The sequence below is a fragment of the Hakea prostrata genome, chromosome 4 (genome assembly GCF_041222555.1).
Source record: "Hakea prostrata isolate BN-2017 chromosome 4, UWA_Hpros_2, whole genome shotgun sequence".
In the NCBI taxonomy this organism is placed as follows: domain Eukaryota; kingdom Viridiplantae; phylum Streptophyta; class Magnoliopsida; order Proteales; family Proteaceae; genus Hakea; species Hakea prostrata.
The window spans coordinates 40,988,749-41,049,696 of NC_142603.1; the positions used below are offsets into that span (position 1 = coordinate 40,988,749).

The 60,948-nt window shown below is 36.8% G+C and overlaps 1 long non-coding RNA gene and 1 other non-coding gene across 2 annotated transcripts; one reads left to right on the plus strand and one right to left on the minus strand.

Moving 5' to 3' along the window:
• Positions 1–29,916: 29,916 nt before the first annotated feature.
• Positions 29,917–30,022, minus strand: LOC149018900 (small nucleolar RNA R71). Its single transcript, XR_016173209.1, has one exon. It is a non-coding gene; the product is annotated as a small nucleolar RNA R71 (small nucleolar RNA).
• A 19,365-nt stretch (positions 30,023–49,387) lies between these two features.
• LOC149018901 (uncharacterized) lies at positions 49,388–54,726 on the plus strand. Its single transcript, XR_016172995.1, has 2 exons — positions 49,388–49,471; positions 49,947–54,726. It is a non-coding gene; the product is annotated as an uncharacterized LOC149018901 (long non-coding RNA).
• The last annotated feature ends 6,222 nt before the right edge of the window (positions 54,727–60,948 follow it).

Consider the following 60,948-nt stretch of genomic DNA (forward strand, 5'->3'; position numbering starts at 1 on the left):
CCCGTATCATTCCAACACTTATTCATTCATTAGACTATCCTTATAAATACAATAACCAAGCAACTAACATTGGGTAGCTTGAGTATTCAAACCAAATCTTAGAACTTTCACTTGTAATTCATCTTCTCTATTTCCTATTAATGTGGTAAAATAATGCATGCTAATACCGTGGTTCTGAATTTCATTTAAGGAGAGGAAGGAGTGGGGTTTAGGATCATTAAGAGGAAGACGAAGAAAGATGTTTTTTCCCTTTTCCTTTTGGTAAGGTATGGAAAAAAGACAAATTTTTTTTTAATCACTTAATTAGGGTTGATTTTTCCCTTAATTATTAAAGATAGTATTGTAATTTATTATAGAATGTGTATAAGTAGTATAAAACTTCAGGGTTATTTTGGGATTTTAAATAAATAAAGAATGTCACTTCATCACTTACAAATAGAACTTAAAAGCAAGGGGTCATCAATAATTATAGGCAAAGTCTAAAGTTGGATTAGTAATTTCAAAAAGGATAGGGAACAAGGTAGTAATTAAGCTAAAGTACCGGGGGGACAACAATAATTATCCCAGTATTATGCCAGAAATGCTCAAAAATGCAAGTGTTGCGAAGCAGAAAACGGGGATAAACAGGTCCTCATTTCATGACCCACTCCAAAACAGTCGGTAGTTACAAGACTAGCGTAAGTATTGCTATATCATTGGTAAACACAGACCAATGTCACCAGCGCAAAAGAGCTCTTCAACCTCAATCATAATGACATGATATACAGTCCTATCTCCAAGACAAAGCATGGGAAGGCGATGCACATCCAACAACTCCCCAAGCCATTGGGCTTGTAGAGCCCTTATGTCAATTTGGTCTTGGGGTTTCTTTGCAATTTGGGCTAGAGCCCATAAATAGTTGTTGTGGCTCAATATATTCTCTTGTAAGATAACACATGTAACGAGTTGTTAAGAACATAATATATGGCCTCTAAATTTGATAGCCCTTTTGGTAGAAGTTACAATTATTACTATAAATTTTAACTTGTGCAAACTCCCAGAAACATTCAGAACTATTTTTGATGTTCCTCGAAGTAGAAACACTTGGGGGGTTACCAATTAGTCACTACACTCTTATTTGTTGGATACTTTGGAAGGAATGATGATACTTTTGGTTGATGTGTTTGGACACCAGAGAGAATTTGTACTAGGACATTAAAATAAACTTTTGGGGAATTCCAAGATGCAAATAATGTGTTGTTCAATGGAAAATCTTTTCTCTTATTGAATCTATGAATTGTTGTAACAGGTTACTTAGTGATGTGAAGCTGGCTCAAGATGATTCTTGTCCACAGGTTCCTTCTACCGTTCTCTTTGATGCTCATGAGGACTCTCCTGGCCCTCAAACCAACTTTAGTATGTTCGTTGATGCCACTTGGGAAAGCTCTTCAAAGCACGCGGGGAGAAGCTACATCTTATGGTGCCCCACTGGCAAATTCATTACTGCAAAAACAACTTCCTGTTTTGGTTTTTCAGCCCTTATTATGGAATTTAAGGCAATTAAGGACACCCTTATTTGTATTTTGGATGTTAGGATCAATCAGGTTGTGATATTTTTTGATTGCCTTCTTGCCGTTAAGGCTATAAATGGCCAAGTGCAATCTCTGGATTGGCCAAGCAATGGTATTATCCTAGACATTTTAAAGATTTCAGTTGCTTTCTCTTTTATTAGGTTCAGTTATATCAGTAGGTCCCTTAATGCTCAAGTAGACTTCCTTGCCAGGGGCTCAAGGGTCTTTAAGCTTAGTAGGTTTTGGAGGTTGTCCCCTCCTGCTTGCATTGTAAACATTTCTTTATTTGAGACTCTAATATAATTTCAGCTTTGTTAAAAAGAAGAGCAAATTGCACTGGCACCTCAAAATGGGGACATTAAAGCACTAACACCCCACTAACACCCCAAAATTGGATTTTTATTTGATATATTTGTCAAATTTATCACTGAAAACAATTAAATAAGTGTTTATTTTGTTTCAATTCCAAAAATATCCCTATAATAAACAATATCTAGATTGTTTTCAGTGATAAATTGGATAAATATATCCAATGAAAATCCAATTTTGGGGTCTTCGTGTTTTTTAAACATAAAGTGGGGTGTTAGTGCTTTAAGGTCTCAATTTTGGGGTTCAATGCAATTTGCTCTACAAAAAAAATGCAAATTAGTTATTTCCATGGCAATATTGCAAAAACTACCATAGTTCTCTCATCAATGGTTGATTAGTGATAATTAAATTTCTATCACTTAAAGGGAACCATAGGATCATTTCTTCATTTGAGGTCTATCTCAGGGGATACTTCATTCTCCCACTCTTTTTCTCTCTTCGGTTTGCCATTTCACTTATAAAATAATTTCAAGGGAGTCATTCTCTCTCTCTCAAAAGAAAAGAAGAAAGAAAAAAACCACAACATCGTTTCTTCATTTGAGGTCTACCTCAGGGTATTAAGAAACAATCTCAATGGGAAAAATAGTTGAATCATTTCATATGAGAGAACCTCAAATATATAGGCAACATGCATCCCATGCTGTTAGGTGACCATGAACAATAAAAGAAAGATATAAAACATAGAAATACAATACATGGAAATGTTTGTATGTAAATATAATAAATGGAAATGTTTGTATGGAAATGATTTAATAGAGAAACCTAATCAAGCCAAAGCCAAATTAGGATATTGATGAAATGGAAGGATGAGATGGTATGGAAAGAATTCAAATGTAAAGAATGATGAACGAAAGGAATTCAAATGAGAGGAGTGATGAATGGAAAGAATTCAAATGAGAAGATGAAATGATATGGAAAGAATTCAAATTAGAGACAATTAGGGAAATGATGAAAAATCATCCTTATCATGTCTAATACTCTCCCTCAAGTTGGAGATTGAATGTTAAGAACTCCCAACTTGCCTCTATGACTGGGAAATAAATATTTTCCAAGGGCCTTGGTGAAAATGTTAGCAACTTGAGCTGTCGAACTTGATCACGAACCACATGACAATCAATCTCAATGTGCTTGGTGCGCTCGTGAAAGACTGGGTTCGCAGCAATATGTAAAGCAGCTTGATTGTCACAAAATAAAGGTATTGGTCGAGGGACCATGACGCCAAGATCTTTTAGCAATATAACTAACCACATGAGTTCACAAGTAGTGACAGCCATAGCACGATATTCAGCCTTAGCAGATGAGCGGGACACAGTAGCTTGTTTTTTAGATTTCCAAGATAAAGGGCTGGAACCAAGAAACACACAATATCCAATGGTAGATCTTCGAGTCATAGGGCAACTTGCCCAATCTGAGTCACAATAAGCACGAAGAGATAACTCACTATCAGCAGATAAAAGAATCCCTTGTCCTAGAGTGCCATGGAGGTAACGAAGTAAACGATCAACATCATCCATATGAGGTTTACGAGGCTCATGAATGTATTAACTAAGAACATTCACAGTGTGAACAATATCTGGATGAGTAATTGTGAGATAAATAAGCCTTCCCAATAACCGATGGTATGGTGTTGGATCAGGTAAGGGCTCACCATCAGAAGTAGTTAACTTGAGGTGTTGTTCCATTGGAAATTGAGTCGGATTAGCACCTATGAAACCAACATCAGTTAAGATGCCCAATGTGTATTTTCGTTGGTTGATGAAAATACCTTTCTTGGAACATGCCACCTCAAGACCAAGGAAATATTTAAGCAATCCAAGATCTTTAATTTGAAAACATTGCTGAAGAAGTGATTTTAAGTTGGGAATCACAGTTGTGTCAAACCCATCAATTAAAATGTCATCAACATAAACAAGTACAAAGGTAGATGAAGACTCTGTAAGTAGAGAAAATAGAGAGTAATCTACCTTAGATTGTATATCCAATATCAATAAGGGCACCAGAAAACTTGGAAAACCAATTACGGGATGCCTGCTTAAGCCCATATAATGATTTGTGAAAGCGACAAACCAATTTCTCCCCCTTTTGATGATAACCATATGGAAGTGTCATATATACCTCTTCATCAAGATCTCCATGGAGAAAGGTGTTGTTCAATGCCATCCATTTGATGCAATGACCATCCTTTGATGGCAGGAATGGCAAGAAGTGTTCTGATAGTAACCAACTTAGCAATTGAGGCAAATGTCTCATGGAAATCAACCCCCTCAATTTGAGTATAATCCTTTGCCACCAAACATGCTTTATAATGCTCAATTGACCCATCTAAATGCCATTTAATTTTGTAAACCCATTTACTCCGTCGGAGTTATTCCTCTGATTAACACAGCCTCAACTGTGTCCATCAACCAACACTCGAGGTTCTAAAATCCCTATTAGGTTACAACTTACAAGTCCTACAATTCTAACTGTTGGCGGGTCAACCCGGATGGGTTAGATCCGACCCATTCCGACTAGTTATTTTTTCTAGGCCTTTTTTATAAGAAAAATTATGTGATTAGTTGCATTTAGGTTCTTTTACCAAAAGTAACCGCTCAATGTTTTACTTAACAAAACTAGCTCAAATTGAGTTTGAGTTTATAAAATTAACCAAAATAGGGATTTTTCACCCTTTTGGACATTTTTAACCCCTAAAACTAACCACATTGAAGAGGAAAATTACTATTTTTTGTCCAAAAGGAAAATTCACTAATTTTTCATAATCTTCGGACATTATGCTCCCATATTTGTATGGTCAATTTTAGGGGTAAAAATATCCAAAGGGGTGAAAATTCACTATTTTGGTTAAATTTATAATTGCAAACTCGTTTTAGCTAGTTTTGTTAAGTAAAACATTGAATGGTTACTTTTGTAAAGAGAAACCTAAAATTAGATAATCAAGTAACTTTTCCTTTTTTATACTAATATTGGGGGATGAGGATATTACATATGCCTCTGGCAAAAGTCGAACCCATGATTTATTCACTAAGAGGTGTCAATTTTACCATTATAACAACTTTGTGTTGACATTCCAACTATATTTTCTTATTGATGAGTAATAACTTGGTTGGATTGCATGGCAGACAATGTAACACTTGTGAATAGCACTTAGAATCTTTCTCTTGGTGAGGCATTGAATTCGGTTAGTCGCTCTTGAGTGTCAAACTCGGATATCCCTTCCCAAGTATGTCAATCTCCTTGCGTTTTGTTTTGGTTGTGCTCGGTGTTGCTTATTGTCTTTCTTTTTTCATTCTTGCTTGTTTTTTTGTGTCTGATTATTCTGCGTTTGTCAATGCAGGGTTGGTAGAGTAGTAAGATATGATCTATACTTTTTAGTGGAGAGGTCATGTGTTCGACCCTTGCAGACGACAAAGCTCCCCGAGAATGTAATCAAGGTGTGTGCAAGTTGGCCTAGATGAACCTTATATAACCAAAAAAAAAAAAAAATTTGAAATTTCTTTCGTGGAATGTGAGAGACCTCAAATCTAAATTTACCCTTCGTTACCCTTCTATGCTAGTTAAGAAATTGGACATTGACTTTTGTCTTTGCTTGTGAAACTAAATATTGGTCTTCTTTGTTGGATGTTCTTTCCCCCTTCCCTCTTAATATGTTCTCTATTTTGGCCTCTGTCCCTAGCACTGGTTCTTCAGGGTTGATGTGGGAATTGGGCATTTTGGTTAAACCTTCTTTGAGGGTTTTGGAGGTGGAAACTGCTGAAAAATCTTTCATTTTTGTTCTCATATCTTCCAATGTGTTTTGAGATTTTCTGGGTTATCTATGTCTATGACCCCCCTCAAGTGGTTAATTGAATGCCTTCTTGGGACCATTTGAGGGACCGGATTGTTGTGATTTCTTCTCCTCTCTTGTTAATGGGAGATTTTAATGAAGTGTTGGCTCTCGGCTGGAAAGGTGGGAGCAGGGGCGGAACCAGGATTCAATATGGGGGGGGCAAAGAATGGAAGTCCAGATTGGGAAAGCACCAATGGTTTTTTGCTACAAGTATTATATGGGTCCTTACGACCCATTGAGGGTCCCACGTATGAATTATTTTATTATATTAAGGAATAAACTCACATATATTTTGTGGGGCCCACACATATTTGATAAAAATAGGTAAATTATTGATAATGATAGTTTTTTTCAACAAGATATAGATAAAAGTTAAAACATCAGTGCCACACAAAAAAAAAAAAACACAAACACACATGGCTTCAACCCTAAAATGTTAGATGGAAACCAAAAAATTTTTTTAAGGTAAGAAATGCAACCAATGGTACTTAGTTACCTTACTAACTATAGACATTTTATTTATAATATAAAATCAAATAGCAAAAATTGTAGACAAAAGAAAGAAACAAAGAATATAAAATCAAATAAAAAATATATTAAAAAAAAGAAAGAGAAACAATAATAAATTGAGAAATAAAAAGAGTACCAAATTGTGGGTTTTTCCCCCCAAAAGGGGGAGAAAAAAAGGGGGAGAAAAAGAGAAAAAAAAGGGAAAAAGGGGGGGGGGGGGGGGGGGGGGGCGGGGGGGAAAAGGGGGCCGATTTTGATGCAGGATGATGGTTTAACCCCTGTAGATTTGGATTTGAGTGGTAAAAATCCATTCTTCTCAGTGGGGAGGTCTTGGATTCGATCCTTGTGGACGGCATTACATTTCTAGTATTAAAAAAGCACAAGTATAAAAAAATAATAATAATAAAATAATAAAGAAGAAGAAGAAGAAAGAAAGAGGTACTTGACACACTCGATTCTATCATTTATGGGATAGGGTAAGAGCCCATAAGGTAAGATTGAGTTTATTCTTGACAATGACTGTAAGAAATTGACAAACCCCAAAGAAATAGCTTTTCTATTTGCGGATTAGTTTAAAAATCTTTTTTTTACCAATAATCATCTTGATGCTTCGTTTGTGGAAAGTCTTTTTGATCCTGTTTAGCAGATTTCTGATATTCTCTTCATTTTGTTCAACATCATAAGGATGCAGTGAGAAATGTGGTTTTTTCTATGAACCCTATTAAGTCTTCAGAGTGGATGGATTTCAAGCCTTTTTTATTTTTATTTTATTTTATTTATTTATTTTTTTAACTTTTTGGGATTTAGTTGCGAAGCATGTTTGTGAAATGGTTGCCTCTTTTTTTCCAATCTTGTTCTTGCTCTTTGGAATCAATCACACTCTTATAGTGCTTATAACCAACATCCAAAGATGCAACCAATATGACCCAATTTAGGCCCATTAGTTTTTGTAATACAAGTTACAAAATTGTAGCAAAGTTAGTCACTAATCGTCTTAAACCTTTTATGGATAAGTCGGTGTTACCTTTTTAAGGAGCTTTTGTCCTTGGATGGCAAATCTATGATAATTTTGCTATTGTTCATGAAGTCTTCCATTATCTTAAGTCTAAGAAATCTGGTAAGGTAGGCTATGTTGCTATTAAGTTAGATACGTCCAAAGCATTTGATAAAGTTGAATGGAATTTACTTTATTTTTGTTTTTAAATTCCTAGGCTTTAGTCTGGAATGGATTAATTTGACTGCTGGACTTATTAACTCTACGTCGTTCTTTGTTAAATTGAATAGTTCCCCTTGTGAATTTTTTTTCAACCAAGGAGGGGATTCCTCCAGAGTTGCCCACTCAATCCCTATTTGCTCATTTGTAGTATGGAAGTGTACGTTATCTTGGATTCTTCTTACTTACCATGATTTAGGGGTTTTAGAGGCATTAGGATTGGTAGGCATAGCCCTAAGATTACTCATCTTTCCTTCTTCTTCTTCTTTTTTTTTTTTTTTGATGATGCTTTTATTTTCTGTAGGTCCCTTCTTGATGATATCCCTTCTTATGCATGTAGGATTATGATAATTAAAGGCGGTGCTCTCTAATGCATGTCCATTCTTTTTTGATGGGTTGTTTCTCTATCCCTAAGGTTATTTATGATAAACTTGATTCAATTGCTTTTAGATATTGGACTAGGTCTTATGGGAGCAAGTCCCATGGCTCCCTGATAAGGAAGTCTTTTTTGTTTAAACCTAGAGAGATGGGTGCGATGGGTTTTAGATCTGTGTGGGTGCAAAATCAAGCTTTACTTCTATAGTAGTCTTGGATATTAATTTTGAAGTCTTCATCCCTTTGGGCTAGGGTTTTGAAGGATAAGTACTTCCCTTCTTTAATCCTAGAGTATGGAAGAAGAAAGGATCTTGAGTTTGGATCATCATAGCTTCTTCTTTGCCTATCCTGAAACGTATGATCTTATGGAAAATTGGGAATGGGGCTTCGACTCCCTTTTGGGTTGATCCATGGATTCCCACCCTACCCTCCCATACTATGCAATATCAAATTAGTGGGTGTGGATTTATGGTTTTTATCTACTTTTCTTCGTTCTTATTTTGTTTCTCAAATTCTTGGTATCGTGATTACTACAACTAAAGACTGTTGGCACTGTGATCTTGTCTTGGACTGGCAAATTCACTACTAGGAAGGCTGCTTTACATCTTTCTGCTAATTCTAATTCTGGAGTTAAGAACTTAAAGTGGTGGCATTTCATCCATAAATTAGCCCTCCATCCTAGGCATAAGTGGTTCCTTGGAGAATGATTCATGATGCCTTAGCTGTTAAGACGAAGATAACAAAATGGAACACACAAATATTTCATCCTTCTTGTCCTCTATGTTGTAAGTTGGATGAAACTAGCTGGCTTTTGTTTCTTTGCTGCTCTCTTTCTAAACATGTCATATTTGCTAGTCCCCTTGGCTTACAACGGAGAGATGCAAGACTGGTTCAATCCTTTACCAGTTTGTCCAATGCTGTTCCCAACTAAAATGGCAAAAGGTGGTGATTAACTGGGTTTTTTTCTTCTTCAGTTTTTGCTGTTTCTTGTTACTATATTTGGAAAGGAAGAAACTGTGTTATATATAAAAAGGGTGAGCAGTTTGATCCAGGTAAAGTGTTACTTACTATTAACTTTTTGATTATCAGAATTGTCAATTGTTCCACAGGTAATTAATAGGAGACTCTTGAATCTCTTTCAATGAATGGCATATGATTTCTATCACTACTCTCATGGTTGCAGGGCTCCCAGATGCCACAATGAGGTTGTGGTCGAGGGATTTCTTTTTGGTCAAATTGTATTGTGCTGCAACACCTCTTACCTTCAATGGGCATGCAAGGTTTGCTGGCCTTACTTTCTAGCCCCTTTGTTGGTTGAGTTATCTTCAAGGCTCAAACAGGTCTCTTTTGTTATATTCCTTCGCCTATGTTGTTGTGTAGTCTTTAGTCATGCATCCACTGGGATGTACAAAAGGTTCCTCAACAGCAGGTTGTAGTCCAAGAGAGTTTGTAAAAGTTTGGGTCTTGTGTCTCTAGGGATAGAGCTCTTGGCATTTTAAGGGAGTTGCCCATACTCTTTCTACTCTTAAGACTAGCATAATTCATTTGGTTTAGTATTTAAAGTTATCTTTTTTTATGGATTGATCATTGGTTGAATATGTTTGTGGATATTATTTTTCTTTTGAGTTTCTTTTACTGTCCATTTAAATGGGAAATATTACAGACTACTCACAATAGTTTTTTGAAAATTTACAAGCTATTCACAGTTACTTTTGTGTTAACTTTGAAATTAAAATTACTATTTTATCATGAGGTGAAGGAAAATATAAGTTTTTTTATTTTATCAAATCTCACTTAACTTTTTTTCAAATTTAATAATAAAATAAATTCCCCCTAAGCACTTGGTTCACTTGAATTCATCCTCCATGTGGATTTGAGAAAAACAAAGAACTCCAAAGATAATTGAACAAGAGCTTATCAAGGAAAGAATAGGTAATGGAGGGGCTCTGAACAAGAGCTTAGCAATGAAAGAAAAGGTAATGGAGGGGCTCCAAAGGACTCTAAACAGACTTAGATGTGTAGAAGATGCTGAGGGACATCTCTATTTTCAACTTGAGGAGCTTGAAGCAGAAGCTCTGTAAATTGAAATGTGTTATCAGACATGGATCATCTCTAGATCTAGGGGTTAGTTAAGGTGTTCTTAGCTTCTCATCTGTTTATAAACTCGTATGGACACCTATATCAAAGAGTTACATCTGTGCGTAAGGTCACCTTTGTAGGGAAGACATTTAATATTATTTAAATAATATTATTATAATGTCCCATGGCCTGGTTAGATTAGGGTCCACAGACCACAACCGCAACCATGCCTGACTCGGCCCAGCTCGGTGCATGCATATGATCCATATTTACCTCTCTACCGGCATACACGCCACTTAGGAGCAATCAACGTATATATAATTGATATTCTCATTAGCTCCATCCAATGTGTGATTAAACAAATATGATAAATTAAATTACCTTATATATGCCGAATTTCTAGAAGCCTTATGATGATAGTGGCGGAGCCACATTGGGGCCGGAGGGGGCCAGGGACCGTTTTTTTTAAATTTAAACTATACCTATATTTTTTGTTATTTCTCTCACTTTACATGTGAAATACCACTATTTGGCCCCCCTCCAAAAATTAAAAATAAAAATTTAAGATAAAGATAATGGGTACAAATGTCATTCTTAATTATGGTTTTCATTAAATCCCTAGTTTTAAGGAATAAAAGGTTAAACTCTAATTAAAAACTAATTCACGATCCATGAATTTCTCCCTATATATTCTCATATATTTTCATTTCTATTTATTTTCTCATGAATCTCCTCTTTTATTTATATTTTTTCTCTTTTATTTTTTCACACGTCTCACAAAATAGTGGAGTAGTTAGCAGATATTGGAATTTTCCTAAATCTTCTCCACAATTATCAAGTATTCACTCTCTCTTTCTCAAATTGTTCCTCTCTCTCTCTCACACACTCACGATTTTTCTAATATTCTTCAAAAGATATATATATATATATATATATATATATTTTTTCCGTTGTTCTTTCTTTCTCCTAAATTTGTATCTACAATGCATTTAAATCCGTAGAATCAGCCATGATTTCATATCTAATCAAATCATGATTTTTTTTTTCTTAATCCTAAATTTTTCTCCAAAAATTTCATTTCCTATTAATGGAAATTAAAATCTCGTTTAAGATTTCAGCCATCAATTTTATCATATCTAATTGTAATCATTTAATTTTATTTTTGAATCCTTAAACTTTCTCATAAAGTATTACCCAAAAAAATAATTCTCATAAAGTTTCATTCCTACTAATAGCAATTTAATTATATTTTAAGATTTTTTAAAATTTTTCTCCCACAATTTTAGCCCGTACTTTATTTTAATATATATTTTTTTATAATTTACTTATAATTGTGGGACCCCTCGTGGGTCCATCATTGGTCACCTATATATTTGGCCCCCAACTTTCAATCCTGGCTCTGCTTCTGAAGTTGGATCGGAATCTTCACATCCAAAAGAGTCCTATAGAAGCAAGAATCAAAAAGAGTCCTAAAACAACATTAGGGAGATAGAGTTTTAATGTTTTGAAACTTATTTAAATAATATATTATTATTATTATTTTATTTTAAAAATAAAAATCCAACCAGTACTAAGGTTATCCATAGCTAATTCTAATAAAGAACAAAATAATAATAATAATAATAGTAATAATAATAAAATAAAATAAAATAAAACTCCAAACATCTCTACATGTAACTGCATCAGTGTTACTCAGATCCTTTGGGAAACCATAAATTACAATCAGATCCTAATCCCTAAGGAGGGATAAAGAACCTTCAAAACAAAACAGTTGTCTTCATAATATATTTAAGAATTTCAACTAAAATCTCTACCAAAAATCTTTTCCCTAGGCAGCAAACTTTTGGAGTTCAGATTTGAAAGCAAAAGCAAATATGTTCCCAGGACGAACAGCAAGATGAAACCAATGGTCTAGGCTAGGAAGTTATACGATGTATATGTTATAATTCTAAGTCATAACATAGATACCATACTAATGCAATGGCTTGAGCAGCATTTTGCCTCCCCAATATTCTTTTGTGCTACTTGGAAAAACCAAAAGAAACCAATCAGACTATTCACATAGTCAAGAAAATATAATCAACGTTCAAATGAGCAAGGATGAACTTAGAAAATCCATAATTGAACTTTCCAGAAACTAGATCCAAGTATATGCAATTGGATTCACGAAAACAATGAGAACCACCACTAGCAAACTGGTTTGAGATAATACTCCAAAAAGAGAACTTACACACTACCACCCTGACCTAACTTAATGAAGAATGCATAAACAGCAGTTGAAATCAACAGATAGTTCAATAACAATGAAAATGAATTCATCCTAGCACTTGAAAGGTAAAACCCAAATTCATAAACAGTAAAGTTACCCAACATTAATCATGCCTACCTTATCAAGAATAATTCAAAAAGAAATTGAGAAATTTCTAATAGAGAGAAATCTCTTTACCAATGGTGGGTTAGTAAAGCGGTTAAAGGCCTAACCTCCCACGGGAAAGTCTTGCATTCGTACACATTCGGCGGCATTAATATACTCATTCCCATCCCGGTAAATAAGAAGCTCTTAATCCCCCACCCCAAATAAAATAAAAAAAATAAAGGAGATTTAGAGTTCGACGAGTTAAACCAACTGATATCAGTTCTTAAGCTCAGATAAACATAAGAAATATACAATCGAAAGGGCAGCTCGTTGGCTGCTGACTGTTCGATCTCTTTAGTCTCTAACTCTCTAATCTCTATTCCTTTAGTCACCCACTTGGCACTCGCCCTTTGGCTTTGGACTTTGCCACTTTGGTACCTCTATGGCTCAGCAGCTCTGCTCTATCATGTTGGTAGAGATTCCAGAAAATATCAGGGATTCATGATGAGAGTGAGACGAAGACAATGAGAGATTGAGAGATGAGAGATTTCTGCTCTATCTTGCTGGTAGAGATTCTAGATTAGAGAATATCATGGATTACTGATTCAGGATGAAAGTGAGACGAAGTCGATGAGAGAAATAGAGATTGAGAGATGAGTGAAGACACTGAAGTCAAGGTCGAGCGGATTGGAAAATAGCAAACAGGGCAAACATAAATTAGAGGAACAAATTACAATTTAATCCTAAATTTGGTACCGGAATCGGTATAAATGGTACATACCTCCGGTATACAAATTTGGTACGGTTCCAGTATGTACCGATGGTATGTCCAACTGAAACCAATACCGTACTGTACCGAATTTTGAAATTTGGTTTCAGTCCGTACCGTATCGAATTTTGAACGGTTCGGTATTAGGTGGTGTGGTTCAGTACGGTTATACGGTTCCAGTACATAGTTGACACCCTTGCCTACAAGAGCTCTCTAGAACTTTGAATCTCTCCTACAATTCATTTTTCGGCAAGGTTCATGTGTCATACGGAAATTTCCCGATTGCCGTGAACTTAGATCTCCAGCACAACAATTTCTCAGGTAAAATTCCTCAAATGGGTTCTCTGTTGCAAGCGGTGATAGATTTCCTATGGCCGGAGTCGGAGGAGGAGGTCAGTGACAATGAAGAGAGAGGTGATGGGAGGGAAGCGAGTGAGAGGGGCATTAAGGTAACTTACATGGATGAGGGTATTCTTGTCCATCAACGTTTAAAATTTGAAAACTTAACAGCCAAATGGTCAAAATTTAATGGTGGATAGCTTGTAATTCTTCAAAAAGCTTAGTGTGACCAGTGTGTAATATTTTTCAGCTAATTAGGCAGTCAAAAGCTCTTTTCTTTTTAATGCATGAAGTTATTTGTAGAAATTTTGTTAGTAAGAATGTTATTGATCTCGTAACAGGTATTTTTTTTTTTTCTTGGGTGAGGGAAAGGGGACATAACATAGATGATACTGTCATCTAATTAAATTAATATGTTGAATCGTAGATGACTTCTCTTTTTATCACACAAATGGTTTGCAATGTATTTAGGTGGCAAACTCTCTAAGATAAGTTAGCCCATAAAGAAAAGAAAGAAAAAACTCTTTGAGATCAAATCAGCCTTTGGTCTAGTTTTTCTTTTTTGATTTTTATCCAAATAAATATACATGATAGTGGTTGGTGTAATTTATACAGCGTGTTTCTATTTAGAAAAGGTTAAAAAAATATAAAAATAAAAAACAGGTTGAGACCTGTTTTTAATTTTTCTATCCCTTGTTTTTGCAGCAATTTTTACAACGCACGTGCTTTTAATGTGTTTAAGTAAAGTTAAAATAGTAGATACATTACATTTTATAAATTTATTTCTTGCATTGACTAAGAAACTATGAGACAACAAAGGATTACTAAAACATTGAAACCACCAAAGACCTAATAAAAAGTAATCAGAATCCCTTCGAATTTGTTAAATTGTATTAGGTCGGGTCAATAACCCGTAGCTAGGTAGAGAGGGTAGAACGGTGGAATTAAGTAAAATTGTGGATCTTTGTAAAACCCTTATTAGATTCATGAAACAAAAAATAGCCTCCTTCTCCGTGGACATAGGCCTCTGGCCGAACCATGTTCTTTATTGATCTCATATCTTCCTCCTTAATTTTATATCGTATTCTACGTATCAAAGCTTGGTAGAGAATCTACTGTCTCCTCCTTAGCTGTTGCAATTTTTTTCTCAATTTTTTGTTTTCCCTGCTATTGTTGGGATCTTAGATTTTTCTATGGCTTCCGTTGTCGAAGACATTGTTTAGCAGCTTTGATCTTGTTGATTTGAGATCGTGATTGCAATGCCCTCATCTTTTTCTATTATTATTTTATTATTGTAAGTTCTTGACTAGACGTTGTTGAAAGGTCAAATGTAAATATAAAAGGATTCCAGACTTTATGTATATATGTACGGGCCTGACTGTCAAGCAAGTTGTTTGTTTTACCGTGAAAATGTTTTGTCTAGCATCTTGTTTTATTGATTATAAAGAGGTAATAATGAGAGGAGGTGTCACGTGCCCTAGTTAAATATCATTAATGTGGGCCCCACCAAGCGTGTGAAATCTGGGGTCATGACTGTGATGGTCTTAATTACAAGAAAAACGATTGTTGTTTTTTCCAAATCAGATTATAGTGCCTTGGGAGTGCAAATCAGATGGTTGGCTTTTGAAGTGGCTGACACAATATACCCTTTTGGTTTGATTTTTTGAGAATTATTATTTCTTTTGATGCAAAGATGGCTACCTTTTGGATGCTTCGACATCCACCATTGAATTTGGTGGTTATCACTCACCTTATTATCTTCATTCTTCCGACAATCCAGGTATTACTCTCGTCACTCAAGTCCTTATGGGTGGTAATTATCATACTTGGCGATGGCCTATGCGGATGGCTCTAGCTCTGCCAAGAATAAAGTTGGTTTTATTATTGGCACCTTATCTAAACCTTCATCCCCACCTTCAGTGGTCAATGTTTGGATAGGTGCAATGACATGGTTTTATCTTGGTTACTTAATGTTATTTCTTCAGAATTATTGTCTCCAATGGCTTTTATCAGTATGGCATATGAATCTTTGGAATGATTTGGCAGAGCATTTTATTGAAGGGAATGCCACTCACATATATCACTTGAAGTGGACCATTAGTACCCACACTCAAGGTCAGTCTTCAATTTTCAATAAATTTTAATAAATTAAAAGCTTTTTGGGATGAGTTGGCTTCAATTTCCACCATTCCACAATGCTCTTGTGAGGTCTTAAGAGACTTGACAATGTTACAGCAAGCAGAGAAGGTATTTGAATTATTGATGGGCCTTAATGATAGCTACTTTGTTATTAGCAGCCATATTTTGGCCATTGAACCTCTTCCAAATATCAATTAAGTGTTTTCTATAATTCTTCAAGAAGAGTGACAACGAGAATTATGAATTACTCATTCTAATTTTGTTGCCCTTGCGGTTTCTCGCAATAATTATGGTTGTACGAGTCATTCTTCTGGCACTCATCGATCACGACCCAAATGTGATCATTATGGACATGAAGGGCACTTGAAGGCTCACTATTTTAAACTTCATGGTTTCCCTCCTAAAGCAACATATTCAAGTTCCTCCTCATCCACTACTACAACTTCTACTGGGGCTCCTAGCTCTAGCCCATCTCTTACTACCGAACAGTACCAGCGTTTATGCAATTTGTCAATATTGGAAAGCTCTCAACCTTTTTCCAATCTATCTAGTGAGTCTATGTGTTGTTCCCCCACAATTTCATCTCGTTGGATCATCGATACAAGTGGGCCACTAATCATATAACCCACTCCTTGCATCTTTTAGATAATATTTTTCCTTAAGTTCCTTCTAGACCCATTCAACTACCCAACGGTGCATCTATCCCTGTTACTCACAAAGGAACAATTCACTTATCTTCTTCTATTCACCTTCATGATGTGCTTTATGTTCATGATATTCATTATAATTTATTATTTATCAGTCAACTCACCAAATCTATGCATTATGTTGTTATTTTCTTTCTTGATTTTTGTGTTTTTAGGACCTCACCATGAAACAGGTGATTGTGATTTGTGGAAAGCATGCTGATCGATACTTTTATGGTGCTCATTATCATTTTGCTCCCTTTTTCCCCCCACATTACACATAATTTTGACATGTGACATTGGTAATTAGGGCATTCTTCTCATTTTCCTCACAATTGTTTATCTCAAAATGTTTTTATGGTTACCATTTCACCTAGACATTGTGATATTTGTCCTTTTGCTAAACAATCACATTTACCATTTCCAATGCATGTTGAACGGAGTAATTGTCCATCTCTTGTGTGGACAATGGAGTGATTTTCTATTGCTTCTATTTCTAGTGCCCATACCTAACATTGTTGATGATTATACGAATACTTGAGTATGCATACAAATGTGAAACTCAATGCTCTAAAATTATGCCATGGTAAAAACACAAAATTACATGTCAACAAAACTAGTAATAAGTGACAATGGTCTTGAGTTCCTCTCCCTCTACTTTAATGAGTTGAGCATAATCATAAGCAAGGCAGCCACCTTAGTAAATGGAGTTGTTGAACGAAACATCAACATACCGAGGTACTTGAGCTTATGTTCCCCCCCGTTACCTAACGGGGGAAGTGTCATACCGTATCCATTAACGCTTCCTACCCCTTTGTTAAATGGAAAACCCAAATGAGTTGTGACTAGTGTTTTACCCAGCCACTGTGTTTTGGTTGTTTGTGTTATGACAAGAATTTAACCCCTAATCAATCTACGTTTTCTCTACGTGCCATTCCAGCATTTTTGTTAGGTATCCATATGGGCAAAAGGCATATTGTATTTACAATTCTGTCACTCGTAAGATATTCACTAGTAAGGATGTTATATTTCATAAGATAATATTTCCACACCAACATGCTACATTTTCTAAACCCATTCCATCTCCCCCCTCCTCTTTTCCACCTATCCTTCCTTGTCTTGCAATTGATGATCCTGTATCACCTCCTCTTCTTGCTCTACCACCCTCTTTAATAGAATCACACTCTAATGATCCTAGATTCCCTCTTCATCATAGTACTCATACTACTTGAACTCCTCCTCACCTCCAAGACTATTAGTGCAATGTTGCTTCTCTCCATGCTTGTCCTTATCATTTAATAATTACCTCTCTTATTCAGCTTTCATTCAAACTCACCGTGCTTTCCTTTCTTGTATTTCTACTGATTCTGAACCTATACTTTTGTTGAGGCTTCCCAAAATCCCAAATGGTGTACTGCCATGGTTGATGAGATTAAGGTTCTTGAGCTCAACCTTACTTGGAGCTTGCAACCTCTTTCACTGGCAAGGTATCCATCTAGTGTAAATGAATACAAAATTAAATATCGAGCCGATGATTCCATTGAACTCTATAGGCTCACTTAGTTGCTAAAGGATTTATTCAAGTTGAAGGTGTTGACTACCACAAAACTTTTTCCCCTGCTGCGAAATTGGTCACAGTGCAGCTTTCTTGCTCTTGCTTCAATTAAAGGTTGACCTCTTTTTCAAATTGATGTTAACAATGATTTTCTCCAGAGTGACCTAGATGAGGAGTTTACAAGTCTTTGCTACTTCTTTTTTTTTTTTTTTTTTTTTAATATTATTATATTGAGGGGGAGAATAATCTAGTTTTTCGTATTCATAAAACCATATATGGTTTAAAACAAACTTCTCGCAATTGGTTCTTCAACTTCACTTCTACTCTACAACATGCTGGGTTCAAACAATCATTATTTGATTACTCTTTGTTTGTATCTTCCAGTGGGTCTAACATCATAATTGTTTTGGTTTATGTGGATGATATAATTATTACTCGAAACAGTCAAGTCAACATCAATGCTTTGAAATTGTTTATTTATAGTCGCTTTCATATCAAAGACTTGGGCCCTCTAAAATGCTTTCTTGGCATTAAGGTTGCTCGATCAACTAAAAGTATCTTCCTATCTCAAAGGAAATATACCTTGGAGATGCTTAATGATGCAGGTTTGCTTGGATCCAAACCCATTAATTGTCATATGGAGCTAAGCTTAAAGTTGAATAAGAAAATGGTGAACTTCTTCCTAATCCAACAGAATATAGAAGACTTGTTGGAAGATTGATTTATCTCATAGTCACTAGACCTAATATTGTTTATGGTGTGCAAGTACTCAATCAATTTATAGAGAAACCTAGAAAACCTCACTTGGATGTTGCATTTAGAAATTCACGCTATTTAAAATCTTGTTCAGGAAATGCATTTTGTTGTCTTCTACTAGAGACATATATATTAAAGCCTATTGTGACTCGGATTGGTCAAGTTGTGCCACATCTCACTGTTCCACTACAGGTTGTTGTGTTTTCATAATCAAGTCATATCTCTTGGAAGAGTAAAGACAGTCAACTATTTCACAATCTTTTGTTGAAGCCGAATACGGATTAATGGCCACGACAATTTATGAATCAACTTGGCTACGCTATCTACTTAAGGGTTTAGGAATTTTGCATCAATGGCTGTACACATCGCTACAAATCCAGTTTCATGAAGGAACAAAACATATTGAGATCGATAGGCTCGAAAAAATCAAACAATTTATGTTTCTTCTAAGCATCAAGTGGCAGCTATTTTTACTAAAGCTTTTAGTCAAGAACAATATCATTTTTTTCTTAGCAAGTTGGGTATTCATGATGTTCATGCTCCAACTTGAGGGGGAGTGTTAATTGTGGGTAATTTTCATCTGAACCCCCTGAGGTTTGGTCCATATCACTTTTAGTCCAATTTAAGTTTTGTTTTGCATATGGCTCCCCTGTAGTTTCAACAAATGATTAAATAAGGACAAGCTTAAGAGAAAGGGTTAGTGTGTTACTACCTAATGCTTGTTTCTTGTGGAAAGACAGGGTGTTGGCACAGAGAGGCATGATAATATTGGTATTTTTGAGCTCATCACTTTCTCCATCTCTCCATCAACAGGCTCTTCATCGTCACATTCTCTGGTAGCAGTGATCGGAAAATCAAGTACATGAGGTGGCGCCACCTCATAAACAGCCAATAGTGATGTTTCAGTATCACTGCCTGCGCCTTGTGTGTTATCTTTGCTGCACTCCTCTGGCATATAAACAACCCGTCACAAGTGTGATCGAACATAGCTATGTTAGAACATCGATCATGATCATGTTAATGTTGCAGGTGTTGTGACCAATCGAAGAGGAAGAAAGAAAGGAATGCAGAATGCTTACAGCTAATTCGCCGGAATTAAAGATGATAACTACATAGCTCGAGCGAGTGAGGATAAGCAATGAAGCTAATTGAATCGCCGTGATAGATAGCAGAGCGAAGATGATGAAAACTCGAAATCTATGGCTTATAATCCTGAAATGTTTCCTAATCCTTAAGTGCTCCTTCAATATAGATGCTATGTCGGATTCTACTTGGAGAACTTCGACAAAGTCTTGTAGTCAGAGAATTTGTAGGTAGCAGAGCAATCGGAATAAGATGCACACCAAGTAGATGATGGAAGGTCTATATAACCATGAACATAGCTCTAATGTGCAAGCGATTGTGGTGCTTATGAACTCGTTGCCTAATAAAGGGATTTGACTCGTGGCTGAGCTGAACCACCATATCTTGCAGGCGGTCTCCACCATGAAACAGGGGATCACAAACCCTAGGAATAGCTTCGACGACCTCTGCAAAATTGGATTGATTGAGGTGATTAAAACAAATAAATAGAGAAAAAAAAAAAAACAAGAGTATTTTTGTCACAAAAATTATTAAAATAATTATTTCTATTTAGTTTGTCCTTATTTAATCATTTCTTAAAACCACAGGGGAGCCATATGTAAAAAGAAATTTAAGCTGGACTAAAAATGACATGGACGAAACCTCAGGGGGTCCAGATGAAAATTACCCTAAATTTGTATTATGTCCGAACATAACCCATATCCAGGTAGAGAGGGTAAGGTAGTGGAATTAAGGCTCTTTTTGGTATCAATTATCATTCTCAATTAAGAGGTTTTTTTCATTATTTTAAGTTGTTTGGCATCTATTATCAGTTTTATTTTTATTTAAAATAATAGAAAAACTTTCAAAATCCATAATGAACTTTTTGTCTATTATGAATTATGGTGAGAATTTCATTATCTTCATTTATGCACAAGTTTACTTAAAATTTTATGGTTAAGATGAGGGTAAAATAGTCAATACATATTTTTTAATAAAAATCATAATTTTTCTCTCTTTTATCATTTGCTCACTATTATATATTAACCTTTTTTATTTTGACACCAAACTTATTTTTCATTCCATAATTTATTTTCAACAAAATTCACCAAACCATTTTTCATTCTTGACCAATAATGAATTCTTGTACTTATTTCTTTTAAATAGGCATAATAGAGAATGAGAATTGATACAAAAAAGAGCCTAAGTCTATAAATTGTGGATCGTGGTAAACTCTAACATTCAGGAAGCATAAAAAAACCTCTTTTCTCCCGTGGACCCAGGCCTCTGGCTGAACCACGATATTTCGTCTTGTTCCTTCTTGATCTTGTATTTTCCTCCTTGATTTCATATCCTATTCTACAATTAACAGAATTCAAGCTCACCACATCAATCTCTGCAATGGCCATTGATCTCTCCGTTTGTCATTAGCTGCTGCCTATATATTGAAGGACCAAACAAGAACTATCAAAGTTCACATAATTGGGTTTCTAAATAAAATCAAAAGTTCGTTTCTGCAAGATTTTTCTACCTGGGACTTAGTCCATTGAAAGAAAACCTGAATTTTAAATTAAATTTCATTCACTAAATACTTAACCATCGTTTCTGAAGGATTGGGTATATTCCAAACCGAAATGGTGGGTGAATACCCACCTTTTTGGTTATGTTAACGGCGTTTTACTATTGTTTTATTTCATTATAGGGAAGTCAGTTCAGAGAACTCCTTCATCTACTGTTCTCACCAAAATCTGCTCAAAATAGCCAGAGAGAGTAGTGTACAGAAACGCCCAAAATCACTGAATGGTACCTATTCAGTCATTCGAAGGTGGGTGTTTACAAGGGCATGATTTTGCAAATTTAAAAATATTAAAACCCTTAAATGTAAATAAAAAATACAACATTTACAAGGGCACCCCTGGACTTCTAATTTAAGCCATTCGATCTGACCTTGATGAGGTGTAAAGCATCTAACCTACTGGTAGGAGAGGATTTTATTTTTTTTTTTTTTTTTTAGGTTCATCCGGGCCAACTTGCGCGCACCTTGATTACATCCTCAAATGGAGCTTTGTCATTCGCAAGTGAGGAAAATGAGAAGGATGCCCTAATCGCCAATGTCACATGTCAAAATTTTGTGAAGGTTGTGAAACAAAGGAAGCAAAATGACCATGAGCACGATAAAAGTAGAGATCAACATGCTTTTCACCAATCCCAATCACCCTTTTCGTGGTGAGGTCCTGAAAAACACAAAAATCAGGAAAGCAAATAACAGCACAATGTAGAGATTTAATGAGTTGACTGATAGACAATAAATCATAAAGAAAATCAGGAACATAAAGCACATTATGAAGGTGAATAGAAGAAGATAAGTAAGCAGTCCCTTTGTGAGTCACTGGGACATATGTATCATTAGGTAGACGAATAGGTCTAGAATGAGCATAAGGTAAAACATTATTTAAAAGATGCAAAGATTGTATTATATGATTGGTAGCCCATGTATCAATGATCCAATGAGATGAAGAGATGGAGGAACAACAAATAGACTTATCAGACAAATTGGCAGAAGGTTGAGGGCTTCCAATATTGACAAATTGCATAAACTGCTGGTACTATTCGGCTGTGAGAGATGGGCTAGAGCTAGGAGCCACTGTAGAAGTTGCAACACTGGATGAGGAGGAATTTGAATCTGGCACTTTAGGAGGAAAACCGTGCAGTTTATAATAACGAGCCTTCAAGTGCCCTTCACGTCCACAACGATCACATTTAGGTCTTGATCGATGAGTGCCAGAAGAACTACTCACACGACTAGAATTATTGCGAGTAGTTGTAAGTGCAACAGCATCAAGATGAGTAGGTACAAAATGAGTAATCCGCAATTCTCGTTGACACTCTTCTTGAATAATCATAGAGAATACTTTATTGACATTTGGAAGAGGTCCAATGGCCAAAATCTGGCTACTAATAATAGAGTAGCCAGATTTTGGCCATTGAACCTTAAGGGAATTGAAATACCTTCTCTGTGTGCTGTAATGTTGTCAATTCCCTTAAGGCCCCACAAGAGCATTGTGGAATGATGGAAAGTGAAGCCAACTCATCCCAAAGAGTTTTCAATTTATTAAAGTAAACGGAAATGGAAGACTGACCTTGAGTGTGATTACTAATGGTCCGTTTCAAGTGATATATGCGGGTGGCATTCCCTTCAAGAAATGCTCCGCCAAATCATTCCAAAGATCATAGGCCGTATCAATAAAAGCCATTGAAGATAAGATCTCTGGAGAAATAATATTAGATAACCAAGATAAGACCATGTCATTGCATCTAATCCAAGCATCAACTGCGGAAGGTGGGGATAAAGGTTTAGATAAGGTGCTAGTAATGAAACCAACTTTATTCTTGGCAGAGAGAATGCCATCCGCACAGCCCGTCGCCAAGTATGATAATTATCGCCAATGAGAACTTGAGTGACCAGAGTAATACTTGGATTGTCAGATGGATGAATATAATAAGGTGAATGATATCCACCTGATTCGACAGTAGTTGTTGAAGCATCCAATGTGGCAGTCATCGTCTCGCAATCCTAACTATACCAGTGTGGCGGTTGAGTACGGAGAGGCTGTGATAAACTGGGATCGATTATAGAATGGTACTCGATAGAATCTCTGTTGAGTTGTCTATGATCGATCAACAGAAGAACCAATAAATTTCGCAATAAAGGAGCCTCAAAAAAGCAGCCTCTATTTTGCAATAAAGCAGCTTTAAAAAAAAAAAAAAGCAGCCTCAATGTTAATAAAGCAGCCTCTCTTTTGCAATAAAGCAGCCTCAAAGTCAACAAATCAGCAAGAATCCTGGCTGTATATGCATTGCAATAAAGCAGCCTCTATTTTGTCTTGTATGCTTTGCAATCAAATAAAAAAAACTTCCGTTTTGTCTTGTATGTTTTGCAACGAATCACCAAGAGAGGTTTGTAATGACAATTCCCAAGCTGATCAATATAGTCCAACGACAGAGGTTTGGAATGACAATTCCCAAGCCAATCAGTATAGTCCGACGATGCACCAACGAGTCTTCGGCAACGATGTCGTCTCCAACGAAACCAGAGAAAATAAAATTTATGCACCAGAACAAAGAGTCCGACGGCGGCGGTGGGTGAGAAGAAAAAAAAAGGAAAAAAATTTGCAGCACCTATGGAAGAGACGGATCGAAAACCTTAACTGATACCATGTTAATTGTGTAATCAAGGAAAAAGATGTGAGATTTAGGAGGAACAAGAGGAGATAACGTGGTTCGGCCAGAGGCCTACGTCCACGGGAAAAAGGAGACTTCTTTAGTTTTCATTCATTTTAGGGTTTTACAATGATCCACAATTTATAGGCTTATTTCCACCGCCTTACCCTCTCTACCTGGGTACGGGTTATGACCAGACTCGATACAATTTAATAAGAGTTGAACCATGACCTCTCCATTGAGAAGTATGGTAGGAGAGAATTTGTATACTCTGTTTTACCATACAAATGTTGTGAAACCTACCTAAAAACATTTTGAAGAAAGATATGCCAAATGGATTTCGTAGTATGAAATCTATTTTACTTTTTGGTCACCAATCGTTTTTCGCATTTCAACCAAAAGTGCTTTCTAGTACTAATTTTTGCAAAATACTTTTTTTTTGGTAAAAATTTTTACAAAATACTTAAATGAACGGAAAATGAAACCATACCAAAGTGTGCATTAGGCATAAATTATTCTATGGTTTTTCCTTGAAATAAATTTTCATTTCTATAATCTCTAGAGATTGAATCAATGTCTCATAGTACGAGGTCAAAAGTTTCAATTTCCTTTGGGCTAAGGACGAAATCTCGTATGTTTAAAATAATTTGTTTTTGCCAAATTGAAAATTATAGGAATAATTATTGTTACCCGTATACTATAGCTTAGTTACTACTTTATCTTCTATGCTTTTTGAATTACTAATCCAACTTTAAAATTCACATTTTATTAATGTTGCTCCCTACTGTTAAACTCTTTAGTTAAATGTTGACATGGCAATTTTTATTGATTTAAAAATCCTAAAATAACCCTAAGGTTTTATTCTACATATTTATACTTTATACTAAATTATATTATTACCTTAGTAATTGGAAAAAAAATTAACCCTAATTAGGTAGCTCTTTATTTTTTTAATTGTTTTATATTTACTTTTCAATTTGATGTTGCTTTTTAGTTTTTGTTGTTCACTTTCTAATTTGATGTTATCAATTTTAAGAAGTTCTTATTTTCATTATATTTTATTTATTTACTATTTAATTTGGCATTATCAATTTTAAGAAGTTTATTTTCTTAACAGAAAAAAATAATTTAGGTTTTTTTTTTTTTTTTTTTTTAAAAATTCAAAATAATAAGAGTATAACTCTAAAATTGGTTTTGATATGATTTTTTTTTCAAATGAGGATAATATTGTATTTTAACTTTAATTTTATAAGGATAAATTAGACATTAAATATTCAATTGTAACGGTCTCTTAACATTGTTAGAACTAAGTAGGTCAATAATAATTTCATAAAAAAATAGGTTCTTTTAGTAATTAAACTATAGTATAGGGGGACAACAGTAATTATGCCAAAATTATATTAAGCTCTAGAGACTATGGACCCATTTGATAACCACCCAAAAAACAATTTCTAGTGTTTCTTGCTTCAAGAAGCAAATTGTTTTGCATGAGTTTTCATAAATTGAAATTTATGAAATTTTTGCCTCGAGAAATACTTTTGATGCGACAATCATCCGTTTCTCAAAGCAAAATTGGGTGTGGATAGTTCATGAAATTTGACACTCTATACATAACAGTGGCAAATTTTGTAAATTTTCTTACAATTTTCAAAATTTGTCCTTCCAAAGCAAGTTTTTCTTTTTTTATGAAAGGAAAAAGCTATTGAGTTACTTGACACAATTACATATATTAATCTGAAATCCATAGGTTCCTATCACATTAGTAGATGCTTCTATAGCTAGATCAACAAACCATTGTTGGAGCATGGGGGAGGGGAACTTGCCATAGTTAGTGTTTTGTGTTGTCTTAGTAACATTCATTATCATAGTTATTACACTAAGATGACATGTCCTTGATGTCGGCTTCGGTAAGAGAGATGGTGGCACATGATGATTGCTTCAAGTCTCCCTTATTTCTATCCCTTCTTCTGTTGTCTTGTCAATGCCTACTTGTAGACCAAAAGTATCACCTTCAGCTCATCTATTGTATTTAATCTTCCAAAATTGATGAACCGAGTGTGTCCATTCGCGTATACACTCATACTCCATCTTGTGATTCCTATCCACTTGTTAGATACCCCTACACACAATAAAACAATATTATTAATCTGTGGTATATAGTAGCAAATATTGCCTATAAATTGTCGAGGTAGCACCAAATGATTTTGTATAGGGGTTGCCTAGGGATTAAAATTGTTATCCGCATTTTATTGTAGCTTTAAAGCTACAATCCATTGGTTTATGTGAGAAAGCACCGCTAACGGATTGGGTATTTTTTATGTGAATAGTCTGGAGTTTCTCTCTTTCCATATATAATAGCAAGTAATTATAACAACTGGAAAAAATCATGTTGGGGTTGGCTTATCCATTTGTGAGAGAAGGTTATGACACAAATGCAAGAGAGAGTTGTTGCTCCAATTTTTCATCCTTAACCCCACTGATTCGGCTACATGAATTCTTTTCACCCAATCATAGGAAATAAAGATATGACATATTGTTTCATTATCCTTCCCACACAAAACACAATCTGTCTGGACTTTTGTCCATTGAGCTATTATTGCTCGTACCGGTAATCCTGCATTCAAGACACGCCAAAAGAAAGATTTAAATTTTGGGTGGATCGATAACTTCTACGAATTCGAGAATTGGTGTATTCAAGGGTGGGAAGTGCTATTTTATATTGCGCGAAAAGCTGATTTAGCTGAGAATTCCCCATTTGGGAAAGTAAGAAAGACCACAAATCGCATTGGTCCGAGAGTGTAATTGGCGATGTGATTAGGGGGTGGGAAGTAGAGGAGGGTGGAGATAACTCCCTATTCAAACTTTGAAGGTCATTGAAGACCTCGGCCACCATTGCCCTTCATGGCCAAAGAGAGAAGTCTTATAAAGATGTCAAACGAGTCCTTTTGGATGGTGTCTAAGGATCAAACCAAAATGAAGTTTGTGTTTCATCCCTGATTTTGAGAAGCACCATTGTCTGTAATTGATGGACGATGTTGGTAATAATGTTCCATATCCATGATCCCTTCCTTATAGAGACTTTAGGATCAAAAAGAGATCGACACTTGAAGTATCTTTCTCTCAATACTCGAACCCACATTGCTTCTGGTTGAGTGATTATCCTCCACCTTGCTTCAATAGCAATGTTGAGTTGTAGTCCTTCATTTTCTTGAAACTCATCCCTCCTAATTCTTTTGGTTGGCAGCATTTTCCTCAAGATATTAGGTTCAATTGCCTATTCATGTGTGGTTGTCCATTCCAGAATCTCTGGATAACATCTATCTTTGTGCAGATTGTCTTAGGGAACCTAAAACATTGCATTTGAAAGAGTGCCATTGAAGTGCAAGCATGCATCAAGACATCTCTTTCTGCATATGATAAATTTGTTGCTTTCCAACATGCAAACTTTTTTTCATTTTATCCGGCATTGCTTGTAAGTTCTTTGCCTTTCCCCATCCAACCAACAATTTTGTTCCCAAGTATGTAGTCTCCCCCTTAATCACTGATACCTTTAGTATCGAGAGTATCAGGTTCCTGGTATCTCTTGGCACATTGCGGCTAAAGAAAATTCCATTTTTCTCGAAATTGATTTCCTGCTTTGTCAAGTCTGAGAATAGTTCAAGTACTGCCTTTAGTGCCAAAACGTCCTCAGTATTAACTCTACAAAAGAGAAAAATATCATCTGCAAAAAAGAGATGAGTGACCTTTGGTGCCTCTAATCCCACTTTGATTCATTTTAATAGGTTGAGGGACCTATACTCACCTAGTAGATGAGCTAGCACCTTCATGATTAAGAGGAAAATGTAAGGATTGAGGGGACACCCTTGTTGTAACCTTCTTGATCCCGAGAACCATAATTAAGTAAGGGGAGCCTTGAATTTTTAACATAAAGTATAGGGGAAGAGATAAGGGCTTTAATGAGCTGGCATTAGTGACCATTGATAACTCTCTGAAATAGAGTTAAGATTTATAACTTTTATACTTGAGATGGCTTGATTTAGGAGTATTTTGTCTTTGTTTTAGTGATAGTATTCATTAGGTGTTGTCTTATTTAGTCTCAACATGTTCCATTTTGTTTAGTTCATTTTTGTCACATTGCATGAATTTCCCTTCTTTTTATGGATGAATTTGACTGTTTCTCTTTCTCTTGAACATGTAGGTGAAGATTCATAATAGAAGAACATGTCCTCTAACTTTGTTGTAGAATTGTTGCTGCATTGCTACAACAACGGAGCAGAATATTCTCAGATCCAATTCAAATGGAATTGACCAAAAAGGGGTAACTTAAGTGGACTAAATTCTTGTAAATACATGATGGTTTTCAGCCCTTGATCTCAGGAGGAAAGTTCTAATCCTATGGCCAGAATCTAACCTAATGATTGAAGACATTTATGGAAGAAAGAGAAGAGAGGCAAGGGAAAAGAGGAGAGATTGGACCAAGGTGTGGAGGAGAGACTCGGCTGAGAGGAAGGAGGTAGAAAACGAATGCTGGAGCTCTTGTGGAAGCAAGGAGCGCGGAGTTGCTGATTTGTGAAGAAGAAAGCTGGAGCTCATGTGGAAGCATTGAAGCCTTAGTTTATTCTTGTTTTTATAACTCTATCTTCTTATTTTCTAGTCTCATGTCAACTATACTTGGTTTTATGCATTTGAATTCTGTTATGGGCTAAATCTTAGCTGTGTTGGGATGATAGTAGTACCTAAACCTGAATTTTGATATGTAACTAATCATGTGTTCTTTAGTTTTATTGCAATCCACTTTATTGTTAATGAATTCAGCATGTTATATTGACTAATTTCAGTTCTTGAATGATCTTTCTTGAATGAATGTTATGATTTCATTAATTGGAAAATTAATGAAGTCTAGGTGTTTGTTGAATTGTGTGAGTTAGCATCATCTTTAATTAGGTTGTGTTAATTAGTAGGTTGGGTAGGAATACCCAATTACCTCACATTACCATTGATTGGATTGGGTTTAAATTGCATTCTTAATTCAATTCTTTATAGGAATATGCTGATGTTGATTTAGGATGCTAGCTTATGTGTATTGGAAAATACCATATTGTCATTCATTCCAAGTTCTTGATTTATCTTGGGGTTGTAGTATTGCTTTAGTATTTGTGTTTTAAAATTCAGGGGAAGGGAAACTTGATTCCTAACACACTTGTCACTCATTAAGTTTCTTCCATTGCTCAAATCTACATTTTAGTTCCTTAGTTTTCTTTACCTGTCATTTGGTTAATTAGTTAGACAAACACCAATCAACCTTGTTAATTTCATTTAAATCAATTTTACTTTTACATTGAAAGTTAAGGATATAATTCTCCGTGGGATTGATACTGTACTTATCATTTATTACTTGATTGCGATACGATACTTGCGAATATCTTGAGATACAAGCAACAAGTTTTTGGCGCCGTTGCCGGGGAATTTTGTCTTTAATAATTAGTGTATAAGTAAGTTTTAGTTATCTACTGAAATTTCTTTACTTTGATATTATTTTCCTTTTATTCTCGTGTGCTTTTACCCTTGTATGAGTCCGCCGCCCGATCCGTAGTTGATACCCTTTGACTTTGAAATCGAAAGGACATTTCGAGCTAGAAGAAGGAAGTAGCGAGGTTTAGTAGCAGGTCCAACGATGGCTGAAGCAATGAGAAATGGGTTGAGTAATATTGAGAATAATATGGCAGCTGAGGGTAATGATAGAGATAGGGCCATTAGAGGATATGTTGTCCCAAGGTTGCATGAGCTGAATCCAAGTATAGTAAGGCCAGAAATTCAAGCATTACATTTTGAACTTAAGCCTGTGATGTTCCAAATGCTTAAGACTATAGGACATTTCAGTGGGATGCCAACAGAAGATCCTCATCTCCATCTTAGACTCTTCATGGAAGTAAGTGATTCTTTCAAGATACCGGAGCAACCGAAGAAGCCTTGAGATTGAAGCTATTCCCTTACTCATTGCGGGATAGAGCAAGAGCATGGTTGAACTCCTTACCTCCACAATCAGTAGCCACATGGAATGATTTAGTAGAGAAGTTCTTGATGAAGTACTTCCCTGCATCAAAGAATGCCAAGTTCAGAAATGATATCACCGGTTTTCAACAGTTGGATGGTGAATCTTTGTATGAGGCATGGGAAAGATTTAAGGAGCTCTTGCGAAATGTCCTCACCATGGTATTCCTCATTGGATTCAAATGGAGACTTTCTACTATGGTTTAAGTCGACAAACTCGATCCATAGTGGATGCATCAGCAAATGGGGCTATATTGGCAAAGTCTTACAATGAAGCTTATGAGATCTTGGAGAGAATGGCCAACAACAACTACCAATGGCCAGCTGAGAGAGGTGCTGCAAATAAGAGAGTGGTAGGGATTTATGAGTTAGATGCGGTGACAACTTTAACTTCACAAGTGTCATCCCTAACTAGTGTGTTAAAATCGAAACTTGCCTACAGCTGACAAACCAACAACATACAGCAATCTCGTGTACATATTGTGGTGGGGAGCATGTCTTTGATAGCTGTCCATCCAACCCGAATTAGCTTACTATGATGGTAATTTCAGCAATGCCAATAACCCATATGCCAACACCTATAATCTTGGTTGGAGGCAGCACCCTAACTACTCTTGGAATGCTCAAGGACGGAATGCAAGCCCATCTTCCATCCCGCCTCGACCTCATCCGCTTCCAAGTGCTCAACAGCAAGTGAACATTCAACCTATGGGACCCTCTTCATCAATAGAGCTTTTATTGAAGGAGTATATGGCAAGGAATGATGCAATGATTCAAAGTCAAGCATCTTCATTGAGAAATTTGGAGAATCAAGTTGGACAGCTGGCTAGTGCTTTAAGTAATCGCTCTCAAGGATCATTGCCATGTGCTACAGAAAATCCTAGATCTCCAGATGCAATAGAAGAGTGCTTTGTTGTGGATGTCCTTGAAGAGCTGGTTTCCGAAGAGTTGGAGGCAGAGTGTATTAAAAACCCACTAGAGCTTTCATTGGCAATAGAAATTGAACAAGTGGATGATGAAGCAAGTAGATATATGGATTTGTTAGAGGCAAGACCAGCTAAGGCATTGAGTGGGAGTAGATTTGAGTCTCTTGTATTATCTGAGCTTGAAACTAAAGCCCCTAAACCATCAATTGAAGAGCCACATATGTTAGAGTTCACACCTCTTTCAAAACACTCTCAATATGCCCATTTGGATGCAGCCAAAACACTCCATGTTTTTGTTTCAGAACTGCTAACAAAGGAGCAGGAAGATATGCTACTTGAAGTGATGAAGAAGTGTAGAAGAGCAATGGGATGGAGTATAGTAGAGATCAACGGGATCAGTCCTTCAGTATTAAAGCTTAAAATTTGGTTGGAGGAATGTTGCAACAGGTACATGAAGCAACAGAGGAGTTTGAGTCCAATTATGGAAGGTGCACAAGAAGAAATCATTAAATGGCCTTGGGAACTAGAGCATGCAGTGGATCAAGCATTATTGGAAGCACCATTGGAGCGGGACAAATCTTCAATCATCTTTCAAGAGGCTTAAAAGAAGGGAGGTCACTTAAATTTCATTATTTTTAGTTTAATTGTGTGCTAGTAGTTCATTAGGTGTTTAATAAAGTCATGGGTAGTTCATAATGTGTGATGAAAAAAAAATACTGACAGATAATTTGCTAACAGGTGTCTTTGATGTGCAGGGAGTGTGGGGAACAAACAGAGAGTGCTTGGGTGTTTTGCCAAACTTATCATTAAATCAAACTGCTGAACAGAGCATGTTTCAATATCCCAACAAATTTCACTATCTTTGTTGTAGCGATGTGGCCACAATGCTACTACAAAGTTTTGATCCTCACACGGGTCTTACATGTTCTCGTTGACACATTACATTCTCTCGTTGAAAATTACATTCGTGTTCATTGTTATAGCAAAGCTGCCGCAACACCACAACAACGATAAAACCACTCACTTGACCCGGTTTAACCTTAAACCCAACCAACCCATCACAATTGCACTTCAAAACTTCTATTAAACCATTCTGAACCAATACCGATTCGAACCGATTCGAACCAATACCCACCCCAACCCATTAACCTTCTCGCTTCAAACCGAAATCCAAAAACACTCAGCTCCCTTCTTTGACCTTCACGGCACCATCTTCTCTTCTCCACCGCAACTCACTCTCCTCTCCTCTTCCATTTTCTCGCTTCTCAAAGACTTTCACACCTCCATTTACCTACATTCACCCACCAAAGCAACCTTCTTCTTCACCGATAGCCCATCTTTCACAAAAACCCTCACTTTTTCCCCCATTCCATCATCAAATCACTTCTCGAGGACTACCGTCACGGTTTCGAGCATGTTTTTGTGGTATTTGACCTTCCATCTTCCCTACACCACATCAGCAAGTGTTCTCCCCATCCTCATCCATATTTGTGAAATTCGATTGGCGTTATTGCGAATGTTCACTTTGGTTTATGGTTTATGTGTTTGCTCTAAATTGTCTTGGTGTCTGTTAGGGTATATGCAAAGTTTTCATTTGTTTTAGGTGCTGTTTTGGAGATACCATCACTGCACACACCAACACAGAATCGGGTCATCATTACCCTATGTCATTCTGTTTTGTTATTTGTTTGTTCTTGCTATTTGTCCGATTAGTTGTAGTTAATTGTTCGTTATTTGTTTGGTTTCTACTTGTATGGTGTGTCGTTTTGTTAGATATGGTCTATTTTAGATATGGTCTGTTTAGTGTTTGTTTGATTAGTTGTTTTACTCAGTTCATTTTATGTTTAGTTTGATAGTGTTTTTGTTTGAATTAATGGTTGTTAGGGGCCAACCTTGTGCATTCCAATTGAAATGCCCCTAAGAAGAAGAGCACAACCGACCCAGTTCTAGTGCTCAATAGGTCCTCTATTTTGCCTCTCCCATAGCCGAGAACCCACATCCATCTCCACCAAGAAATCTTCAAGTGATGATGATGAGGCCTAGCTTGTGGAAGTTATGTTTTCTTTACCGTGTTTCTATACCTACTTTTCTTCTTTCCGTGAGGACACGCCATCTTTAGTTTGGGGGTAAGTTTTGCAATGTCAATAATTGCATATGTTATCTTCATGATATGGATGTCCCAGCAAGTACTTAATTTCTAGTTTTTGGGACGATAGTTTAAAGTGCGCAGTTTAGAGTAGCGTTTGGGTAGATGTTTTGTGTAGTTAATCGCTTTTCATGAAATTTGGATGGTTGTTAAGTAATGTGAATGTGTGCTTTATTCGGTTTGTTGAAAATCTTAGCACAATTTTGCTATAATGATCGATGCGCATTTACTCATGTTTGTGATGCTATATTATTGATGCACCAAGTGATGTTTCAAGCCTAGAGAACCGGGAAAGCGGATCAATGTGAGAGTTTTTAGGATTTTAGAATTGGTTAAATAATCGACATATATTACCAATTGGGTATGAAGAGCCAAATTTCATATTGGTCAACCATAAATTATTCTAATGGATAATAAAATATTATCCCCCAAAAGGATCTACAAAAAACCACGCCAAATTTGATGCAATCAATGATGTTATTGGTAAAAGAGGATATCTCGATCGGGAGAACGGTAATCCAATGACCCAATATGCGACAAGCACATACGCAACCCAAATTGCACCTCCCACGAAAAGGACGGAACACCAATAGGCATAAATGAAAGAAAAGGGGTTAAGTGTTATACTTCACTTTGATGTGGAAACGTAAGAATGATGTCATAATATGCGAGATTATCCATAGATTGCAAAGTTCGAGAGGAAGACAAATGAGGAAGGAAATTAGTAAATAGGTTATTTGAATGATGAGCAAGACACCATCCCATAAAAACAACCAACCCCACATTGTACACGGATATAGAATAGATTCTGCTACACGCCAAAACTAACGGAAAACCTCAAGACTTACACATTAGGGATCCCCATTTGGTTGTTTCCAAGAACTTTGTGCATTGTGAATATTGATTGAGGTTTGACCCTCCCTTCCCAAAAGAATAATGCTCCCGATTTGGGTTCCTAGTAACCAGGAATATGCATGTAACCCATGTGTATTTTTGACGCCAACAGGGCCCGAAATATGAGCATTAAAAAAAAAAAAAAAAAAAAAAAAAAAAAAAAAAAAAAAAAGAAAGAAAGAAAGAAAGAAAGAAAGAAAAAGAGAATAATGTTACTGTTTGGGCAACCTAGTAACCAGGAATATGCATGTAACCCATGTGTATTTTTGATGCAACAAGGCCCGAAATATGAGCATGCAAGAACTCTTGTTTGTGATCTTGTTGAGTAACCGGTATTTCATCACAAATGAGCGATATTCCTAAAAAGGCAAGATGACAACATAAAAAAAATAAAAATAAAAAAAAAAATATCATAAATAATAAGTTTGGGGTCAAATGCTCAAAAGAGTATGAAACAAGTCTGGGGTTGTAAAAAGATATGGATTCTAATTAGTGGAGAGGTAATCATTTGGTCAACATATTAGATCAATGAACTAAACTTGATGACCATGATTCACATACTAGGGTGATCGGGGCAAGATCTTAACTTTCACACACACACTGAGAGCATCCCGATGAGTAAAGTATGACATCTAAGTGTTATTGGCCAGATGTGTTGAATCTGAAAATTTAGAAAAAGATTGAGAGGCAACCGCAACACCATCATGCATGCTTAAGCCAGGTTATTTGCTTTCTTTTGATTTCCCATGCTTTCATTAGTAGTTAGTTGTTGTTTATTTGTCTTATTGCTCGAGGTCAAGCAATGTCTTAAGTTTGGGGTGTGATAACTCTATGAAATAGAGTTAAGATTTATAACTTTTATACTTGAGATGGCTTGATTTAGGAGTATTTGTCTTGTTTTAGTGATAGTATTCATTAGGTGTTGTCTTATTTAGTCTCAACATGTTGCATTTGTTTAGTCATTTTTGTCACATTGCATGAATCCCTTTATGGATGAATTTGATTGTTTCTTTCTGAACATGTAGGTGAAGATTCATAATAGAAGAACATGTCCCTAACTTGTGTAGAATTGTCGCATTGCTACAACAACGGAGCAGAATATTCTCAGATCCAATTCAAATGGAATGACCAAAAAGGGGTAACTTAAGTGGACTAAATTCTTGTAAATACATGATGGGTTTCAGCCTTGATCTCGGAGGAAAGTTCTAATCCTATGGCCAAATCTAACCTAATGATTGAAGACATTTATGGAAGAAAGAGAAGAGAGGCAAGGGAAAAGAGGAGAGATTGGACCAAGGTGTGGAGGAGAGACTCCGAGAGGAAGGAGGTAGAAAAAGAATGAGCTCTTGTGGAAGCAAGGAGGAGTTGCGATTTGAAGAAGAAAGCGGAGCTCATGTGGAAGCATTAAGCCTTAGTTTATCTTGTTTTTATAACTCTATCTCTTATTTTCTAGTCTCATGTCAACTATACTAGGTTTATGCATTTGAATTCGTTATGGGCTAAATCTTAGCGTGTTGGGATGATAGTAGTACCTAAACCGAATTTTGATATGTAACTAATCATGTGTTCTTTAGTTTTATTGCAATCCACTTTATTGTTAATGAATTCAGCATGTTATATTGACTAATTTCAGTTCTTGAATGATCTTTCTTGAATGAATGTTATGATTTCATTAATTGGAAAATTAATGAAGTCTAGGTGTTTGTTGAATTGTGTGAGTTAGCATCATCTTTAATTAGGTTGTGTTAATTAGTAGGTTGGTAGGAATACCCAATACCTCACATTACCATTGATTGGATTGGGTTTAAATTGCATCTTAATTCAACTTCATAGGAATATGCTGATGTTGATTTAGGATGCTAGCATGTGTATTGGAAAATACCATATGCCACATCCAAGTCTTGATTTATCTTGGGGTTGTAGTATTGCTTTAGTATTTGTGTTTTAAAATTAGGGGAAGGGAAACTTGATCTAACACACTTGTCACCATTAAGTTCTCCATGCTCAAATCTACATTTTAGTTCTTAGTTTTTTACTGTATTTGGTTAATTAGTTAGACAAACACCAATCAACCTTGTTAATTTCATTTAAATCAATTTTACTTTTACATTGAAAGTTAAGGATATAATTCTCCGTGGGATCGATACTGTACTTATCATTTATTACTTGATTGCGATACGTATACTTGCATAATATCTTGAGATACAAGCAACAACCATCAAATCCAAGGAATTAAAAGAGTTTGATGATGATTCCTCTGTCTGCCCTATCATAAGCTTTGGACATGTCTAATTTTAGGGCAATAAAACCAGTCTTACTACGAGTCTTCTCCATGTAATGAAAAATTTCATGAACCATAATAATATTATCGGTGATTTGTCTGTTAGCCACAAAGGTCCCTTGATTTGGTGAAATGAAATTGGGGAGAAGAGGTAGCAGTCTTTTGGCTAAAATTTTTGCAATTATTTATAAGAAACATTGCACAAACTAATAGGTTGAATATCAATTATTGATTTCGCCCCTTCCTTTTTAGGGATAAAACACAGGAGGGTGTGGTTTACTCCACCGGGGAGTTGGCCTACCAAGAAAAAAATAGTAACAAATTTGATCACATCCTCATTAACTAAATCCCAAAACCTTTGATAAAAGAAAACATTGAACCCATCAAACCCAGGAGTTTTATTAAGTCCAAGGGAGAAGACAACACTCTTAATTTCCATAGGGTCTAGGACAGTCGACAGTGTGTTAGTCCTCATCTCAAAAGGTGGGAAGAGGCATTCAACAAACTCAGGGTCCAAAGGATTAGAGGCTTGATACAAATGCCTTATATAGTCAGCAAACACCCCTGCTATCTCCCTAGGGTTAGAGAGACAACAACCATTAGCTTCAACGAAGGAGATCCATCTTCAATGGTGATTAATTTTAGTAGAGAGATGGTAGAATCTAGTAATTTTGTCCCCGTCAAAAATATATTTACCTCGAGATTTCTGGAACCAAAACATTTCCTCCACATCAAGTGTCCAAGCCAACAATTTTTTCTATTGATTAATGAGATCCTAATTAGGATAGGGATGTTGCTCCATCAAATCAACTTCGAGGGTAGTTCAGTGGAAAAGATTATCCCCTTTACCAAACACTGAATTGTTCAAATGTTGCAGAAACATAGATATATTGGCCAATTTTTCATTAAGGGGGTGTGCAAGAATTTTCCAATCATGCAGATTGAATATCCATAGAAAAATTGGGGTGAGATATCCAAGCATTTTGAAAGTGAAAGAGTTTATGATTATTGATTGGCATAGCATAAGGTTCAAGTAACATGGGATTGTGATCAGAACTAATAGCAGGCATTTTTGTAGCCTGCGGATTTGGAAAACAACCAATCCAGTTAGGTGAAGAAAAAAATTATATCCAACTTTTCATTGACTAGATTAGGGGGTCTTTGTCTATTTGTCCATGTGTAATAACATCCAAGTGCTGAAACTTCAAAGAGGTTGGCATCATTAATAATAGATTTCAAAGCGGGGAGAGCAGGAGAAGGTTTGAAAACATCTCCAATTTTATCTTTGGTCTCAAAAAGTTCATTAAAGTCCCCCATAATCACAAAAGGTTTAATTAGCGATTGCAGTAAGGAAGCCAAATGTGACAAAAAAAACTTTTAGATCCAAGTAGTTAGGAGGGGCATAAATGAAAACAACAATGTAGGTGCAATAGTTTGATCAACAACTGATCACAAAAGAGGAGGGATCCGAATGAATCAGCGTTGCTTCAAAATCTAAACTGAAAAATACCATAATTCCTCCATGTAAACCTCTAGATCTAGAGCTGGCTTCATGACCCACAAGGGTATACCCACTAAAGAGTTTCCTCTTAGCAGACATAAAGGCTAGATGGTCCTTCACTTTGTTTCACACAGGAAAACAATGTCTGGTTTGTTTCTTAAATGTTTTCACCAAGCATTATTGAGTGAATTTACAATTGATACCCCTAACATTCCAAGCAAGCAGCTTTATAATAAGATTACAAAAATTATAACCTTGACAGCCACAACCAGAGGCAAACTATTCTCTTACACCACCTACTTCCCAAGGACAGGATCGAATTTACAACACAAATATAATTAGAATAAGTCAATACTAGAAAAGAAAAGAAAAGAAAATTAATAGCTTACAAAGAAACCACAACCTACTACACAGTTTCATTCATAGGTCAAGATGTAAATTTAACGAACTAAAGAGCACAATAGGAAGGTTAAGCAGAAAAACGATTTCTGGACTTGGGAGGGATTTTGTTCAACCAACAATGCAAAATAGCAAGTAGGGAAATAAATAACACAATGCATAAATCAAAGAACTTAAGAGTATTTATGGCATGGGAAGACTTGGCGGACGCTAGTCGCTGGTTCCACCACTACGTTCTAGAAGACAACTTGAGAAGTCTATTGAGCTTGAGCCACCTAATTCACTGGTATCACAGTGATTGGATTGAGGAGATGACATGCTTCCATGGACCCCCAAGTGGCCCAAAACAAGGTGCTAGGATCCGATGATTCCCTCAGCGAAGAATCTAGAAAGAGGTTGAAGCGGTCAAGGGGTGGAAGTTGCATGAAGTCAGGTGATGTCTTACGCCTTTATGACAGGTCAAGACGGTAAGTGCGAGTGCCTCTTCTTCCCCACCCTCCATAGCTATCTCATCTTCAGTTTGTGTTTGAGCATCAATAGTCCTCATTTTTTGTTCTTCAATTTTCTCAACCATTTTCTCACCAGGTTTGGGGCAATCACATTTTGAGACTAGCGTGATAGATTGAGTTTTGAGCGAGTGTATTGTAACTCTTTCTAGCTGTTCTAATCGTTCAAGGGCATGTAGCATCTTCTCCATCATTTTTTATTCCCTCCCATTTGTATTATCTCCTACCATTTCTTGTCTCTCTTTCAGTTCTTTCATTTCTTTGAAATCTGCCTTAGTAAAAGCTTATATAGATTCAGTTTGTATACCTATTCCACAAGTTTTGATATGAAGTCATGGTTTAGAGGAAGGCACAATTGTGCCCAAAAGTCCACCCAAATCCATTGTTGCCAGACTTTCAAAAGATTCATTATTCTTCCCCTGCAATTCCAAGTTGTCCATGATACCCCTTGTTTATGCATTTTCCTTAATTTGACCCTTCTTTTTCTCAGTACCACACTAAGTTTGAAACTCCTTTGGATCCGAACACATCCCCAAGGGTTCTTTCATTTTGTTTTCCTTGGTCTTTTCAACTGCACTCCCTGACTGAATTGGAGTAATAAGATCTGCATTAATCCCTTCAACATGAGACTTCCCACCTGCTGCATCATCGTTCTCCCTTTTCATCATTGCTGTGAGAGAAGAAAAACTTTCTGTGATCGTATTATCAAACCTCATGCCCTAAAATCGTGTGGACCGAACATGCAAGGGTAATCACACATCAAGAGAAGAAGAAGACATGATTACGGAGTTCGGCATATGCCTACTCTCCGGGATTCAGGTATGAATCCAATTCACTAAGCCTTTGGGAAGTTACAGATTTAGAAGAAGAAATAAGAGATTACGAATACACCTGATACAAGCAACCATAGGTCTCCAAAGTACCATCGAGTGCTCGCCATACTCCAGCGATCAAAAGCCCTATATCATCTCCTTCAAGAACCAAGGATATTCGAGCTACCAGGCGATCGAACACGACGGCCATGAACGAACCTTCAAGAGAGCTCCAAGAACAGTAGAACAGAGAGAAATCTCAAATGAAAAACGATTTGCATATTACCCCCCTGAACCAACCCAGCCTTCTAATAAACAATAGGCTATGAACCAAATGAACCCAACCGGTTCGGTTCATGACTAAAGTAGTACAAATACCAGATTACCCCTAACAATCTCCCCCTTAATCTGTACACCCAAAATGACTATAGTGAGCTGGATGCGACCGTCATCATCCAAGTATACCTGCACCCACAAGACAAAAGAAAACCACAGTACAAAGCAAATAAAATATGCAAAATACCTAGACACACACTAACCATGCAACACTAATGACTCCATGCAGATACACCATGCAACAGACTTTACCAGGTAGAGAAAACCCTAAACATAACTCATAACTCATAACTCACTCATATAACTATGAAGAGCACACATGCACACACCAGGCAAATATCTCATAACTGAGACAAACAGAGAAAGAGTTATAAAAATTTGGGCAGCATCTCCCCTAAAACTGCAACAAATGCAAAACCTGATAAACAATCAAATAACAACAAGACACACATCACTATCCAAAAACAAGTAATATACAACTCAAAACTACAGAACATATGTACTAAAAGACAACATCACCAATTCCCAACAAATCAAGACAATGTAGAAATTTAGAAAGAGGCAATGGCTTAGTACCACAGTCTGTAGGATTATGCTCAGTACTTACCTTTTCAACTAAAAGTGAACCATCAGTTATTTTATCCCTGAGAAAGAAGTATTTAATGTCTATATGTTTGGTTCTGTCATGATAAACAGGATTCTTACATAAAAAGATAGCACTCTGGTTATCAATAAAGACAACAGGTTTAATCTTCAAAATACCAAGTTCACACAACAAACCATTCAACCATATACTCTCTTTAACACATTCAGATGCAGCAACAAGCTCAGTCTCTGTAGTGGACAAAGCAACTATAGGCTGTTGTTGCACCTTCCAACTGATGCAATTACCAGATAACAGAAAGAAATAGGAAGATAATGATTTCCTGTTATCTACAGTACTGGCATAATCTAAGTCAGTATATCCTTTAAGAATAAGATCACCAGGTGTGGACTTGAACACTAAACCTTTATGAACAGTACCTCTCAAATACCTTAAGAGCCACTTGAGAGCAAGCCAATGTTCTTTACCAGGATTAGACATAAACCTACTCAGTACACTAACAGCATGAGCAATATCAGGTCTAGTACATATCATGAGACACATAAGAAAACCTAAAAAACTAGAATAAGGGATCTTTGACATTTCACTTTTTTCAAAGTTATTCTTAGGACAATGATCATTTGAAAGTTTAAAATGTGCAGCTAAAGGAACATTTACATGTTTACAATTAAGCATGTTAAACTTCTCAAGCACCTTCAATAAATATAATCTCTGACCAATGAACATAGTATCCTCCCCCTTATCCCTATAAACCTCAATCCCTAAAATTTTCTTGGCTGTCCCAAGATCCTTCATCTCAAATTCAGATTTCAGCTTGTTCTTAACATCTTGAATAAGACTAGAATCAATACTAGCAATCAATATATCATCAACATAAAGTATAAGATACAACACAATAGAATCTGAAATGAGAAAATATAGGCAACTGTCATAAACATTTTTCTTAAACCCTACACTCAACACAAATGAGTCAAAACGTTTGTTCCATTGCCTAGGAGCCTGTTTAAGTCCATAGAGAGATTTCTTCAACAAGCAAGCTTGTGATTCCTCTCCAGCTGCCGAGATGCCTAAAGGTAGTTCCATATATATCCTTTCTTCTAAATTGCCATGAAGAAAGGCAGTTTTCACGTCCAACTGCTTTATAGTCATTTTGTTCTGAGCAACAAGGGACAACAACAACCTTATAGTCTTATACTTGGCAACCGGAGAGAAAATTTCATCATAATCCACCCCTTCTCTTTGAACAAAACCTTTTTGCAACAAGTCTGGCCTTATATCTTTTGGAATTATCAATTCCATCATCCTTGATTTTAAATATCCACTTACAAGGTAATAACCTTTGATCCTTGGGCTTCTGAACTAGTTCCCAAACCTAGTTCTTATTTAATGAATCTAATTCATCATTAATGGCTTGAACCCATAAATCTTTATCTTTGGAACCCAAAGCTTCTTCATAGGAACTAGGTTCATCTAACCCAATATCAGAGACAGAAATATCAGTCTCATGTGCAAAGTTGGCTACATACCTTCTAGGTGGCCTAACCACTCTCCTAACTCTATCCCTTGCCAATTGGTAACTACTCAGATCAGGAACTTCTTCCACCTCTCCAGTGGAAGTCTCAGGAGAGGGCAATGGCCCACTCTCAATCTCAGAAACTACAACCTCAGATTCTTTATTACCAGAACTAGGTTGAGGGGAAGTCAAGGGTCCTTTAGGTATACTAGAATCAAGAGTTTGAGCAGGACTTAAGAAAACATCAGCCTGCCCTAAATCAAATTGAGTGAAGTCTGTCATTCTTTGATCAAGTGGATTCAAATTGGTATTGTCAATGGAAAGACAAGGGAACACACTCTCCCTAAAGAGAACATCCCTACTAACAAAGGTCTTAACACCAGGCATAGTCCTATCCCATAGCTTGTATCCTTTCACCCTCTCAGGATACCCTAGAAAGATGCTCTTTTTACTCCTGGGTTCTAATTTACCAATGCTCTGGTGAGCAAAGGATTCACACCCAAATACCCTAAGGTAACCAAGACTGGGGGGTTTGCCCCACCACATTTCCTCGGGGGTTTTAAACCCTAAGGTAACAGAGGGACTCCTATTGATTAGGTGAACAGCTATTGTAAATGCCTTCACCCCGTAAAACCCTTAGGTACCCCCCGAACCGATGAGCATACATCTAGTCTTGTTTAAAATTGTCCTATTCATTCTTTCAAGCAATGCCATTTTGTTGAGGGGTGTATTTAATGATCCTATGCCTTTGAATCCCTTTGTCATTACAAAATCCATTAAACATTTCATTAACAAATTCTAATCCATTGTCAGTCCTTAATGTTTTAACTTTCTTTTCACTCAAGTTTTCTACCAAAGCAACCCAATACTTGAACTTTTCAAAAGTTTCATCCTTGGTCTTCAATAAGAAGATCCACACTTTCCTAGAGTAGTCATCAACAAGGGATCAGAAATAAGAGTTTCTACCATAAGACAAGACTGAAGCAGGTCCCCACAAATCAGCATGTACATATTATAATATATCCCCAGATAAGTGAGACCCAGCTCCAAAGCTTAACCGGTGCTGCTTACCTAAGACACATGACTCACAAAACTCTAAGTTATCAATAACATCCTTGCCAAACAGGCCTTGTTTAGTTAGAGCTTGCATTCCTTTATTGCTTATGTGTCCTAGCCTAGCATGCCACACACTAATGATATTTGACTCACTTGACAGACAACAAATATTGGAGATATTATTTAGGAATGTACTACCATCAAAAACATACAAACTAGACTGAGAAATGCCCTTTAAACATACATGAGATCCCTTAGATACAGAAAGACTACCCCTAGAGATACAAGTTACAAACCCAGCATTGTCAAGGCTACTAATTGAAATCAAGTTTCTCTTTAAGTCAGGTATGTATCTAACATCATGTAAGGTGAAAACAGATTTATTGTGATTCATCAATTCAATAGAACCAATACCAACTACATCACATAAATCATCATTTCCCATCATAACTTTGGCATTATTTAACTCAGACAAGTGTGTAAACTAGTGTATGTGTGGACACATGTGATAAGTACAACCTGAATCTAAAATCCATCCTTCTTGCCTACTAACCTCAGATATGGTAAGCACTTCACTGATGTCTTCATAGACATTGGCTTGACCATTCTTGGGTCCAGGCATATCAGAATGGGAAGTCTCCAATTCCTTCATTTTTCTCTTATATGCAAAGCAATTTTTCATAAAGTGTCCTACTTTCTTGCAAAAGAAGCATCTCTTGAGGTTTGTATCAGACTTGTTGTTCCCATTATTATTCTTATTGTTAGTCTCATGATTTTCAATTACTTTTCCCTTCCCTTTCGGTCTCCCTTGTTTGTAAGAGCCCTTGCCCTTAACAAACAGGTTTTCCCCACTACCCTTAGTCTTACCAGAAGCCAATAGTTCAGACTCCCTATTCTTTAAGGCATCAATCAGTTGTTCTAGGGAAATTTTTTGACAGGCATACTTGATTGAGTTCTTAACAACAAGATAATCATTATGAAGTGAATTCAATAGGATAATAGACAAGTCCTGATTTTCCAATTTAGTCTTCTCCCCTGTATTTGCTAAGTCTTGAATCAGCTTCTTAAATATATCTAGGTTCTTGTCAAGGGTGATTGTAGGGTCCATCTTAAACCCATACAACCTCTCCTTCAAATAAATTTTGTTACCTAGATTCTTTTTCTGATAGATCTGTTCAAGTTTATTCCAAACTTTAATAGGAGTATTGTCATCATCATCAAGACACCTGATAACCCCATCAGTGATGTTCCAGAGCATGCAACCAATTGCATTCTCCATCACTTCAGTCCTCAAGACTGGATCAATACTTTCAAAGAAAGCATCTAGGTCATCTATTGATCTTAGGAGCTTTTGCTGAGCCATTAAAGCTCGAACCTTCCTCTTCCAAATCCCAAAGTCCCCTGTGCCATCAAACTTCTCAATATCTACCCTGGAACCCCCCCCAGAGGAGTATCCAAACTTAGGTAGCTAGGGTTCCCCCTAGACCTACAGCTCTACTAGAGCCTGTGGTAATTACACTAACCACACTGGGAGGAGTATCCTCTCCTGGTAGACAGAAACCCTTACTTAGCTCCACTTTGAACCCACAAGACCCTAATCAGTATACAAGAATACTATTCACAATACTGATTAACCAATTCTGAAAAAATAAAAGATTATTCTAACAAAGAGTTAAATAATCAATATTAATTAATCACAAAAAACATAAGCTCAATTTATACAAGTTACAACAGCCTAATAATCAGATGTTAACACCACAGATCAATACATACCAAGTATTAGATCAATATTAACAAGAAGATTTAGACAGCAGATAGTATAATCAGAGAGGCAAAAATAAATGAGATTAATTAAACCCTAATCATATCAGAATTACCTACCTATACTCAAATTGTCACCCAACAGGTTACAAACACATTAACAGAGTATACCACGATTATATGAAACACTTTTAACAGAGGTTTTTATAGAACCGAATCATAATCATAGCACATTCATAACATATGAAATAAAACAATTTCATAAGGTTAACAATTATGACAGAATTGTATAGAGACTATAAGAACCGAATGGTTATTCATATATCAGAGGTATAGGCAGCGAAAGAAATTTAAAAAAATTTAATATTGTAAACTAAGACAATCTTAACCATATAAGCAACCTTCAATTTAGGGTTTAAATGATTCAACAATATCTAAATGAAGCAGGGAACATGAATGAGATGGCTCTGATGCCAATCTGTGATCGTATTATCAAACCTCATGCCCTAAAATCGTGTGGACCGAACATGCAAGGGTATTCAAACATCAAGAGAAGAAGAAGACATGATTACGGAGTTCGGCATATGCCTACTCTCCGGGATTCAGGTATGAATCCAATTCACTAAGCCTTTGGGAAGTTACAGATTTAGAAGAAGAAATAAGAGATTACGAATACACCTGATACAAGCAACCATAGGTCTCCAAAGTACCATCGAGTGCTCGCCATACTCCAGCGATCAAAAGCCCTATATCATCTCCTTCAAGAACCAAGGATATTCAGAGCTACAAGCGATCGAACACGACGGCCATGAACGAACCTTCAAGAGAGCTCCAAGAACCGTAGAACAGAGAGAAATCTCAAATGAAAAACGATTTGCATATTACCCCCCTGAACCAACCCAACCTTCTAATAAACAATAGGTTGTGAACCAAATGAACCCAACCGGTTCGGTTCATGACTAAAGCAATACAAATACCGAGAAACCCCAAAAACTTAAAAAACACCTGGGTGAAAAGGGAACAGGCGGGGCGAAGGGGGGGGGTGGGGGTAAAAATTTGGTAAAAAAATAAAGAAAAAAAAAAAAAGGGGAGGCCCCCCCTCATAAAGAAGGGGAGAGAAAAAAAGGGAGGGAAAATTAAAACAAAAAAAACAAAAAAGAGTTGGGGGGGGGGGGGGGGGGGGGGGGGAGGGCACCCCCCCCCACAACTGTTTGATTGGGCATACAGTCTCACTGGATGATTAAGGTTATGCATAGCCTTTATGCGTGCTGACCCCTTTGGTAGCCTCATTTCTGCAACATCCATTTATATCTCAACCACCTTTCCAAGTTACCTTGCAGCCTTCAGAATCAATCCATATTCAAAGCAATCAAACCGTATACCCCTCATTTGAACTCATATTGCAATAGGAGGAAGAAGACTGTTGTTCTTGCATTCTGGCATAGGTTCCAAAGCAAGGTGGAGTAGTAGCCGATCTACCCACCATGGCGACATAGATATCACCTCATTCTTGTTGTTTTTAGATGCACAGATTGCTCGAAATCCTTCCCTTCCCATTATTGATATGTCTACAACACCCAATGGAACCTATAGTTCCACCAACCGTCTGCAACTCAAAAATATGTTCTACCAGATATCCAATAGCATACCCGTACAGTGTTTTTGAGGCCAAATACCAAGCAGAAAAATTTGAAGTTCCCACTTCCTTCCACCCCCATCGTATTTGCATTTCCCTTGTTGTGGTCCTTTGACCATGATCTAAACCATGCAGATGAAGCTGGGTTGCTTGTTGCATATGCAGAAAAGGTGAGGAATGTAGGTACTGAATAAGTTCATCATCGCCTCTTGCTCCAAGAAAACACCCCTAAGATAAGCAGCAGTTACTAGGTACTATTGTTTCAAAACTCTAGTGTCCTTGACTTGGTCTTCCAGAAGCAAGTTTTATCAACTGCCTAAGAGTGTGTTTTTGCTTCCATAAACATTCATAACTATTTCTAGTGATTTTGCTTTTGTTAAGTTATAAAAAAGGTCCTAACCCTGCTATCTAACATTTTATCATAAACATTTAGATAATGTTGCCCACAATGGAATTAAAAAAAAAATGGTAAATATATTGGTTATTTTAAAGTGTTTATTACAACTTGTTATTTTATCCTTCTTTCTTTTTCTGAACAAATAGGGGATGAAATAGTGAAGATCTTGTGCTCCTCACTTACGCAATGTTCAGAATTTCGATCAATGTATGGTTGGTAGAGTGATAAAGATCCATACTTCTCAGTGGAGAGATCATGGGTTTGACCCTTATGGACGACAAAGCTCCCCCCAAGGATGTAATCAAGGTGCGCGCAAGTTGGCCCAGATGAACCTCAAATACCAAAAAAAAAAAAAGTTCAAAATTTCGAGCTCAACCTATCCACGCATTGATCTTGTGAACCAGCTGCACAAATTAAAGTTCAGAATTTGGAGTTCAACCTATCCTCTGAACTTTGGAGCTCAACCTATCCACGCATTGATCTTGTGAACCACCTGCACAAATTAAAGTTCAGAATTTGGAGCTCAACCTATCCACGCATTGATTTTGTAAACCACCTGCACAAATTAAAGTTCAGAATTTGGAGCTCAACCTATCCACACAACCTATTCACGCATTGATCTAGTGAACCACCTGCACAAATTAAGATGAACGAATGGCCTCTAGTTACCATGACAAACAGACAACATGAAAGAATATCTCACCCAAAAAAAAAGGGGGGAAGGAATCTATATTAGGATGTGGTAACCGTCAGATGCTTTTTATTTTTTTGGTCTAAGTAACCGTGAGATGCTACTTTCGTGCGAATATTCTTTCAACGATTATAAGTAATATTCCAATCAAATGCTTTAAAGCGCGATTTCTTACCACCGCCCATGCTAATCCATTGGTTCCTACCACGTCAATAGAGTTCTATCACTGTCTATCTGTCTCATCAGTAGTGGAACCTCACTCATATTCGCCGATGACGTTTCAAGTTTTCACTGGTTCGGACGGTCTAAACTTTTTTTCTTGAAACGGACGGCCTCAGTTATTCTTTCTTCTTTCCCTGATATTTATCGGGGGAAGATCTCCGTATATCGCCGTGCAGGGTTATTGATCACATGAGTTAGATCAGACGGCTCAAATAATAATACCACTGCCCCCGCTGGAGAGATCTCATACGTATGGGTGGGCCCTCTCGAATTTACATCTGATACGTGCAGGGAAGAATTGGGTTGGCAACTGGGCTTCGTCGCATGTGAATTTAGTTAAGCTGAGCCATCAAACCATCCGTGAGACACCCACCACCACGAGTGGCAAGGCAACTGCCACATCTGAAATAAGGGTATTATCGTCAAATCGATAAAAGTTTTTGGACATTTTAGAATAGGTAAATAGAAAAAAAATTCTTCAAAAAAAAAACCCGTGCATGAACATTGATGGTGAAGATCGGAATCCATGAAAATTTATTAGGCCCATTTTCTTGTCAGAAATGGACTATCCATTTTCTTGTAGATTTGTGCTATGTGTCCCAACATCATATTATATGGTTGAAATATATTTATAAGTCACATCAAAGAGAAGTTAGGATTTGTAATTTCAAGAAAATTTTAAACTTAAGGCCTGTTTGGTTACTTGAATCTGAATATTTCAAAAATCTAAAGATTTTAAGTCTACAAATTTTAAATATATGGAGTCATGGTTCATAAAATTAACTGTTTGATTAGCTTGAATCGTTAGAATGAAATCTATTGATTCATCCTTAAAAAACATTTATGAAGTCATGGTTCAAATGTTTTTTTGAATGAGGCCAACCTTACGCGCACCACGACTACATCCTCAAGGCGCTTTTTATATAATTAATATAAGCGGAGCTTCGCCCCTGGCCCCGAGGGGATTCGAACTTTGACCTCATATGTGGAAGCGTTGGCATGGTTCAAATGTTTAACACTTATATAATAGAGATGAAATCTCTTGATTTCACTTTATACCCATAAATCTACAGATTCACATTTTTAGTGTAAAAAGGTGAATCTCTAGATTTCATGAATCCAGAGATTCACACAATCAAATGGATATAAATCTCCTATTTGTGAATCCAGATATTTCAAATCTCTGGATTCATGTAATCAAAGAGCCTTAACCATTGATATCTCTGAATAGCACGTGTCGTCATTATATTCCTGCCCGATTCTCCGCGCACACACGAATACGCTTATACACGGTCGAAAAGCCATTTTAAATATTCAAATTCTCGGATTTATTAAATTATCCATATATGCGACCGTTGATTTCTCTGAATAGCATGTCGTCATTATATTCTTGCCCGATCCTCCGCGCACGCAAGATCGAAAAGCCATTTTAGGTATTCAAATTCTCTGGATACTTTTTTATTTCTTCTGACTTCAGGGTAAAACCGTAAAAGGTAAAATTCTCTAGGAATTTACGTACTTCTCCGCTTACGAAAATGAAGTACACTGGAAACGTGGATGAATTCTAACCGTAAGATTCGAATCATGGCTTGGAACAAAGAGAAAGTTAATCTGAAAGAGTACTATAGTCGTTGTCATGACTCATGACTCATACTCATACATCAGCTATGATGATGCGACGGGTACATGCACTCCTTTTTTTTTGGTGAAGAGTACATGCACTCCTCTCTCCGTCTCTGTCCTGTAAAACGGTATCTACTGAAAATTTTTAAATCATTTTTCTTCCACGACCTCTGGAGTCTGGAAAGGTTATTTAATCTGGTTATTTAAGGGAGGTGGAGGTGGAGGAAGAAGATAAAGATCTTCCAGATTCGGAAAGCTCTCATGAGTGCTGATCTGCAACAATGAGAAGCCTGCGTCTTTCTCCTATTTAGGTTTTTTTTTCTTTCTTTCTGGCTCTCCTCTCTGTTATGCATTTCGCGAGCTTCAATATTCATGAGATAGTGTTGTTTGTTAACCTAGGGAGCTGTTTATTTTCTTTTCCTAGAATGCTAACCGAGTTTCATTTCGTGTCGATTCGTCTACTCTTGGTTTGCGTCTGTCTCGACTCTCTATCTTCTATACTCAGATTTCCTTGGAATCTAGTTATTTTTCTATGAAGATGTCAAAATTTTTGGTTGTCGTTCGCTTTCTCCGTTGTTATCTCTTCAGTTTTGAGGTTTAGTTTCTTTATAGGTTTGAGCTGAGCATATTTGTCTGTGTCCCCCCATTGTTGAACAACAACTAGGTTTTTCTTTGTTCCTGATAAATTTTTTTCCTTATCTTTTGGGTGTAATTAGGTAACGCAGTTTTGTTTCAGTTCTTTATAAGAAGCCTAGAGTGTGATTACTTGTCCTTTTTCTTTTTCAGTTCGATTCTGTCTCTTTTTAGGGACACATGGTTGAAGAACTGGTGACTAGGTCTTGTTGTGGAAACTTTTGAGTTGTTGGAACGGTGTTAGAGGAAAGGTAATCAGATATGTAGTGCTCTGAAATTCTTGTCTTAAATCATTGTTGGCTGGCTAGCTAGTTAGATGCTGTCGTTGATGATCCTTATATGTGTTGTTTCTCTTTTGTTACGGAGAGGTTTCTTGAGCATTGTTTGGGAGTATGATTTGACGACGAGAGAGAGCACGCTTGTAGGTAGTCATGCAAAGGATCTTGGCTATTCTACATGCGTGCTGTCTCTAGTTGTCAAGCTGTTTAGCTCAGCAAAGCTGTTCCTTTACTCCGCTTGCTTAGCTACCACATGAAATATTGAACTGTGGAGAACTTCCGAAGGACTGGTACTGTTGAATCTGAATCTGCTGCCTTCTCTTTTATTGCTTATCTTATCATTTGTTCTTTTCCGTCTGGCTTAGCTTGTAACATGCAATCTGATAGTTGATCATGCTAAGGTTTCATATTTCTTTTAGTTGGGTTTTGCTCTGGCTGTGTATTTATGACTTCTTCTGCAGTTACATGAACTTGGGTGTTGTGATTCTGACCATCTATGCTTAAGCATACCGGTTTTTCCCCAGTAAAGGCGTAAGCGTAAGTATACCCTTGGAGATGAATGAACTTGGAAAATATGTCTGTGTTCCTGCAGGAAGCTTCCTAAATGGAAATGCTCTAACGATGAGATGTCAAGAACAATGTAAATTAGGGTTTTTTTTTGTGGGTAGTGGGTTCAGGCTTGGCTTCACAAAGTTAAAATATGCCTTATCCTTCCATTTTTTGTTAATCTCTTTGATGGGGGGTATGTTTTCGAACTCTAGTTTTGTGATTAATGCACTGTTAGTTGTGTGACTAATGCTCTATTATGTTTGGGACGGACATCTGATCCAGGTTTCACTGTTTAGGCTTTAGATTTTGGAAACTGCTTTGTTGTGGTACAAACCTACTGACGGTAGTCTTTATTAAATGAAAGAACTTTCTATTGGGAATGCTATTTTTTTTTATATAACTAGATTAACAGCTGAAACTACTAAGTAGGACTCAGAAATATAGAATAGAGAAATGAGATAGACCTAGACACCTAGCCTATCTAGGTATGATGGAGGTCCAACACCGAATTGACACATATTCCTTTGAGGTCAACCTATGGGTGATAGATATAAGGATGGAGTCTTTGTTTAATATGTTTTTAAGGTCATGAGCCTATTCTAGGGCTTAAAAGTTTAGAATCTAGGCAAGTGCGAAAGCAAGTTAGTTTTATTAAGTTTACTTGGTCTAACAATGTGGGTTCTACACTTCTACCTAAGGGTGTCAATTAAGGGTGTCAATTGTGTATCGAAACCGTTTAACCATACCCAACCGTGCTGTCTAAAACCGCACCGTACCGTACCGTTCAAAATTCGGTACGGTACGTTCGAAACCGAATTTCTTCGGTACAGTTCCGGTTTTAGGTACTCATACCGTCGGTACGTACCGAAACCGTACCAAATTGGTATCGTACAAAATTAAGATATACAAATTGGAATTTTACAATTAAAACACTTAACCTTTTCCCTATCCCTAATTCCTTATTTCAATTTTTCGTTTCATCATTCACTTCTCTTCTTAGATTTACTTGTTTTGTCTCTATTAATTAGATTTATTTGCTTTATCTATGTTAATTTTATATTATATCGATTGGTTGATCACAATTTCATTAGGATCTTAATGAACTAATAACAAAAGTGGCATAAGTTCATTTGTACCAAAATTGTACCGCACTAGATACCATGTTTAAACCGTTTTCCCGTACCAATTTATTTATCTCAATTTTTTTGCAAGAAAAAGATTGTTCGGCCCAAAATGGGAATTGGCTGGGGTATTAACTTATAATCCTGATGATAGAGTTGATTCCATTACAAACACATTTCTTTGGACAAATACTCCATTTTTTCCCTCTTTTCGGATTGTAAATGTTTCTTCGAAATCCTACAGTGATGAAGCGACAAAAGTTTTAAGAATCCTAGTAAAGGTCTCAGACCTTTTGAGATTTTGATAAGAGTTACTCTTTGGAGAGCATGGTATGATGAAAGTTGTAAGCTTTGTTCGTAGGGGAGTTATTGTCTATTGTTGGCCTCTATGGTAGAATCAATTGGGAAGGCTTGAGAGGGGTGTTTTACCCTGTGGCAGATGTCAGCAATTTGAGTATGCTTATCTCTAGCTCATGACTGCATGGATAAAAGGTATGCCTTGGAATGAGAGACCTAGTGTAATCAAGATGATGTTTAGATTGATCAAAAGATCTTTTCAATTTAGAATCCCTTGTTTTGAACGAAGAAAGATCTTGTGGAATCACATTGGATATTTAACAATACATTATGTACCTTGCTTTAAACCGATCATGGCACCTCATAGCCCAACTCCAACAACTTATCTCACTTGTTTCCTTCCCATAAAGCTTCCTTTCTTCCCTTCCTTACAAATGGTTTTGAGATATTTCGGGGGCTACTCAATATGTCACCCTTAATTTACAATGTCTTTCCTCTTATGATAGTTGTAATAAGTCCTAATAATCTACTTAGTTTCTTTTTTCATTGCTTCTCCTTGGATCATTTTAAGCTTTCCCTTGTCTCTTTTTGGATTGTTAGTATTAAATCAAATCACTCCTCCCTATTGTATCCTCCAAAGGGCTCCACTAGACATGATCATGCTACATCTGACAACTTTCTCGTAACGAATCATCTACTAGAGCTACTCCTATATCAGTGCTTTGTTGCATTATCTGGTCGATCCTATACATTTTCCCTCTAAGTTCTAATTGACACATTATTTACACAACATTCTAGATGTGATTGTCTACCACATCCTATTTTAATTCTTCATGAACCATTATCCTCTCAATCACCACTATTTATTTATGATTGATCCTTTGAAGGGCATGTACAATGCACAAGGCTCCTACTACAATTAATTATGATTGAGCCTAGGTACATAAAATAATAAGTTATTGATCATTGTCACAAATTTCTACTACCTCATTGTCTGTCTTAATGTAACTAAGGTTATTGGGAAATACTTTATCTTCATTCTATTTGTCTTAAAACCTTTGGTTCCAGGCTTGATCTCCATAATCCATCTTGCCTTAATCCTTGCTTTTCCTTCATCAACCAAAACATTGCCATCAATAGAAAGCATTCACCAATTAACCTAATGTTAAACCTCTAGTAAAATTATCTATGATGAGCCCAAACATATAATAAGGTTGAAGTTTATCCTTACTATAATCCAATTATAATTGGAATTCATTATCTTGACCCTCACAATTCTTATAGTGTTTATTGTACTATCATACGTATCTTGAATTATGTATTTATTTGGAACATTCTCTTCCCTAGTACATTGTAGATTAGCTCTCTTAAGGACTCGTCATTATCTTTTTCTGGGTGAATAAAACGATAAGAGACCATGTGGAGATCATTCTTCATCTTTCAAGTTTCATTCACTGACTCAAGCATTCAAACTAGAATTTTCTGGAAGTCTTCAATCACCAGTTAGTAAGAGACCCCATCCCCTAACCCTAATCTTCCTCCTCCTGTCTGCAGCCACCCTAGCCCTTCCCCCTCAGTTTCAGACCTTGTAAACTCCCCCATCCCCATCGCAAATCACCCGTTTCCCTTCCCCCACTAGCCTAGCAGCTCCTACCTGCTTCCCTATCATTTGTAAGTCCTCCCCCTTTTCTCCCTGTTTCTGTAATGGCAGCAGCATTTCTCCTTGATTAACCCTCCTACCTCAGCCCCTTTTGACACCATTCTTCCCCTCCTAGGATCGCACCTAACCATGGAACACATTCCCTAAGTTTTTTTCTCCATCCAACGTGTTCTACCCTAATCTGAATTTCCTGCACTTCATCTTCTTCAAGTGAAGCTGCAGAAAATTTTGAATTCTCAGAAATCCCAAAAACCTTAATTCCCCAACCCTCCCAACCTCTGAATAGCATCTGAGCTTCTGTTTAGCAATAGCAGTTGTTAAGATTGCAGAACCAGCAACCCTGGACCTATGCTAAACCCAAGCTGAACCCTGGTTTACCCCTAAAATCCTAAGTAGCTGCTGGACCAATTTCAGAAGATCCTGGATATCCAAACCTAAAATCCAAGGTTGCATCAGAAGCTGTCTTTGGAGTTTGGTAGGTCAGGATGGGTCATTTGGGAGATTCAGTTTCTTGATTTTTTAGGGTTCCAAGAACTCAAGTTTCAAGTTGCTAGCCTCAGGGTTTAGGATGACGAGGAGTGGACGGGTGTACACTTGAAGTTAAGGGACGAAGTTAAGGGACGAAAAGCCTTAAGAGTTTGGGATAACAATTTAGATCCAAGTTTTACTGGTGGGTGTCATGGGGAGTCCAGAAATTAAAGAAAGAGTTGGTTCAGGTTGGGGGGAAGAAGACATTGGTCTGCACTAAAATTTGCTGCTAATCGTGTTTTTCAATGGCTGAATGTAGATCAATGGAGGTGTTGGTTGAATGATTGACTCCACAGCCACAATAAGAATCTTGGACTTGAAATACCAAGAAAGAAACTTCAACCACCTCAGACCTTAAACTCCATGGATCCCCATTTAACCACCAAGAAATCCCAATTTAGACTTCATACGCAAAGGCTGTTTTTGGTATCAATTCTTGTTCTTATTTAAGAAATCAATACTAAAAACCACTTTTGTTAAAATAATAATAATAATAATAATAATAATAATAATAATAATAATAATAATAATAATAATAATAATAATAATAATAATAATAATAATAATAATAATAATAATAATAATAATAATAATAATAATAATAATAATAATAATAATAATAATAATTTAATAAAATAAAATAAAATAAAATTGTAACTATTTTCCACAATGAATTATGGAGTGAAAAATAAGTTTGGTAAGAGGATAGCTGTTATTGATTTCTTAATAACTTCCAAATGGGATGCAAGCTGGTGATAGCCTTTAAAAGAGTTGATTGGAACTTGGGAGAGAAATAGGTGGGGAGCAATATGTTTTTCTAATTTGTTATATGATGCTCTTGCCCTTTTTTAGGTAATATGATGACATGCTCATTAAAGCTACTTTGTAAATGATAAAAAATAATTTTTTTGCCCAAAATAAGTCTATCATGGATTATGTCTCAATGAGATTTTATATGTTCTTTTACAATAGGTTTCATAATAGATGCCATACATATACAAAAGTGAAAATTTATTAGAAATGAAAATGAAATTAATACCAAAAAGACTCTAAATCACAAACTCTTAATAGAGGAAACAACAATACCTTGCTAAGCATATATTGCATGAACTAAGCTCACCTTATCTATAATCTTTTTGTAATACAATCCTTACATTCATGTCTTCACAGTTCTTAATAGTTGGTGTCCAAGCTTATGCTTTTTAGTATTTAGAAATTAGAAATTGCACACATTTCCATCCAGTATTTGTGCCTCTTATGGTAGCATGCAACTCTCTCTCTCTCTCTCTCTCTCTCTCTCTCTCTCTCTCTCTCTCTCTCTCTCTCTCTCTCTCTCTTTCTTTTGTTTGTATTTTATGAATAATAAATTTTGTTTAGAGGAACATATATGAATACATTTAATGGGTACATAGTTGAACACATGCATGACATTAGCCATTCATGAGTAGGAGGAATGAGTTGTGCCTACAACATTGATTGGGGTTGACCAGATGATGTCTAGGGCCAAATGGATGATGTGTTAAATCAGATATGGGGGTAAAAGTTTGGCCCTGATGGCGTTGACCCGCCCTAAGCCCTCTTTGAGCCAGAATAGGCTTGTGATCAAGATTTTGGCCCTGAGGGTGGGTTAGGACCAAGGGCAGGCCTAGGATTACTCTTTGGCTTGCCGGGCGTGTCCCGACCTATCATTGATTTTTGGCCATGACCTTGGCCCTAATTTGGCCCTAATCTTGGCCCTAATTTTGTCCTTGATGCTTAATCTCAACGAATTGGAAACAGGGACAAGGATAGGGCCAATCAGGGCCAGCGCCAAGGTTAGGGTCAATCAGGGCTAGAGCTAGGGCCAGAGAAAGGGCCAATCAGGACTAAGGCCAATTAGGGTCAAGGACAGGGCTAAACACGGCCAATCAGGGCAAGAATGGGCTTGGCTTGGCCTTGTAGGGCTTAGGGCCAGGGACAATAATTCTTAGCCCTAAATTAGGGTAAGGGCGAGAATGAGCTTAGATTAGAATATATAGGGCTGGGCTTGGGTTGCAAAAGCCCGGCCCTGTTGCAGCCCTAATCAAATATAAGCAATGTTTGAAATTTTGCTTCATTTTGCAACCTTGGCAAAACACCAAATTTGGTACAAAATTTGTACTAGATTTTGATGGTAGATTTTAGTGGGTTTTTGGTGTTTTTTTGGCTGATTTTCGGTGTCCACCCTAATTTGAGGTCAATAAACACAATAGAGTGTTGTTTTTCCCTAAAACCCCAAAGTAGTGTTCTTGATTGGCATGTGCCGGGTGGTATGCATGTGAAATTAGAAGTTTTCAGCATGCATCTTCAAAAATTATATATGGATATAATGAAAGAGAACACTAAAATTTGTATTAAAATGTAATAAGTAAAATTCAATATATAGCTACAAGTGTAGAACTCAGTACTGAGGTTAAAAGTTACAATGAATGATGTGTAATACTTTATCTTCGTTCTATTTGTCTTAAAACCTTTTGGTTCTAGGCTTGATCTCCATAATCCATCTTGCCTTAATCCTTGCTTTTGCTTCATCTACCAAAACATTGCCATCCATAGTTAGCATTCACCAATTAACCTAATGTTAAAACACCTTTAGTAAAATTATCTATGATGAGCCCAAACATATAATAAGGTTGAACTTTATCCTTACTATAATCCAATTATAATTGGAATTCATTATCTTGACTCCTACAATTCTTATAGTGTTTTTTGTACTATCATACGTATCTTGAATTATGTATTTATTGGAACATTCTCTTCCCTAGTACAATGTAGATTAGCTCTCTTAAGGACTCGTCATTATCTTTTTCTATGTGAATAAAACTATAAAAGACCATGTGGAGACCATTCTTCATCCTTCAAGCTTCATTCACTGACTCAAGCATTCAAACTATAATTTTCCGGAAGTCTTCAATCACCAATAAGTAAGAGACCCCATCCGCTAACCCTAATCTTCCCTCCTCCTGTCTGCCGCCACCCCAGCCCTTCCCCCTCAGTTTCAGACTTTGTAAACTCCCCCATCCCCATTGCAAATCACCCCTATCCCTTGCCCACTGGCCTAGCAACTCCTACCCGCTTCTGTAGCATTTGCAAGCCCTCCCCCTTTTCTCCCTGTTTCTGCAATGGCAGAAGCATTCCTCCTTGATTAACCCTCCCACCACAGCCCCTTTTGACACCATTCTTCCCTTCCTAGGATCACACCTAACCTTGGAACACATTCCCTAAGTTATTTGCTCCATCCAACGTGTTCTACCCTAATCTGAATTTCCTGCACTTCATCTTCTTCAAGTGAAGCTGCAGAAAATTTTGAATTCTCAGAAATCCCAAAAACCTTAATTACCCAACCCTCCCAACCTCTGAACAGCATCTGAGCTTCTGTTTTAGCAATAACAGTTGTTAAGATTTGCAGAACCAGCAACCCTGGACCTATGCTAAACCCAAGCTGAAACGCTGGTTTACCCCTAAAATCCTAAGTAGCTGCTAGACCAATTTCAGAAGATCCTGAATATCCAACCCTAAAATCCAAGGTTGCATCAGAAGCTGTCTTTGGAGTTTGGTAGGTCAGGATGGGTCATTTGGGAGATTCAGTTTCTTGATTTTTTAGGGTTCAAGAACTCAAGTTTCAAGTTGCTAGCCTCCGGGTTTGGGATGACGGGGAGTGGACAGGTGTGCGCTTGTAGTTAAGGGACGAAGTTAAGGGACGAAAAGCCTTAAGAGTTTGGGATAACAATTTAGATCCAAGTTTTACTGGTGGGTGTCATGGGGAGTCCAGAAATTAAAGAAAGAGTTGGTTCGGGTTGGGGGAAGAAGACCTTGGTCTGCAACTAAAATTTGCTGCTGATCATGTTTTTCAATGGCTGAATGTAGATCAATGGAGGTGTTGGTTGAATGATTGAATCCACAGCCACAATAAGAATCTTGGACTTGAAATACGAAGAAAGAAACTTCAACTACCGCGGACCTTAAACTCCACGGATCCCCATTTAAACACCAAGAAATCCCAATTTAGACTTCATATGCAAAGGCTGTTTTTGGTATCAATTCTCGTTCTTATTTAAGAAATCAATACTAAAACCACTTTTGCTAAACAATTTTTTTTTTTTGGTAACTATTTTCCACAATGAATTATGGAGTGAAAAATAAGTTTAGTAAGTAGATAGCTGTTATTGATTTCATAATAACTTTTAAATGGGATGCAAGCTGGTGATGGGCTTTAAAAGAGTCGATTATAATCTGTGAAAGGAATAGGAGGCGAGTGATATGTTTTTCTAATTTGTTAGAGTAAATGATGTTCTTGCCCTTTTTAGGTAATACGATGATATGCTCATTAAAGCTACTCTGAAAGTTGGAAGGTTTGGAACCCAGAGTGTGAAAGCACTCGGGAAAGGGAATCGGCAACAGGATTTGTAATTCCCTTTCTTTGGTTTGGTAAGAAGCTTCCTCAAGGATCGGAGGTTTGTGGTACGGTCAATTCACTCGAATCCACTGACTTCATGCACGGGGACTCGCCCAAAATGATAAAAAATGATTTTTTTTTTTGCCCAAAATAAGTTTATCATGGATTATGACTTGATGAGATTTTATATGTTCTTTTACAATAGGTTTAAGAATATATACCATACATATACAAAAGCAAAAAATTATTAGAAAGGAGAATGAAATTAATACCAAAAAGAGTCTAATTCACAAACTCTTAACAGAAGAAACAACAATACCTTGCTTAGCATATATTGCATGAACTAAGCTCACCTTATCTATAATCTTTTTGTAATACAGTCCTTACATTCATGTCTTCACATTTCTTAATAGTTGGTGTCCGAGCTTATGCTTTTTGGTATTTAGAAGTTAAAAATTTCACACATTTCCATCCCATATTTGTGCCTTTTAATGTAGCATGCAGTTCTCTCTCTCTCTCTCTCTCTCTCTCTCTCTCTCTCTCTCTCTCTCTCTCTCTCTCTCTCTCTCTCTCTCTTGTTTGTATTTTGTGAATAACAAATTTTGTTTAGAGGAACATATTTGAATACATTTAATGGGCACATAATTGAACACATGCATAATGTCAACCACCAGCAAGCAAACCCCTCAGTTAGGGTTCATGAGTAGGAGGAATAAGATGTAGCTACAACATTGATTAGGGTTGACTAGATGATGTCTAGAGCCAAATGGACGATATGTTAAATCATATATAAGGGTGCAAGTTTGGCCTTGATGGCCTTGACCCGCCCTAAGCCCGCCCTGAGCTAGAATAGGGCTTGGGCTCAAGATTTTGGCCTTAAGGGTGGGTTAGGGCCAAAATAATCTGGCCTTGACTAGGGCGGCCAAGGGCGGGCCTGAGATTACTCTTTGGCCCGCTGGGCATGTCCTGACCCATCCCTGATTTTTGTCCCTGACCTTGGCCCTGATTTTGGCCTTGATTTTGGCCCTAATCCTAGCCCTAATTTTGTTCCTCATGCTTAATCTCAATGAATTAGGAACAAGGACAAGAATTGGGTCAATCAAGGCTAGAGCTAGGGCTAGGGACAGGGCTAGAGAAAGGGCTAATTAGGGCCAATCAAGGCTAGGGCTAGGGATATGGCTAAATAAGGTCAATCAGGGTGGGAATGGACTTGGCTTGGCCTTGTAGGGCTTAGGGTCTGGAACAATAATCCTCGGTTGAATTAAGGTAAGGGCAGGAATGAACTTAGATTAGAATATATAGAGCTGAGCTTAGGATTGCAAAAGTCCGGCCTTGTTGCAGCCCTAATCAGATATAAGCAATGTTTGAGATTTTGCTTCATTTTGCAACCTTGGTAAAACACCAAATTTGGTACAAAAATTGTTCCAGATTTTGATGGTAGATTTTAGTGGGTTTTTGGTGTTTTTTGGCTAATTTTCGGTGTCCACCCTAATTTGAGGTCAATAAACACAATAGAAGTGTTGTTTTCCCCTAAAACCTAACCCAAAGTAGTGTTCTTGATTGGCATGTGCCGGGTGGTATGCATGTGAAACTGGAAGTTTGTGACATGCATCTTCACAAATTATACTTGGATATTATGAAAGAGAACACTAAAATTTGTATTAAAATTCAATAAGTGGATTTCAATATATAGCTACAAGTGTAGAACTTAGTACGGAGGTTAAAATTACAATGAATGATGTATATGAATGGATGAGATACATCATACAAGATATTAGATGTCCACAATAACAAATATTACAATAACTGAAACTACAAGATATTAGATGTCCACACTAACAAATATTATAATGACTAAGACCCAACATAATCTAATAAAAGCCGCTGTGTTGGGCTGGATCCATCCCTTGAGTCATGGAGGATTACTCTGAATATTGGACATAAGCAAGTCATGACATGGTATGGATAAAGTCATCATGTAGTCTATCATCTCCTGTCTATAGGTAGCATCATCAACATAAAGTAGTACCTACCCTAGGGAATGTGTTGTACAGCCATTGATTGTAACCCGGTCGTAAAACTAGCATAACTGGTTGTGCTAGTCCCGACGGACATCCAAAGATGAAGTCCACAAGTGAACTGCACACAATAACCGCCACACCCCGGTGGAAGGTGGGAATCTCCAAGGGTGTGGTGATCGTTTCATGTTGCGTTGTAGCTAGGCACAGCCACATGCCGCTACTCATCATGTAATGTTCTCTCTTTTATTTATTTCATACTATTTTAATTCTTAGTACATATTTTCTGT